This window comes from Lolium rigidum, chromosome 2 (genome assembly GCF_022539505.1).
Source record: "Lolium rigidum isolate FL_2022 chromosome 2, APGP_CSIRO_Lrig_0.1, whole genome shotgun sequence".
Lineage (NCBI taxonomy): Eukaryota > Viridiplantae > Streptophyta > Magnoliopsida > Poales > Poaceae > Lolium > Lolium rigidum.
In genome coordinates, this window is record NC_061509.1 from 36733754 (window position 1) to 36805842 (window position 72089).

General features: G+C 44.0%; 3 protein-coding genes and 5 non-coding genes across 8 annotated transcripts in view; all 8 read left to right on the plus strand.

Annotated features, from left to right (window-relative positions):
• Positions 1–1507, plus strand: part of LOC124689516 (cysteine-rich receptor-like protein kinase 6) — a 3018-nt gene extending 1511 nt beyond the window's left edge. Inside the window, exons 5-9 of the mRNA XM_047223035.1 lie at positions 72–282; positions 503–514; positions 591–819; positions 910–1057; positions 1143–1507. Of these exons, the coding sequence (XP_047078991.1) occupies positions 72–282; positions 503–514; positions 591–819; positions 910–1057; positions 1143–1472 (930 nt within the window). The 3' untranslated portion in view covers positions 1473–1507. The remainder of the gene's footprint in view (positions 1–71; positions 283–502; positions 515–590; positions 820–909; positions 1058–1142) is intronic.
• Positions 1508–37823: 36316 nt separating this feature from the next.
• Positions 37824–40619, plus strand: LOC124686244 (60S ribosomal protein L37-2-like). The gene is made up of 4 exons (XM_047220226.1): positions 37824–37871; positions 38002–38137; positions 40157–40258; positions 40353–40619. Exons 1-4 carry the CDS (start codon positions 37869–37871, stop codon positions 40391–40393), a joined length of 282 nt encoding a protein of 93 aa, XP_047076182.1. The 5' UTR covers positions 37824–37868; the 3' UTR covers positions 40394–40619.
• Positions 38512–38606, plus strand: LOC124693850. Its single transcript, XR_007000298.1, has one exon. It is a non-coding gene; the product is annotated as a small nucleolar RNA R64/Z200 family (small nucleolar RNA).
• Positions 38776–38870, plus strand: LOC124693849. The gene has a single exon (XR_007000297.1). It is a non-coding gene; the product is annotated as a small nucleolar RNA R64/Z200 family (small nucleolar RNA).
• On the plus strand, positions 39103–39184 carry LOC124693830. Its single transcript, XR_007000284.1, has one exon. It is a non-coding gene; the product is annotated as a small nucleolar RNA Z199 (small nucleolar RNA).
• On the plus strand, positions 39420–39499 carry LOC124693834. The gene has a single exon (XR_007000287.1). It is a non-coding gene; the product is annotated as a small nucleolar RNA Z199 (small nucleolar RNA).
• On the plus strand, positions 39711–39789 carry LOC124693838. The gene has a single exon (XR_007000288.1). It is a non-coding gene; the product is annotated as a small nucleolar RNA Z199 (small nucleolar RNA).
• Positions 40620–63998: 23379 nt separating the features above from the next.
• LOC124689517 (MDIS1-interacting receptor like kinase 1-like) lies at positions 63999–67061 on the plus strand. Its single transcript, XM_047223036.1, has one exon. The coding sequence runs from the start codon at positions 63999–64001 to the stop codon at positions 67059–67061; it is 3063 nt and encodes a 1020-aa protein (XP_047078992.1).
• Positions 67062–72089: the final 5028 nt, after the last annotated feature.

Below are 72089 nucleotides of genomic sequence, written 5' to 3' on the forward strand. Positions count from 1 at the left end.
ATCTGAGTGAGGCGATGAGGGAAGGAAATTGTAGCACCATCGCGCCTTCTCTGAAACATAATCTGTTTCAGGGAATACTGTCTGACGGGCAAGTGATAGCAGTCAAGACACTCCTAGGAACAACAGGGCATGGGTTGCAGCAGCTACACAATGAGGTTGTATTACTGGCAGAGCTTCAGCACAAGAACCTTGTTAGGTTACAGGGGTTTTGCCCACATCAGAATGACACACTGCTCGTTTATGAGTACGTCAAGAATGGGAGCCTCGACAACTTTCTATTCGGTATGTTTCCTCTTCACTTTACATATATCATGAACGGTCTGTTGTTGCTCCTTTTTAGGAGTCCCCATGGAAGTTCTTGTGCTCTTTGCGTCAATATGTTTTTGAATTCAGAGATAGCTAGCAGTACTAGACAAGCCTGATGATAATCACAGTGTCGATATGTAAAACCTTAAGTGTGTGTCTGTGGGGTGTGTGGTGGTCTGGTCTGTGGTCTTTGTAGAAACAAATCTTCGTTTCCTTAATGAAATCGGGGAGAAAATCCCTTTTATCTAAAAAAAAATATAGTAATTTGCTTATATATTCAACAGGTAGTAGGGGACTTAACTGGGAGCAACATTACAACATCATTCTTGGAATTGCCAAGGGAGTATTGTATCTCCATGAGGACTCAAGCATGAGGATCATCCATCGGGACCTGAAGGCAAACAACATTCTTCTGGACGACAACATGGAACCGAAAATCGCAGACTTTGGGCTCGCAAGGCTGCTAGAGGAAGGTCACACCCAAAGTCGGACAGCCAAAGTTGTTGGGACGCTGTAAGCTAAGCTCGTGTGTGTGTGTGTCAAACTCGCACATATATACAGTTTCTAGGCCTGACTAACTGAACTGTCACACATCCTCTGCAGCGGCTACATGGCGCCAGAGTATGCGATGCACGGGAACGTCTCGCCCAAGATCGACGTCTTCAGCTTGGGCGTGTTGGCCCTTGAGATCGTGACGGGGAGAAGCAACTGCAGCTCTAATGACCACGGCACCGTGAATCTCCTGAGTGATGTCAGTACCGGGTTCACTTGGGGTTTTCTCGCTGTGCAATTCGTTTTCCGAAGAAGTAAACTGATGTTGACCATGGATCTGACAGGTCTGGGATCACTGGACCAAAGGGACAATATCGCAGATGCTGCACCGAGTGGAGGACGGGTATGCTCGAAACCAGGCGCTACGATGCATCCACATCGGTCTGCTGTGCGTCCAGCAGGACCCTGGCCACAGGCCGGACATATCAGCCGTGGTGTTCATGCTAACCAGGGATAGCATGGAGCTCCAGCCTCCGTCGCAACCTGCATTCTTCTTCGGGGGAGCTTCAAGGTCAAATGGGCAAAGCAGCGACTTATATGACCAGTCAGATTTGGTATTGCAACAGAGTTTCTCTGTGAATGGGATTACACTTACTGAACCGTATCCAAGGTAGGTCCAAAGTAGTATGTGAACTAGTAGTTGTGAGTCGACCGCGAATATAAATGCATAATGCAGACTAGAGATTTATCACCGTGAATCTGCTGAGTGATGTCAGCGCCGGGTTCACTTCTTTTTCTTGTTCCTTGATCGATTTTTTCGTGCTCCTTATTCCGTTGACATTAACAGTAGTAACCAAACAGATTTTAAGTTTTGCCCATTCTGTTTATGTTGATAGTGTAAATGCATTATGTTTACGTTACCAGTACCATTTTTCAAACAAACACGTCCTACTAGTAAAGCATATTTAGGTTGTGAAGAGGAGCATGCAAAAAAGCTAGACGTTTGATTCGAATAAAAATATATTGGAGGAACAACTTCGAGACATATGAGGAACATCCCCACAGGTTGAGGGGAACAAAACGATTTGTAAATGGAATAGCTTGGAAGCATATGAGGAACAACATAAATAGGAAGAGGGGAACAAAACGATTTGTAAATGGAATAGCTTGGAAGCATATGAGGAACAACATAAATAGGAAGAGGGGAACAAACAATTGTGCAGTGAGGAACAACTTTGAAGCATAATAGGTTGAGGGTAACAAACTCATTTGCAGTGAGGAACTTGGAGGCATATGAGGAACAACATAATAGGTTGAGGGGAACAAACGCATTTACAGTGAGGAACAACTTGCAAGCATATGATGAACAACCACATAGGTTGAAGGGAACAAACCTATTTGTAGTTAGAAACAACTTTCAGGCATACGAGGAACAACCCCATATATTGAAGGGAACAAAACCATTTGTAATGAGTAACAACTTAGAGATATATAGGGAACAACCCAAAGGTTGTGGGGAACAAAACCATTTGTAATGAGAAATGTGGAGCATACGAGGAACAACCTCATAGGTTGAGCGGAACAAACCTATTTGACAGTGAGGAACAAGAACATTGAGACAGGTCCTTTGAGGAACAACCCCATATATTGTGGGGAACAAGAACCTCGTGGCAATGGTTTTCAGTCCCACAGCTTTAGCGGGCCACGTTTCCCCCCTCGTGGTGATCACTTCCCTCAAATGGGACATGGTATGATTGGTGTTTTTCCTAACACTTTTTCAGGGCAAATGAGCCAACACTGGCATCCTTCACAGTTTACTAACCCCAGTGTTGTGCCATTTGCTCATCCCATGCCTTTCTATTGATACAGGACGGAGGCCTGGAGAACACATGGCTCATTGATTACGGCTGTTCGCGCCACATGACCGGAAACTCAAAGTGGTTCTTGATACGTCTCCGACGTATCGATAATTTCTTATGTTCTATGCCATATTATTGATGATACCTACATGTTTTATGCACACTTTATGTCATATTCGTGCATTTTCTGGAACTAACCTATTAACAAGATGCCGAAGTGCCAGTTCCTCGTTTTCGCTGTTTTTGGTTTCAGAAATCCTAGTAACGAAATATTCTCGGAATTGGACGAAACGAAGACCCAGGGGCCTATTTTGCCACGAACCTTCCGGAAGACCGAAGAGCATACGAAGTGGGGCCACGAGGTGGCGACACCACATGGCGGCGCGGCCAAAGGGGGGCCCGCGCCGCCCTATGGTGTGGGCCCCTCGTCGGGCCCCCGACTCGCCCTTCCGCCTACTTAAAGCCTCCGTCGCGAAACCCCCGAGGCGAAGAACCACGATACGGAAAACCTTACCGAGACGCCGCCGCCGCCGATCCCATCTCGGGGGATTCCGGAGATCTCCTCCGGCACCCCGCCGGAGAGGGGATTCATCTCCCGGAGGACTCTACACCGCCATGGTCGCCTCCGGAGTGATGAGTGAGTAGTTCACCCCTGGACTATGGGTCCATAGCAGTAGCTAGATGGTTGTCTTCTCCTCATTGTGCTTCATTGTTGGATCTTGTGAGCTGCCTAACATGATCAAGATCATCTATCTGTAATACTCTATGTTGTGTTTGTCGGGATCCGATGGATAGAGAATACCATGTTATGTTAATTATCAAGTTATTTCATATGTGTTGTTTATGATCTTGCATGCTCTCCGTTATTAGTAGAGGTTCTGGCCAAGTTGATGCTAGTAACTCCAAGAGGGAGTATTTATGCTCGATAGTGGGTTCATGCCTGCATTGACACCTGGGGGGTGACGAAACCCCTAAGGTTGTGTTGTGCTCGTTGCCACTAGGGATAAAACATTGATGCTATGTCCGAGGATGTAGTTATTGATTACATTACGCACCATACTTAATGCAATTGTCTGTTGCTTTGCAACTTAATACTGGAAGGGGTTCGGACGATAACCCGAAGGTGGACTTTTTAGGCATAGATGCGGTTGGATGGCGGTCTATGTACTTTGTCGTAATGCCCAATTAAATCTCACTATACTTATCATGACATGTATGTGCATTGTTATGCCCTCTCTATTTGTCAATTGCCCGACTGTAATTTGTTCACCCAACATGCTTTTATCTTATGGGAGAGACACCTCTAGTGAACTGTGGACCCCGGTCCATTCTTTTAATACCGAAATACAAATCTGCTCGCAATACTTGTTTTACTGTTTTCTCTGCAAACAATCATCTTCCACACAATACGGTTAATCCTTTGTTACAGCAAGCCGGTGAGATTGACAACCTCACTTGTTTCGTTGGGGCAAAGTACTTTGGTTGTGTTGTGCGGGTTCCACGTTGGCGCCGGAATCTCCGGTGTTGCGCCGCACTACATCCCGCCGCCATCAACCTTCAACGTGCTTCTTGACTCCTACTCGGTTCGATTAAACCTTGGTTTCTTACGAGGGAAACTTGCCGCTGTGCGCATCACACCTTCCTCTTGGGGTTCCCAACGGACGTGTCAACTACACGCATCAAGCAAATTTCGGCGCCGTTGCCGGGAGATCAAGACACGCCGCAAGGGAGTCTCCACTTCTCAATCTCTTTACTTTGTTTTTGTCTTGCTTTATTTTATTTACTACTTTGTTTGCTGCATTATATCAAAACACAAAAAAATTAGTTGCTAGTTTTACTTTATTTACTGTCTTGCACTCTATATCAAAAATACAAAAAAATTAGTTTACTTGCATTTACTTTATCTAGTTTGCTTTATTTACTACTGTTAAAATGGGTAATCCTGAAGTTGAAGTTCGTTCATTTAAGCAACAAGGAGGAGAATGTTTAAAAGATGCTTGGTATAGAATTAGTGATGCCCATAATAGGTGCACTAAGAAACACTCCACCACTATCCTACTCAGGAATTTTTATGTTGGTATCTCTAGCTGGAATAGATATGTTCTTGATTGTCTCGCGGGGGTAACTTCCTAGGTGCTCCCGCTTTAGAGGCTAGTTGCATTATTGAGAGTTTATTTGGAACACCACCTGTTAATGAAATTAAAATTGAAACCTCCCTTGAGGATGTTATGAAAAAATTGGAAACCATAGAGAAAAATTTTAGTGTTGAAACTAAGTTGGAGATGTTACTTGTTAAAACTGATGAACTTGATAAATCCTTAGGAGGAATTAATGAAAGAATTAGTGTCCTAGGAACTTGTGTTGACCATGATAATCAAATTAATAGGATTGGCGAACTTGAAAAAGCTATGAGAACTTTGGGTTCAACCTTTTCATCTTTACAGTTTAGAGAGAAAGCTTATGTGGGAAAGGAGCAAAAGTTTATGTATGCCTCTAAAGTGCCTAAACCAAAATATTATTATAGGCCTAAAATTGACAAAGCCCCTAGTACCACTACAAATGTGGGAGCTTATGATATCAATGCTCCATCTCGCGATAACACTTGAGATACACTTTCTGCGCCTAGCTGAAAGGCGTTAAAGAAAAGCGCTTATGGGAGACAACCCATGTTTTTACTCCAGTATTTTTGTTTTATATTTGTGTCTTGGAAGTTGTTTACTACTGTAGCAACCTCTCCTTATCTTAGTTTTGAGTTTTGTTGTGCCAAGTAAAGTCTTTGATAGTAAAGTAAGTACTAGATTTGGATTACTGCGCAGTTCCAGATTTCTTTGCTGTCACGAATCTGGGTCTACCTCCCTGTAGGAAGCTCAGAAAATTAAGCCAATTTACGTGCATGATCCTCAGATATGTACGCAACTTTCATTCAATTTGAGCATTTTCATTTGAGCAAGTCTGGTGGCCTAATAAAATCCATCTTTACGGACTGTTCTGTTTTGACAGATTCTGTCTTTTATTTCGCATTGCCTCTTTTGCTATGTTGGATGAATTTCTTTGATCCACTAATGTCCAGTAGCTTTGTGCAATGTCCAGAAGTGTTAAGAATGATTGTGTCACCTCTGAACATGTGAATTTTTATTATGCACTAACCCTCTAATGAGTTGTTTCGAGTTTGGTGTGGAGGAAGTTTTCAAGGATCAAGAGAGGAGTATGATGCAATATGATCAAGGAGAGTGAAAGCTCTAAGCTTGGGGATGCCCGGTGGTTCACCCCTGCATATTCTAAGAAGACTCAAGCATCTAAGCTTGGGGATGCCCAAGGCATCCCCTTCTTCATCGACAACATTATCGGGTTCCTCCCCCGAAACTATATTTTTATTCCGTCACATCTTATGTACTTTGCTTGGAGCGTCGGTTTGTTTTTGTTTTTTGTTTTGTTTGAATAAAATGGATCCTAGCATTCACTTTATGGGAGAGAGACACGCTCCGCTGTATCATATGGACAAGTATGTCCTTAGGCTCTACTCATAGTATTCATGGCGAAGTTTCTTCTTCGTTAAATTGTTATATGGTTGGAATTGGAAAATACTACATGTAGTAACTCTAAAATATCTTGAATAATTTGATACTTGGCAATTGTTGTGCTCATGTTTAAGCTCTTGCATCATATACTTGCACCCATTAATGAAGAAACACTTAGAGCTTGCTAATTTGGATTGCATATTTGGTTTCTCTAGAGTCTAGATAACATCTAGTATTGAGTTTTGAACAACAAGGAAGACGGTATGGAGTCTTATAATGTTTACAATATGTCTTTTATATGAGTTTTGCTGTACCGTTCATCCTTGTGTTTGTTTCAAATAACCTTGCTAGCCTAAACCTTGTATCGAGAGGGAATACTTCTCATGCATCCAAAATCCTTGAGCCAACCACTATGCCATTTGTGTCCACCATACCTACCTACTACATGGTATTTATCCGCCATTCCAAAGTAAATTGCTTGAGTGCTACCTTTAAAATTCCATCATTCACCTTTGCAATATATAGCTCATGGGACAAATAGCTTAAAAACTATTGTGGTATTGAATATGTACTTATGCACTTTATCTCTTATTAAGTTGCTTGTTGTGCGATAACCATGCTTCGGGGACGCCATCAACTATTCTTTGTTGAATATCATGTGAGTTGCTATGCATGTCCGTCTTGTCCGAAGTAAGAGAGATCTACCACCTTCATGGTTGGAGCATGCATATTGTTAGAGAAGAACTTTGGGCCGCTAACTAAAGTCATGATTCATGGTGGAAGTTTCAGTTTGGACATATATCCTCAATCTCATATGAGAATAATAATTGTTGCCACATGCTTATGCATTAAAGAGGAGTCCATTATCTGTTGTCCATGTTGTCCCGGTATGGATGTCTAAGTTGAGAATAATCAAAAGAGAGAAATCCAAAATGCGAGCTTTCTCCTTAGACCTTTGTACAGGCGGCATGGAGGTACCCCATTGTGACACTTGGTTAAAACATGTGCATTGCAAAGATCCGGTAGTCCAAGCTAATTAGGACAAGGTGCGGGCACTATTAGTATACTATGCATGAGGCTTGCAACTTGTAAGATATAATTTTCATAACTCATATGCTTTATTACTACCGTTGACAAAATTGTTTCATGTTTTCAAAATAAAAGCTCTAGCACAAATATAGCAATCGATGCTTTCCTCTTTGAAGGACCATTCTCTTTACTTTTATGTTGAGTCGGTTCACCTATTTCTCTCCACCTCAAGAAGCAAACACTTGTGTGAAGCTGTGCATTGATTCCTACATTCTTGCATATTGCACTTGTTATATTACTCTATGTTGACAATTATCCATGAGATATACATGTTACAAGTTGAAAGCAACCGCTGAAACTAAATCTTCCTTTGTGTTGCTTCAATACCTTTACTTTGATTTATTGCTTTATGAGTTAACTCTTATGCAAGACTTATTAATACTTGTCTTGAAGTACTATTCATGAAAAGTCTTTGCTTTATGATTCACTTGTTTACTCATGTCATTACCATTGTTTTGATCGCTGCATTCACTACATATGTTTACAAATAGTATGATCAAGGTTATGATGGCATATCACTTCAGAAATTATCTTTGTTATCGTTTTACTCGCTCGGGACGAGCAGTAACTAAGCTTGGGGATGCTTGATACGTCTCCGACGTATCGATAATTTCTTATGTTCTATGCCATATTATTGATGATACCTACATGTTTTATGCACACTTTATGTCATATTCGTGCATTTTCTGGAACTAACCTATTAACAAGATGCCGAAGTGCCGGTTCTCGTTTTCTCGCTGTTTTTGGTTTCAGAAATCCTAGTAACGAAATATTCTCGGAATTGGACGAAACGAAGACCCAGGGGCCTATTTTGCCACGAACCTTCCAGAAGACCGAAGAGCATACGAAGTGGGGCCACGAGGTGGCGACACCACATGGCGGCGCGGCCAAGGGGGGCCGCGCCGCCCTATGGTGTGGGCCCCTCGTCAGGCCCCGACTCTGCCCTTCCGCCTACTTAAAGCCTCCGTCGCGAAACCCACGAGGCGAAGAACCACGATACGGAAAACCTTGCCGAGACGCCGCCGCCGCCGATCCCATCTCGGGGGATTCCGGAGATCTCCTCCGGCACCCCGCCGGAGAGGGGATTCATCTCCCGGAGGACTCTACACCGCCATGGTCGCCTCCGGAGTGATGAGTGAGTAGTTCACCCCTGGACTATGGGTCCATAGCGGTAGCTAGATGGTTGTCTTCTCCTCATTGTGCTTCATTGTTGGATCTTGTGAGCTGCCTAACATGATCAAGATCATCTATACTGTAATACTCTATGTTGTGTTTGTCGGGATCCGATGGATAGAGAATACCATGTTATGTTAATTATCAAGTTATTTCATATGTGTTGTTTATGATCTTGCATGCTCTCCGTTATTAGTAGAGGCTCTGGCCAAGTTGATGCTAGTAACTCCAAGAGGGAGTATTTATGCTCGATAGTGGGTTCATGCCCGCATTGACACAGGGGGAGTGACAGAAACCCCTAAGGTTGTGTTGTGTTGTTGCCACTAGGGATAAAACATTGATGCTATGTCCGAGGATGTAGTTATTGATTACATTACGCACCATACTTAATGCAATTGTCTGTTGCTTTGCAACTTAATACTTGGAAGGGGTTCGGACGATAACCTCGAAGGTGGACTTTTTAGGCATAGATGCGGTTGGATGGCGGTCTATGTACTTTGTCGTAATGCCCAATTAAATCTCACTATACTTATCATGACATGTATGTGCATTGTTATGCCCTCTCTATTTGTCAATTGCCCGATTGTAATTTGTTCACCCAACATGCTTTTATCTTATGGGAGAGACACCTCTAGTGAGCTGTGGACCCCGGTCCATTCTTTTAATACTGAAATACAAATCTGCTTGCAATACTTGTTTTACTTGTTTTCTCTGCAAACAATCATCTTCCACACAATACGGTTAATCCTTTGTTACAGCAAGCCGGTGAGATTGACAACCTCACTTGTTTCGTTGGGGCAAAGTACTTTGGTTGTGTTGTGCGGGTTCCACGTTGGCGCCGGAATCTCCGGTGTTGCGCCGCACTACATCCCGCCGCCATCAACCTTCAACGTGCTTCTTGACTCCTACTGGTTCGATTAAACCTTGGTTTCTTACTGAGGGAAACTTGCCGCTGTGCGCATCACACCTTCCTCTTGGGGTTCCCAACGGACGTGTCAACTACACGCATCAGTTCTCCAGCCTCGACCCCGTGAGTTGCAAGGAGTACATCACATTCAGGGACAATACCAAAGGTAAGGTGGTCTCTCATGGAACCATTCGGGTTAACGAGAGTTTTGTTCTCAAGGATGTTGCGTTGGTTTCGAATTTGCATTTTAACTTGCTCTCTGTTTTGCAACTCCTTGGGGATGGCTTTGAAGTGTGCTTTAAGACCGGCTTGTCTGGAGTTCTTGATTCTCAAGAAAATCTAGTTTGTCAGTGTTAGGGAACGTAGCTGAAAATAAAAAAAAACGTCCTACCGAACCCACCAGGAAATATCTATGAAAGATGCAAGATATGAATGATCTTGGAACTCACCAACACCGTAGCGGAAGTAGATTGTTGGTGAAGAACGTTTGCTGCAATTTCACGAGGTTAGGTGTATACTACCCAACCGCGAGAATAAACACTCCCGCTTGAGGATCGAAAGCACGATCCCTCCACCGGTATCCACGCGTACGGATTCACCACTTCAGCAGGGCTTCGCCGTCCAGGACAAAGAACTAATGGAGACTAGTATTGGAACATTTCCAGGGAGAGAGAGGGAGATAGTTTCTGCCCAAAAGTGGAGAGAAAAAACCAACCATGAGGGCTGTACAAAAGGGCCTTATATAGGCATGAGAGGGAGGCCAAAGGGGAGAGGGGAGGAGAAGAGCCAAGGGGCACCCTCCCTCCATATGCAGCCGCACCAAGGGAGGGTAAGTGCCCATGATGGCCACTGAACCTTCCACTCACATGCCCTTTAAAAGCCACCCACTCGTATGCCATGTGGACTATCCACTCACTTGCCATGTAGGCAAAGTGGGGCACCTTTGCATGCAACCATGTCACGCTTATGTGGCTGCCACCTAGTTGGATAAATCATACTTGGATAAATCCAAGTGTGCAACCCATAAAAATGATGGAACATTTCCATTCTCATCCTTTGAAACAATTTCAAATATTCCGAAAGATTTCCGGTAAATATCTCTGATGCTTCCATTCAAACTAGTACTCAACAAAGTGATGATCTTTGAGCGTGTGACCCCGCAAGTTCGGTAATATGTAGACATGACCCATAACATCTTCTGGCCAATAACCAATAGCGGGATCTGGACATCCATACTAGTTCCTACACATATACGACTTATCGAGAGAACCTGCTGCTCACATATACACTATTCTTTTTGCTTCACGATACATAACAAAATTCGAGGTGAGATAATGGTATCCCTTTGATTCAACTCCTTGATCATTATACCACGTTATCCTCGTTACCGATTCTGCTCTCTTTCCTCGTTCCTGTATTCCGGTATCCCCGTGATCGTATCACGTGTGTCTGGCCAGACGATGATTGATACCGTAATACCGAGTGGGCCCTGAGAGTATCTCTCCATCGTCGGAGGAGCAAATCCCAATCTTGAACTATCAAGTCCCCTGACATACTTTTCTGAAGTACTTGGAAGATGCCGTTATGATCAACGTTTGACAACCCCAAAGTAAAACGTCCGGTATGAGGGTGCTTAATATTCTCATGGTCTAAGGACATGAGTATACGCTAACAAGATTATGATTACACTTAACATTGTAACGATGTGATCTCAAAGTGAATCATATAAATGGGTCTATCCAACACCATTGTTCTACCAACAACGTGCTCCCATTGTTGTCGGCATCCTTGTTACTTTAACAATGCCTTATGACCAGGAAAACATGATCATCATGCAACACATGAGCTAGTCCTAGAGGCTAGACTAGGGACTTAACTTGGTGTTTAGGTTTCCACACATGCACATGGGTTTTCCTTTGAATCTTATATTCAAGAACCATTGCAATTATAGCACAGAAACATAAACCTTAAACATGAACATGGAAATAAATAATACTTTATTATTGCCTCTAGGGCATATTTCCAACACTCTCACACTTGCACTAGAGTCAATAATCTAGTTTACATAAGCTCTTTTACACCAATGGAATTCCGGTGTAACTCATGTTTTGCTCGTGGTAGAGGCTTCGTCATAGGGCCAGACACATTCTAATCCGTGTGAATCTTGCACACTTTCACATATCCCTTGTCGACAAAGTCACGTATTCTGGTGAGACCTTGGCTCCTTTGCCTGGACCACGGCGCCGCTGTTATCACAATAAAGCTCCATGGGGTCCAGCGCACTTGGAACCACACCAAGTTCGGTGATGAACTTCTTAATCCAAAAGCCCTCCTTTGAAGCTTCCGAAGCCCCGATATATTCCGCCTTAGTTGTAGAGTCCGCCACAGTGCTCTGCTTGGAACTCTTCCATCTCACTACGCCACCGTTGAGTGTGATAACAAAACCCGATTGAGATTTAAAGTCATCTGGGGCCAGTCATGAAGCTAGCATCAGTGTAACCCTTTACCCTGAGCTCTTCATCACCTCCATACACTAGGAACATTTCCTTAGTCCTATTGAGGTACTTAAGAATATTTTTGACAGCTGTCCAGTGACCCATGCCTGGATCACTTTGGTACCTGCTGCTAACACTTAGAGCAAATGCAACATCTGGTCTTGTACAAATCATAGCATACATGATAGATCCGATCACTGAGGCAAAAGGAATCGTAGTCATTTGTACTCGCTCATCAGTGGACTGCGGGCACTGATTCTTGCTAAGTACTGTGCCATGTGACATTGGGAGTAATCCTTTCTTGGCATTCTCCATTCTAAACCTCTTTAGAACCTTGTCAATGTATGTGCTCTGGCTCAGCCCTATTAGACGCCTTGATCTATCTCTATAGATCTTAATGCCTAATATGTATGCTGCCTCGCCTAAGTCTTTCATTGCAAAACTTATTTTCAATGATTCTTTTATAGTGTTAAGAAATTCTATATCATTCCCAATCAGCAATATGTCATCCACATATAAGATTAGAAAAGCCCTTGAGCTCCCACTTTCTTTCTTGTATACACAAGCCTCTTCGCCATTCTGAATGAAGCCAAACCCTTTGACTACCTCATCAAAGCGAAGATTCCAGCTTCTTGATGCTTGCTTCAGTCCATAGATTGACTTTTGAAGCTTGCATATCTTGCCAACACTATTTGGATCGACAAAACCCTCGGGCTGTATCATATACATGTCCTCGGTCAGGTTCCCATTCAGAAACGCTGTTTTAACATCCATCTGCCAGCTAGATTTCGCAATCGAAATAGGCAGCTATTGCTAGCAATATCCGAACAGACTTAAGCATCGCTACTGGCGATAAGGTCTCGTCGTAGTCAACTCCTTGAACCTGTCGGAACCCTTTCGCGACAAGTCGAGCTTTGTGGATAGTAACATTACGATCCGCATCTGTTTTTCTCTTGAAAATCCATTTGCATTCAATTGGTTTCACACCCTCTGGAGGATCTACCAAGTTCCAAACTTGATTTTCATGCATGGACTTCATCTCGGATTTCATGGCTTCTAGCCATTTGCTGGAATCAGAACTTACCATCGAATCTTTGTAGTTTGCAGGTTCATCTTCTTCCAAGATGAATACTTCATTTGAAAACCACTGGGGTGGCTCTCGAATTCTAGTAGACCTGCGAGGTTCAGATACAGACTTGACTAAAGCATCTGCATCCAATGCAGGGGCTTTCGGTTCGGCTATAGGGATGATCGTCGGAACAACTTCCGGCACATCAACCCTATTGGTTGCCACCGAAGATTCTCCAATCTCATCAAGTTGTACTGTCCTCCCACTCACCTCTTTGGCGAGAAACTCTTTCTCGAGAAATATACCGTTCTTTGCGACAAACACTTTGCCTTCGGTGCGGTGGTAGAAGGAATACCCAACTGAGTATTTGGGATAACCTACAAAGTAACACTTATCTGATTTGGGGTCTAGTTTGTTTGGCTGTAAACGTTTTACATATGCGTCACATCCCCAAATTTGAAGAAACGATACATTGGGTTTCTTCCCATGCCATATCTCGTATGGAGTCGTCTCAACATAATCTGATGGTGGTCTATTTAATATGAAAGCTGCGGTTTCTAGTGCGTAACCCCAAAAGGACAATGGCAGTTCAGTTAATGACATCATAGATCTCACCATGTCTAACAAGGTTCGATTACGTCTCTCGGACACCCCATTCCTTTGTGGAATTCCAGGTGGCGTAAGTTGTGAAACTATTCCACATTCACTAAGATGTTGGCCAAACTTGTGACTTAGATACTCTCCTCCACTACGATCTGATCGCAGAAACTTGATCTTTTTCTCACGATGATTCTCCACTTCGTTCTGAAATTCCTTGAACTTTTCAAAGGTTTCAGACTTGTGCTTCATTAAGTAAATATAACCATACCTACTCAAGTCGTCAGTAAAAGTCACAAAGTAGAGGTATCCACCGCGCGCCGGTATACTCATTGGACCACTGTTGCGGTCAGAAACCCACCGGCGAGCAACGACGGGCAACACAGTAGAGCCGGGAGGCTCCCAGAACTGCGGCTGGCCCTGGTCCCTCGAGCGACGGCCCGCAAAGCCTCGGCACGCACGTCCGATGCTGGGTGCAAGGCGTGCCACCTGACCTATACCGGTCGGGAAGGTGATGGATTTGCTTCGCTTAGTTTCTCGCATGGCATACACGTAAACATTAAATACGAGCCTCGATCGGCTCTCGGGTTGTCTCGTGAATCGGCTCAAGGAGCCGATCCACCCATGATTCGTATGAGGTCTACGATCACATGGTGGTCCCGCTTGATCAATATAAAGCTAAAACGACCTACGACGATTTAGGGTTTTCACCACATAATCGGAACATCCTACGCGTGATTGAGCCTGGCAGCCACGCACGGTGATAATAAACCAACCCTAGACAAGGCCTAAAAACCAACATGAAGTTGATCCCCAGAACATCTTATCTAGGGCTAGCAAACTACACCCTACGTGCTACTGGATCCTTCAACCCGTTTGCAAGACCTAACTATGTAGATATTAAACTAATCCTTGAAGAACAAGGAGCAATCATAACAGATCGGATCTACTAAACAATGATCAAGCGAGGTGTCGCCCTTACACCTAAGATAGGTGTAAGGGCGGCTAGACGTCTAAGGGTTGCATGTACAAAAGCATGTGACACGATGAAACAATGCTAACCCTAACACATCTATGATAACTACGTTGCTCGCCATCAACAAGGCTTCAGCACGAGCAACGCATGAACAACGAATAAACGCGTACTGCCTAGATCGCAAGATGCGATCTAGGCAGCATGATGCTTACCCGGAAGAAACCCTCGAAACAAGGGATTGGCGATGCGCCTAGATTGGTTTGTGATAAACGTGATTGTTGTTTTTCTCAATAACCCTAGATACATATTTATAGTCCGTAGACTTTCTAACGTGGGAATAATCCCAACCGTGCACGAGCCAAATTCTATCTAACCGACACGTATCCTACTATATTTACGTATACACGGGCAAACTAGCCCAAACTTTGTATACAAGGCCGATTCATGTATATCTTCCATGTATATTCTTCAAGCCCATCTTAATCGCGGCCCACCTCTGATCCGGTCAAATTCTGGTGATAACACATGCCCCCCTGGTTTTGGAAATGATAATTCCAAAATCACTCTGCTTTTTCTTCATCGGGACATGTCGTGGCAGAGCATAACCGTTGCAGTATCCTTCATCATGATGCCTTGCCTTCTCAATTTTTCTGCACGATTTGACAGTTCTTTGGTACCTCTTCCTCGGAAACTGCTGCAACATTAACTCCCCCATACCCCATTATTTAACCGCATCGAACAGTTCGCCTCTTCATCCTCCTGCTCCGTACTAGCCATCGGCAAAAAAACCCCTTCCTCTGTAGCCATGTCTTCTTCCTCCTCCTCCTCCTCGGCCACATCAGGTCTCTCCTACGTATCGTCTCCCTCTCGTGAGCCGACGCCAGAGTGGGGCTCGTTGGCGGCGCACGACATCCTCGCCCCAACGACGTGGGACAAGGAGGACCACGATTCCTCCGTCTGGTCCGAGGATGACAAGTCCTTGACCGACGGAGAGGACGACCTCCAATTCCTCGTCGACGGGGAGGAGGAGGCGGAGAGCGAGGACTACCGCTTCTCCTGGGACGACTTCACCTCCTCCGATGAGGAGGAGGAAGAGGAGGACGACACCTCCTCCGACGAATATCCGCCGGCAAAGCGCTTCCGCGCCTGGTGGGACGACGACGACGAGGAAGACGAGGCTTCCGTAGAGGGCTACGGGAGCAGCGACGAGGAGCCCGCCAGCAGCTGCGCCGGCGGCAGCGATGACGACGACGAGGGCAGCAACGGCCCGTAGATTTAGGAAGTAGTGCAGGACCAGTAGTAGTAGTGCATTAGACATCGGATGATCCTTTTGAGAGCCATCGGCTCTTCCTTGTAAGATCTTTCTGTTAATCAATGAAAAATATTCCTCCGATTTGGTTCTCCAATTTTAATCATTCCGATTGCCAAAGTAGGTCAACGCACCAAGGTCCAATAGCAGAGTATCGGTCTTCCCCCAATAGATGCTCATACGGCCCAAATCAAAGATCTAATTAGACAGATTCAAGTAAACATTCCCCAATTCAGACTGCAACTTGATGCCGAATATGACGTTCCTGCACACCAGGCACCATTACATATAAATTTCTTGCAATGGCTCATGATGATTGTCTGTAACCTGGCTCTATCTCTTGGCAGCAACAAGATGGCCAGAGCCCACGCAAGCCGATGGCTCCCCCTCTAACTCCTTCCACCAGCCCCGGTGGTTCTCTTCTGCCAGAGCTCGCCACCCCTGAAGAAGGTCATAATGCAGAGCCAGCCGATTTCACCGGAATCGGCTCCCAAGAGTAAAGCATCCTCGGGGCCAGTTGCCCCCCGGGCCTCAATCCAGGCGAGGAAGGCAGCGAGGAAAGTAGCTGCCAGAAAGACCCTGAAGCGCAAAGCTCCTGTCCAAGAAAGCTTGCATGTAAGCTGACTCGTACCTTGACTAAATTTATCTGTCCTCCCAGTCTTTTGCAACATGCTTGTACTTCTTTTTACAGACTTCCGCCGAAGAGAACTCCAGCGGGGAGGCACAGTCCAGCCAAAGGGACTCGAACCCGGGCAACTCCGGGAGATCCGCCACACAGAGTCAGACGGACTCGCCAGCGTCGGCTTCTAGGAAAAGGTCGACTCCCGAGCCCGTTGCTCCTCAAGCTCCGATCAAAACAGGGTCACGCGTGAAGCGTCGGCTCGTCAAAAAGGGCTCGCAAAGACCCACAAGTTTCCCCACCAAGCCAAGAGGTTTCAAATGTAATTACTTCACCAGTTCATACTTCATGCCGTCCCATTGCTACTTGGATCGGCTCACCATTTCTTTTGTAGACTAATGAGACCTCTAGCGGGGAAACCCCGAGGCAGTCAAGGGCATCCTCGAAGACATCCAACCCTTATCTCCCGGTGACACTGCAGGTGAAGCTTTGGCCAGCTGTGACTCTGTCGGTCTTCAGGTTAAGGGTGCAGTCGGCTCGTCAAAGAATTATCCTTCGTTGCGCCCAGCTTCCGTTGAGAGCCGATATTGCAGACAAGTGTCAACGGCTCAACGAGAAAAGGGCTGCTTTAGACGCCAAAACTGACACTTCTGCCAATAGTGCCGCACTCGAGACCCTGCGTAAGGAACTGGGGCGCCTTGAAGAGAGGGTCAGGGTGACCAAGCAGCTTATCCAAGATAAAGAAACCCTCATTGCCCGCTCTCAACAGGAAGCAAAAGGCTTCACAGCCGATCTGAAGACCGATCTGGCTGAAATTCGTGCCCTGAGCAGTCAGCTGGTGACGAGCAAAGACGAGGACGACGAGGCTGAGATCGCCGAGGTGGATCGTATCCGTGCTGACGCCCTTCACGCCCCCAACGCGTTTCTTCAGTAGAGTCTCCCCGTGTAAACTGAGAAACTTCATTATTGAGTCTGTACTAGAGTCGATGGCTGTGCATCGGCTTTTTACATTCTGAAGTCGATGTCTTTGCATCGGCTGTACTTGTATACTGTTGTCTTCGCATATTTTCTCAAGTCGATGTCTGTGCATCGGCTGTGACTTGCATGTACATTTTTTTTTACTGGCCGATTTTTCTATCGGCCCCCAATATTTCACTGCCCATGTATCGCACATGTTCATCTGATTAGGTGCCCCCCGAGCCGAATCTGTCAGGTAACTGCAGATATCGGCTCTGTACTTGAACATCGGCTCCGTCAGGACCAATGTTGACTTCTTCCAGCTCATCAGCCGACGTAAACCCATATCCCAGCTTTCCATCACTCGTTAGATCAACGTTGAACATAGGCAGAACGTATGGCGAGGATAATTTTGGCCGATTGCTGGAATCGGCCTCCATGTTGATTGAATTACTCAATGCGGGTTTACAACTTGTTGATGGCGTGTAACTCACACGTTCGTTGGGAACCCCAATAGGAAGGTATGATGCGCACAGCAGCAAGTTTTCCCTCAGAAAGAAACCAAGGTTTATCGAACCAGGAGGAGCCAAGAAGCACGTTGAAGGTTGATGGCGGCGGGATGTAGTGCGGCGCAACACCGGAGATTCCGGTGCCAACGTGGAACCCGCACAACACAACCAAAGTACTTTGCCCCAACGAAACAGATGAGGTTGTCAATCTCACCGGCTTGCTGTAACAAAGGATTAACCGTATTGTGTGGAAGATGATTGTTTGCGAGAGAAAACAAGAAAGAACAAGTATTGCAGCAGATTTGTATTTCAGTATTAAAGAATGGACCGGGGTCCACAGTTCACTAGAGGTGTCTCTCCCATAAGATAAAAGCATGTTGGGTGAACAAATTACAGTCGGGCAATTGACAAATAGAGAGGGCATAACAATGCACATACATGTCATGATAAGTACAGTGAGATTTAATTGGGCATTACGACAAAGTACATAGACCGCCATCCAACCGCATCTATGCCTAAAAAGTCCACCTTCGAAGTTATCATCCGAACCCCTTCCAGTATTAAGTTGCAAAGCAACGAGACAATTGCATTAAGTATGGTGCGTAATGTAATCAACAACTACATCCTTAGACATAGCGCCAATGTTTTATCCCTAGGGGCAACAAGCACAACACAACCTTAGAACTTTCTCATCATCGTCCTGGTGTCAATGCGAGCATGAACCCACTATCGAGCATAAATACTCCCTCTTGGAGTTAAGAGCAAAAACTTGGCCGCAGCCTCTACTAATAACGGAGAGCATGCAAGATCATAAACAACACATATGTAATAACTTGATAATTAACATAACATGGTATTCTCTATCCATCGGATCCCGACAAACACAACATAGAGTATTACAGTATAGATGATCTTGATCATGTTAGGCAGCTCACAAGATCCAACAATGAAGCACAATGAGGAGAAGACAACCATCTAGCTACTGCTATGGACCCATAGTCCAGGGGTGAACTACTCACTCATCACTCCGGAGGCGACCATGGCGGTGTAGAGTCCTCCGGGAGATGAATCCCCTCTCCGGCAGGGTGCCGGAGGAGATCTCCGTAATCCCCCGAGATGGGATTGGCGGCGGCGGCGTCTCGGCAAGGTTTTCCGTATCGTGGTTTTTCGCATCGTGGGTTTCGCGACGGAGGCTTTAAGTAGGCGGAAGGGCAACGTGGGGGCCACACGAGGGCCCCACACCACAGGTCGGCGCGGCCAAGGCCCGGGCCGCGCCGCCCTATGGTGGCGGCTCCTCGTGGCCCCACTTCGACTCCTCTTCGGTCTTCCGGAAGCTTCGTGGCAAAATAGGACCCCGGGTCTTGATTTCGTCCAATTCCGAGAATATTTCGTTACTAGGATTTCGAAACCAAAAACAGCAGAAAACAAGCAATCGGCTCTTCAGCATCTTGTTAATAGGTTAGTTCCAGTAAAATGCACGAATATGACATAAAGTGTGCATAAAACATGTAGGTATCATCAATAATATGGCATGGAACATAAGAAATTATCGATACGTCTGAGACGTATCAGCATCCCCAAGCTTAGTTCCGCTCGTCCCGAGCGAGTAAAACGATAACAAAGATAATTTCTGAAGTGACATGCCATCATAACCTTGATCATACTATTTGTAAACATATGTAATGAATGCAGCGATCAAAACAATGGTAATGACATGAGTAAACAAGTGAATCATAAAGCAAAGACTTTTCATGAATAGTACTTCAAGACAAGCATCAATAAGTCTTGCATAAGAGTTAACTCATAAAGCAATAAATCAAAGTAAAGGTATTGAAGCAACACAAAGGAAGATTAAGTTTCAGCGGTTGCTTTCAACTTGTAACATGTGTATCTCATAGATAATTGTCAACATAGAGTAATATAACAAGTGCAATATGCAAGTATGTAAGAATCAATGCACAGTTCACACAAGTGTTTGCTTCTTGAGGTGGAGAGAGATAGGTGAACTGACTCAACATAAAGTAAAAGAAGGGTCCTTCAAAGAGGAAAGCATCGATTGCTATATTTGTGCTAGAGCTTTTATTTTGAAAACATGAAACAATTTTGTCAACGGTAGTAATAAAGCATATGAGTTATGAAAATTATATCTTACAAGTTGCAAGCCTCATGCATAGTATACTAATAGTGCCCGCACCTTGTCCTAATTAGCTTGGACTACCGGATCTTTGCAATGCACATGTTTTAACCAAGTGTCACAATGGGGTACCTCCATGCCGCCCGTACAAAGGTCTAAGGAGAAAGCTCGCATTTTGGATTTCTCGCTTTTGATTATTCTCAACTTAGACATCCATACCGGGACAACATGGACAATGGATAATGGACTCCTCTTTAATGCATAAGCATGTGGCAACAATTATTATTCTCATATGAGATTGAGGATATATGTCCAAAACTGAAACTTCCACCATGAATCATGGCTTTAGTTAGCGGCCCAATGTTCTTCTCTAACAATATGCATGCTCCAACCATTAAGGTGGTAGATCTCTCTTACTTCGGACAAGACGGACATGCATATCAACTCACATGATATTCAACAAAGAATAGTTGATGGCGTCCCCGTAAGCATGGTTATCGCACAACAAGCAACTTAATAAGAGATAAAGTGCATAAGTACATATTCAATACCACAATAGTTTTTAAGCTATTTGTCCCATGAGCTATATATTGCAAAGGTGAATGATGGAATTTTAAAGGTAGCACTCAAGCAATTTACTTTGGAATGGCGGATAAATACCATGTAGTAGGTAGGTATGGTGGACACAAATGGCATAGTGGTTGGCTCAAGGATTTTGGATGCATGAGAAGTATTCCCTCTCGATACAAGGTTTAGGCTAGCAAGGTTATTTGAAACAAACACAAGGATGAACGTTGCAGAAAAACTCACATAAAAGTCATATTGTAAACATTATAAGACTCTACACCGTCTTCCTTGTTGTTCAAAACTCAATACTAGATATTATCTAGACTCTAGAGAAACCAATATGCAAACCAAATTAGCAAGCTCTAAGTGTTTCTTCATTAATGGGTGCAAAGTATATGATGCAAGAGCTTAAACATGAGCACAACAATTGCCAAGTATCAAATTATCCAAGACATTTTAGAGTTACTACATGTAGTATTTTCCAATTCCAACCATATAACAATTTAACGAAGAAGAAACTTCGCCATGAATACTATGAGTAGAGCCTAAGGACATACTTGTCCATATGCTACAGCGGAGCGTGTCTCTCTCCCACAAAGTGAATGCTAGGATCCATTTTATTCAAACAAAACAAAAACAAAAACAAACCGACGCTCCAAGCAAAGTGCATAAGATGTGACGGAATAAAAATATAGTTTCGTGGGAGGAACCCGATAATGTTGTCGATGAAGAAGGGATGCCTTGGGCATCCCCAAGCTTAAACGCTTGAGTCTTCTTAGAATATGCAGGGGTGAACCACCGGGCATCCCCAAGCTTAGAGCTTTCACTCTCCTTGATCATATTGTATCATACTCCTCTCTTGATCCTTGAAAACTTCCTCCACACCAAACTCGAAACAACTCATTAGAGGGTTAGTGCACAATAAAAATTCACATGTTCAGAGGTGACACAATCATTCTTAACACTTCTGGACATTGCATAAAGCTACTGGACATTAATGGATCAAAGAAATTCATCCAACATAGCAAAAGAGGCAATGCGAAATAAAAGGCAGAATCTGTCAAAACAGAACAGTCCGTAAAGATGGATTTTATTAGGGCACCAGACTTGCTCAAATGAAAATGCCCAAATTTAATGAAAGTTGCGTACATATCTGAGGATCATGAACGTAAATTGGCTTAATTTTCCGAGCTACCTACAGGGGAGGTAGACCCAGATTCGTGACAGACAAAGAAATCTGGAACTGCGCAAGTAATCCAAATCTAGTACTTACTTTACTATCAAAGACTTTACTTGGCACAACAAAACATAAAACTAAGATAAGGAGAGGTTGCTACAGTAGTAAACAACTTCCAAGACTCAAATATAAAACAAAAATACTGTAATAAAAACATGGGTTGTCTCCCATAAGCGCTTTTCTTTAACGCCTTTCAGCTAGGCGCAGAAAGTGTATATCAAGTAACATCAAGAGATGAAGCATAAACATCATAATTTGTTCTAATAATAGAATCATAAGGTAACTTCATTCTCTTTCTAGGGAAGTGTTCCATACCTTTCTTGAGAGGAAATTGATATTTAATATTACCTTCCTTCATATCAATAGTAGCACCAACGGTTCGAAGAAAAGGTCTTCCCAATATAATGGGGCAAGATGCATTGCATTCAATATCCAAGACAACAAAATCAACGGGGACAAGGTTATTGTTAACCATAATATGAACATTATCAACTCTCCCCAAAGGTTTCTTTTTAGCATTATCAGCGAGATTAACATCCGGATAACAGTTTTTCAATGGTGGCAAGTCAAGCATATCATAGACTTTCTTAGGCATAACGGAAATACTTGCACCAAGATCACATAAAGCATTACAATCAAAATCTTTGACTCTTATTTTAATGATGGGCTCCCAACCATCCTCTAGCTTTCTAGGAATAGAAGTTTCAAGTTTTAGTTTCTCTTCTCTAGCTTTTATGAGAGCATTTGTAATATGTTTTGTGAAAGCCAAATTTATAGCACTAGCATTAGGACTTTTAGCAAGTTTTTGTAAGAACTTTATAACTTCAGAGATGTGGCAATCATCAAAATCTAAATCATTACAATCTAAAGCAATGGGATTATCATCCCCAAGGTTGGAAAAAATTTCAGCAGTTTTATCACGAAGTGTTCAATGAGCTTTAGCAGTTTCGAGTAATTTTGCGCGCTTTGCACTAGGAGTGGAAACATTGCCAACACCAATTATTTTACCATTAATAGTAGGAGGTGCAGCAACATGTGAATCATTAGCATTGCTAGTGGTGGTAATAGTCCAAACTTTAGCTACATTTTTCTCTTTAGCTAGTTTTTCATTTTCTTCTCTATCCCACCTAGCACGCAGTTCAGCCATTAATCTTATATTCTCATTAATTCTAACTTGGATGGCATTTACTGTAGTAACAATTTTATTTTCAATATCCCTTTTAGGCATAACTTTCGATTTCAAAAGATCAACATCAGGGGCAAGACTATCAACCTTAGAAGCGAGAATATCAATTTTATTGAGCTTTTCCTCAACAGATTTGTTAAAGGCAGTTTGTGTACTAATAAATTCTTTAAGCATAGCTTCAAGTCCAGGGGTGTATTCCTATTATTGTTGTAAGAATTCCCATAAGAATTAGCATAACCGTTACCATTATTATAAGGATATGGCCTATAGTTATTACTAGAATTGTTCCGATAAGCATTATTATTTTTAATGAAGTTTACATCAACATGTTCTTCTTGGGCAACCAATGAAGCTAGCGGAACATTATTAGGATCAACATTAGTCCTATCATTCACAAGCATAGACATAATAGCATCAACCTTATCATTCAAGGAAGAGGATTCTTCAACAGAATTTACCTTCTTACCTTGTGGAGCTCTTTCACGTGTGCCATTCGGAGTAATTAACCATCATATTATCAAGAAGCTTTGTTGCTTCACCAAGAGTGATGGACATAAAGGTACCTCCAGCAGCTGAATCCAATAAATTCCGCGAAGAAAAATTTAGTCCTGCATAGAAGGTTTGGATGATCATCCAAGTAGTCGATCCATGGGTTGGGCAATTTTTAACCAAAGATTTCATTCTTTCCCAAGCTTGAGCAACATGTTCATTATCCAATTGTTTAAAATTCATTATGCTACTCCTCAAAGATATAATTTTAGCAGGGGGATAATATCTACCAATAAAAGCATCCTTGCATTTAGTCCAGGAATCAATACTATTCTTAGGCGGAGATAGCAACCAATCTTTAGCTCTTCCTCTTAATGAGAAAGGAAACAATTTTAATTTTATAATGTCACCATCTACATCTTTATACTTTTGCATTTCACACAATTCAACAAAATTATTGAGATGGGCAGCGAGCATCATCGGAACTAACACTGAGAAAATTGCTCTCGCATAACAAGATTTAGTAAAGCGAGGTTTAATTTCAAAGAATTCTGCTGTAGTAGCAGAGTGGAGCAATAGGTGTGCATAGGAAATCATTATTATTTGTGCTAGTGAAGTCACACAACTTAGTATTTTCAGGGGTGGCCATTTTAGCAGTAGTAAATAAAGCAAACTAGATAAAGTAAATGCAAGTAAACTAAATTTTTTGTATTTTTGATATAGAGTGCAAGACAGTAAATAAAGTAAAGCTAGTGTAATATCCCAGGTAATGGGGTTACAAAAATTAGAGGAAACAGATGTGTGCATTGCATTCATGCATAGAAAATCTGGGGAATTTTCGCGCTTTAAAGTAAAACAGTCACGATGAACTCGAAGTTTCACTTGACCTTGGTGGAATTGAAGTAGCTCATCAAGTCAAGCGCTATAAACCTCAATGTGACTTTGTTAAAACTTTGCTTTGGGTAGAGATAATTTGATCTAAGGGGGTTAGATCCAATGGAACTAATAATCAACACAACAACACTTTACTCAATGATCAACTACCTGATCTTATTAAATATCACAACATGATATTCCTAGCCATAACATGTGAGCATCCATGTAATTGGAAATCAAGTAACAATAATTAAAGAAACTATTCTCCATTTATCTTCTCCATGTCTTAAACTAATCCATGATCCTACCATGAATCTCATGGTATTTATTTTACTTCATTCTTGGAAGCAAGACAAGGAGATAAACTATAGAAATATATAATCCTCTCTACTACATATTAATATACATCAAACCTAGAGAAGTGAGAGTTCTATGTTACTTATTAGAGGATCAATGATAAACCTTGAACTAAACCTTGAATATACATCCATGTATTCAAATCATCATCTCGGAGAAACCCTAGGATATTATTGAAGACATTTCCTAGAGAGAGAACACATTTATGTTAACCATAGATATTGGTGACCACATCATTATCTTTGGAGAATAACCTTAGGTTAGCATTGAAGTCCTTTCCAGATGAGAGAGTCCATTCATATCAATCCTAGCTTTACCTAATTAAGAATAAAGGACAACCTGTGAACTAAAAGTATTAGGAGATTAACCATTACATCTTGGAGTGGTGAGACAACCTAGTATCACATGGAATAATAACATATCTATGAATTGATAAAGTAAGGAGGAGCTTAATTCAACCAAGATAGCCAAGTGGAGTTTTAGACTTGATAACTATTAAGATATGGTGAATACACCATAAACCCTAGAATAAACCCTTCCAATAGAAATACTTTAGGAATCCAAACCTTGATCATTATAAATTGAGTGATGATTATAAACCCTAAGAACTTGAGGAAAGGATATCAAGAATAAGTGGTTCATGCCTAATCCATGACCATAGTTTGGAGAAATAGGAGAGCAATCCAAATGCTAACACTTATATGATCAGTAGATATTATTCATCACATGAAATCATGGGAGATCACTAATAAGCAACCCTAGGCTTATATCCCAATCTTACTTATGAACCACTTGGTGATCACAAATAGAATCCTACCCTATCTATATTCCATAAATTAATGAACCTAAGAAAACCTTAGAGTTAAACACTATGCTTCATATGGTAAGAAACCATATATCCATATGACCAAAGTTAACTATAAAAAGAACTATAACCAATGAAGTTACCTAAATGATAAATTGAGGTTAACAATAGAAGCCAATTGGTAGAAGATAAAACTAATTCTCAATATCATAGTAACTAGAGGAGAACATAAAATGTTAAGTAAACAACCACCTTATCATGGTTAGGGGAGATTAAACCCTAGCACATGCAATATGGTGTCATCTGAACTCTACAACCCAGAATTATATCTCAAACCTAGTTGCAAATAACTTGGGTGATTACAATTATAAAACCAGACCATAATTGAGATTCAAACCAATTGCTCATTAGCTAAATTCTATGCTTCACTAATTAACCCTAAGAAACATCTAGTGCTTAAACTCATAAATAAATCCATGGGTGGTGAACCACTTATCTCTGTAAATAAAGCCCAACCTTGAGGAGAGTAATGCATACTCTAGGATTTTAGGTTTTATTCAAAATATAGTACTAATACTAACCTTGATTTTGGGTTATTAACAACCCTACAAAATCCTAAGAAAATGTTGCTCACATCAAATGCCAGTGATTAATTCCTCAAATGGAAACCAAGAAACAGTAACAATCTCTGAAATACTTTGAGATGAAAATTTCAAATCTCATAATTCTAAACAGAAATAATTGAGTAATAAAAAGAGAATTAAAGTAAAAATATAAGATTATGTCCAATTGTTATTTTAATTGAATTCACAAAAATGCAAGTAATTCAATATAAAATAAGAATTTAAAATAGAATAGGGAAACAATAGTTAGTATATTAACTCTTAAATGAATTAGCATCATTACAAATATCTGCAAATAGAATTGAATTCAATTATGAGTTGAAATAGAAAATATACAATAGGAGAAATCAAAACAGAGAAAAAAAAAATACTCACCTGGCCGTGTAGCCCGTGGAGCAGCCCACCATCACAGCCTAGCAGCAGCCCGTGGAGCAACCACCAAAGGCCAAGCCCACCAGAACCAACCCAGCCCAATACCCCTTCGGATAAACACGAAGTGGACGAAGACGCCTTCGTCTCCTTCGTCTCTGCGAGCACGGGAGGGCGCCACGGCGTCGACCAGAGAGCCACGTCCCGGCCGCCGTTGCTGACTGCGCGACCACCGACGACCCAAAGATCGTCGTATAAAGCCTTGGCCGAAACCCTAGCTTCCAATTTCTCCTCCTCTCTGCTTCATTTTCCCCCAAATTGAAACCCTAACATCTCCGGCCATCCCTCACCGTCGTCAATTGGGGCATCCCCGAGCCACGCCGAGGACGCCATCAGCTCCGCCATGCTCGACTTGCTTCGCCTGCGCGAGGAATCGAGGCGGAGCGACCTAAATCAACCCCGCCAGGCTCCTCTTCTTCGCGCCCGGCCACCGTCTCCGTCGACGGTGGAGTCGCCGTCCGGCCACCCCGACCTCGCCAGAGCTTCCCTACGCATTCATGGTGAGCTCCTGCACCTCATGGACTGCTTCACAACCTCCCCAGCTCTCTGTACCGCGCCGTCGTCGTGGACCTGCGAGCTCCGCCGCTCGGCCTTGCCGTCGGGCAAGCGCCGGCGACCAAAAGTGGGCGGCGCCACCACCATTAGAACCCCCGTGTCACGTAGACTAGCACAAGCATCAGCGCACACCCGTTGGTCGCCGGAGTCTCGCCGTCGTTGCCAAATTCGCCGGCCACTGTGAGCCCCTGGACTTGGTCTCGATTTTGACCAGTCCACGCTCACGTGGCAGGGGACGTGGACACTGGCCCACGAGTCAGTGACTCTGTGGGTAAGATGTCCGGGTGCATCTAGTTGTTTAGTTTTAATTTAAATCTCATTTAAGTACTGCAACTTCAAATAATTGTAGAAAATTAATAAAAACTCAGAAAAATAAATATATGATATCAAAATTCTTATAAAGATAAACTCTATTCAATAAAAATATAAAATGAAATTTTTATTTTTAATAAAAATTCAATTATGTAATACTTGTTATTTAAGTATTTAATTTTAATTCTAAATATAATTAAAATTCAATAATTAGTAAACATTTCATAAAATAAATAAAAACCAGTAAGTAAATAAGGAAAGCATTAAAAATTAATTTTCCTTTGCTATTAACTTATTAAATCCTTATTAGGAGGATTTAAAACCTAATTAATAATTATCTTAATTATTAATTATTTAAAAATAATAAAATGCCAAATCCAATATTAAATTTTATTTCAAAGTTATTACTAACTTCAACCTTAAAGTGAAGTTATTAATTCAAGAACTTTAGGGTATTTAGAAATCCCTAACTTCATAAGTACTAGAATCAGGAATCCATAATTTCATGTGGGACCCTAAAACCTAATACCTTAGGCAACCTAAATCCATTTATTCATATGAACCCTAAACTGTTTCCAAACCTAAACCCTAAGTAACATGTGATCATGTTACTTCATTAGTAATCAAAAATTCATATCTAGCAACCAAATACTAGTTCAAATCCACATAAAATATTGGAACCCTATCACCACTAATTAGTATCCCATATATTTATCTTAATCAAACTTAGATAATCAAATAGAATCAACCAGAGTTCCTATCCTTAGAGGCAACAACCTTAATTATCCATATTTAGCATCACACCCCGTGATGAACCATAATAGCAACCCTATCCATTAATTGTGCATCACACACCATAAACACTAAACCCTACTAGTGCTAGATACTTATCAACCATCCTATTTAGGAACCAACCAATCTTTACTTAGGAAATTCAATAGCAAACCTAAACAATCCCAACCTAATTATTATACTTCTTATTATTTAAGAAGTATGTTCTTCAAAAGTTATTCTTTTGAAGAAAATAGAGAGTAACCTCAACCTTAATTGATATACTTCTTATTACTTAAGAAGTATGTTCTTCAAAAGTTATTCTTTTGAAGAAAATAAGGAATTCTCATCAACCCTGCTTATAAGGACCTATAAACCCTAGCTAGCAATCACCAGCAAGATGAATCAACCTTGATAGCAACCATGGATAATTAATTGCTTAAGTTGCTCATGCTTAAGTAAAACCAATCAAGCCTAGTTGCTGATGAATCCAACTATAATGTGATCCATCTTATACTTACCCAAAAACTACCTGGAACCAGAATAGATTATAGCAGACCACCAACCCAATTGTCATACTTGTTCTTTATTAAAGAACATGTTCTTCAAAAGTTATTCTTTTGAAGAATATAACAAGTAATCATTAACCATGCCATATAGTATTAAAACTGACAACTGCTCTTTACTTACTATACCAATACTAATCTTTGGTATGTATGATCGTTACTTTACAAGTATACCACTTGCTTATGATTCTAAAGCAACACAAACCTGAATAAGAACCTTGTTTGTGAATCACTCTAAAAGTGCAACACACCCTGAAACCATCATTACAACTCACTGATCCTAAATCATCGGGGTTAGGTCACGCTTAGAGCGATTGCATCTCATTCTTATGCATTATTGCATCCTTGCCAATCTTTTAAACATCGTCCTTACCGGACGATGATGCTATTTCAGAATTTGGAGTTATTGCGCATCGAAGACCTTGCCTCGCATAATCTTGCAGTCAAGAAAGGCAAGTTCATCACTTGCTCATGTCATTTGAGTATCTTTATCAAATTACTTGCAAAGTACTATGATTATCACTATTGCATAAAAACCAAAACCACTACTTTCATAACTATGAATATGACTATGTGGTGGGCAATGGAACCATGGATTGTGTTGATATGGTGGAGGTTCCATTGCACGGGCTTATATCCATCTAGGATTAAACAACAAATGTCGCCGATGATTCTTGTGCCGTAATATCCGTGTTAACCATAAGATCCGGAGTGGGACGGAGTAGTCAAAAGTGTTTCCACCTCTCGTTCATCAACGGATGCGCTTTACCGTAGACACTTGTATCTGTCGGGGCAAGCGGTGGGCTGGGGAAGCCTTAAGTCCCCACGAGCATAGTCCGTAGACACTTGTCGCTCGAAGTGCAAGCGGTGGGCTGGGGAAGCCTAAAGTCCCCACGGTATTGCGGTCTATGATGGGTTGCAGCTACCGGCGAAGGAGTTTGGTTCGATCCCAAACCGTTGTCGTGGTCGGGGTCCATCCTTAAGTGGTATAAGAGGACCGACGAGGACCCAGGGTCGGGGTATGCAACAAAGGGTGGGTGTTCGAGGTAGCGGAGGAACATGATTGGCTAGACCTTATACCGGGCCTCACACCTAAGGAAGTGTGGACGGGAACATATGCCCGGTTGGCACCAAGGTTAAGATCTCTTATGGGTAAAGCAACACACCTCTGCGAGTGTAAAGAACCGTGACTCGTCACTCCTCGTTCGGGATATGGAACTGCGAACGCTGCTGGAAAGGAGCTCCATGAAGTTCTAGTAAACCGGTGAAGGCTGACGGACATAGTTCTTCTGAATAAAAGCAACCTTTTGAAGAAATGGTTATGAAAACCTGCATTGGTATTAGACTTTCTGGTCTATTGCCGTAGCTAGTGCATTAAACACCTCTTTCCTATAATGAACTTGTTGAGTACGCTCGTACTCATCCCACTCTTAAATCCCCTGCTTAGATATGGAGGCATCGAAGGAGGATCTACTGTGCAACTCGAAGGCTGAGGAGTCAACAACTACTTCACGAGACAGAACCCTGTCAGAGGAGTCAGATACCACATCCAACAAGGAGAAAACTTAGTTTAGCCATAGAAGGGAACTAGCTTCCTAAACCTAGCTCCTATTTAGCTAGAGTCTGTTCTTAGCCTCTGTAGTTAGTGAAATACTCTACACATAGAGTTCGTGTTAGGTTTAGACTACGAGTCGTTCTTCTGGAGTTTATTTGCAGTTTTACCTCATTGTAAAGTAGGAGGCTGTGTGGATCTTATGTAACAGAGTCGATGTTGTAATTCTATAGACATGCCTTGGACCCGCATATGTTTCTTTGTACCACTCGAGCGATATAATACTAGTGGAACCGTGTTTCATTGGTGTTATATCAGACTTGCATACTACACCATGCAGTGGTATGCCGGGTCACCACAGTTGGTATCAGAGCAAATGCTTTGACCCTAGGATTAAAACCCTTTATATGAGACCTATAGGATTGGTAGTGTCTATAGGAAGTTGTCCTAGGTAGACTAAATACTTCTTATGACTTAAGATGGATATTCACTTGAGAATAATCCTGACACACTTGAGTCAACATTTCCTACCTATCCTTCCTAAGTGAAGTTAGGTAGCTAATCCAAAACATGTAGCATATCAATAAGTCCTTAAAACAATAGATGAGTAGACCCCAGTTGGTATACAATACATGGTAGTCCAAAGAGAGGATACAACTATAAGGAAGCTATCCTATTGGAAGATGTGTACCAACACGAGTCATGATTAAGTAAGAATTATCCAGACCTGTAATAGGAGTAAATCAAGTGATGAAGATAGTTAAGAAATCCTAATAGTGCGGCGCAGGAGGAGCCAAGAAGCACGTTGAAGGTTGATGGCGGCGGGATGTAGTGCGGCGCAACACCAGAGATTCCGGCGCCAACGTGGAACCTGCACAACACAACCAAAGTACTTTGCCCCAACGAAACGGTGAGGTTGTCAATCTCACCAGCTTGCTCGTAACAAAGGATTAACCGTATTGTGTGGAAGATGATTGTTTGCGAGAAAACGGTAAAGAACAAGTATTGCAAGCAGATTTGTATTTCAAGTATTAAAGAATGGACCGGGGTCCACAGTTCACTAGAGGTGTCTCTCCCATAAGATAAAAGCATGTTGGGTGAACAAATTACAGTCGGGCAATTGACAAATAGAGAGGGCATAACAATGCACATACATGTCATGATAAGTACGAGTGAGATTTAATTGGGCATTACGACAAAGTACATAGACCGCCATCCAACTGCATCTATGCCTAAAAAGTCCACCTTCAGAGTTATCATCCGAACCCCTTCCAGTATTAAGTTGCAAAGCAACGGACAATTGCATTAAGTATGGTGCGTAATGTAATCAACAACTACATCCTTAGACATAGCGTCAATGTTTTATCCCTAGTGGCAACAACGACAACACAACCTTAGAACTTTCATCACTGTCCCGGTGTCAATGCGGGCATGAACCCACTATCGAGCATAAATACTCCCTCTTGGAGTTAAGAGCAAAAACTTGGCCGAGCCTCTACTAATAACGGAGAGCATGCAAGATCATAAACAACACATATGTAATAACTTGATAATTAACATAACATGGTATTCTCTATCCATCGGATCCCGACAAACACAACATAGAGTATTACGGATAGATGATCTTGATCATGTTAGGCAGCTCACAAGATCCAACAATGAAGCACAATGAGGAGAAGACAACCATCTAGCTACTGCTATGGATCCATAGTCCAGGGGTGAACTACTCACTCATCACTCCGGAGGCGACCATGGCGGTGTAGAGTCCTCCGGGAGATGAATCCCCTCTCCGGCAGGGTGCCGGAGGAGATCTCCAGAATCCCCCGAGATGGGATTGGCGGCGGCGGCGTCTCAGTAAGGTTTTCCGTATCGTGGTTTTTCGCATCAGGGGTTTCGCGACGGAGGCTTTAAGTAGGCGGAAGGGCAACGTGGGGGGCCACACGAGGGCCCCACACCACAGGTCGGTGCGACCAAGGCCTGGGCCGCACCGCCCTATGGTGGCGGCTCCTCGTGGCCCCACTTCGACTCCTCTTCGGTCTTCCGGAAGCTTCGTGGCAAAATAGGACCCTGGGTCTTGATTTCGTCCAATTCCGAGAATATTTCGTTACTAGGATTTACGAAACCAAAAACAGCAGAAAACGACAGAATCGGCTCTTCGGCATCTTGTTAATAGGTTAGTTCCAGAAAATGCACGAATATGACATAAAGTGTGCATAAAACATGTAGGTATCATCAATAATATGGCATGGAACATAAGAAATTATCGATACGTCGGAGACGTATCACTTGTATGTGCTCCCTTGCAGGAGGAAGCTTCCTTACCACGATTACGTGACATGTTTGACGTCAGATCCTTGCTTTTTATTTTTTGGGGCCGATCACAGGGATCGGCCTTGCCACGCATGTCGATGGATGCTGCTCTTGTTACTCTATAAGGCCGGTGGATAAGACCAGCCTCACCCCGTTTTTTGATACGTCGATGCGCTCGCAGTCGTCCAAAGTGATGCCTGAGAGTGGCTCTTGGCCTGCCGTCTCCCAAACGTTCATGCCAGCCGTTGAAATCTCGGCTGAGTCGTCTGCGTGGACGACCTCTACTTCATCTCCATCCCACTGTATTAAACATTGGTGCATCGTGGATGGAATGCGGCGGTTGGCGTGGATCCGATCTCTCCCTAGCGGGACAACATAGGTGCTCTTGCTATCGACAATGAAGAACGTCGTAGGGATGGTTTTTCTTCCTATGGTCGGATCCACGTTCGAGAACACCTTGTGCTTCGGATGCTTGGCCGTTGAAATCGCTCGGTGTAACGTTGGTCTTGATCGGATCCGAGCTAGAGCGTCCCAACCGACGTAGCATGGAGTATGGCATAATGTTGATCTGCCGCTCCGGTGTCCACCGAGCATCTTGTTGACGAGGCTGCCCATTGATATAACCTCGTAAGTACGGGGCCTTCGAGTGTGCGTAGCTTCTTTCTCGTGGCTTCTCAAAGATAACCGGCCGTGGGCCGCGATCAAGTTGTGCCACGGGTGCTTCGTCTATTCCCGGAGCACAAAACTCCGCTGGAAGGATGAACACCATGTTTGTGCCGGCCGATGTCTCATCATCGGCTTTCCTTTGTTTGGGGCGCCACTCTTTCTTTTGTGGCCGACCCTCTTCGTCCGGAGTTCGCTGAATTTTCGCGGCCGGATCGAGGCCGCGCCTTCCTTAACGTGTGCGGGTACAACCTTTCGGCCTCCTCCAAACCACGTAGTCGCCGAACCCTACGCTTTTGGGAACGGCTGAGTCCATCGGGGCACCACCTTGGCCGGTGGTACTTATCTTCTTCTTCTTCATCGTCGTCTTCTAACTCCTCGAGATCTTCCACCCGAGAGGACTCAGCGTGCTTGTTCCGAGATGGGAGAGGCCCTAGACGTTTGAATACTGACACGTTTCCTGCACCCTCCTTCTTCTGTCTACATTCTGGGCAGTTGCCGATTGTAGGCAATCGGCTCATTCCTGAATCCCAGCAGTGTCTGAAGAAGGGACAGTCCCAGTGCCTATCCACGTCGTCTTGCTCTCTTGACTTTTCCTTTGCATGGCGCTCATATCTCTCTTCGTCACGATCATGCCAACGATGTCTCCTGGCGTCCCTGCTAGCCAGACGATCTCTTTCGTCATCGTCGTCGTATCGTCGGCGTTGGTCGTATTGACTCACGTATTTGTTGAGGAGGTGATCAGAGAGAGGTCGGCGATATCACACATTCTTCACTTCTCCCTCTGTGATGTAGCGCTTGCCATCGTGCCGGAGCCGATCGCGTGGAACGGCTTCCTCTTTGTCCTTGTTATGAGAGCGGCTGCCCTCGTCTATGTCCTTACCAGAGTGGTGCCCAGGTCCTACCATGTTGATGCTGAACGAGAAACCTGGCTGGCACCTCCCAGGGTAAGTGCACTCCACCATGTTAACGGCGGGGAAAGGGTGTGTGTCGACTTTCATGGCGTACTGGTTGAAAATTAAACGCCCTTGCTCTATCGCCATTTGGATCTGCTGACGCCACACCCTGCAGTCGTTGGTGGTATGGGTGAACGTGTTATGCCATTTGCAGTATGGCTTTCCGTTCAGCTCCTATGCCGTGGGGACTTTGAGGCCTTCGGGTAACTTTAGCTGCTTCTCCTTAAGTAAGAGGTCGAAAATTTGCTAAGCTTTGGTCACGTCGAAGTCAAACCCTCTTGGAGGACCTTGTGGCTTAACCCATTTGCAGGACACGGGGCTTGCCCCCGAGTCCATTCAGCCACTGCTACCTCTTGATCTCCCGCAGAGCCTTCATCTTCATCTGCCTCAACCAGGACTACCACACGCTTGAACTTATCCTGGTATAACTCTGGGTGGCGCTGTTCGTATACTGACAGCTTCTGCACCATATGCGCCAGTGAAGGGTAGTCTGCTTGGGAAGCCATATCCTTGATCGGTGATGCGAGACCCACCACCGCCAACTCGACTGCTTCTTTTTCAGTCAAAAGAGCCGAATAACATCGGTTCCTAACGGTCCTGAAGCGCTGGATGTATTCGACACTTGTTTCTCCGCGCTTCGTCGTACTTGTGCTAGATCGGCAATGCCGGCTTCGGAAGCCTCGAGTGATACTGCATGTGGAGCTTGTTCTTCCAAGCTGCTTCCAAGTCCGGATTGAGTACGGTGGCGGCGATGTGTACCACCCGAGCCGATCTGTGAGGAGCTGTGCGAAGAACCTCACACGTAGTTCATCCGATGCTGAGATCGTGCCCGACTGCGCCAAATATCGGCTCACGTGCTCGATTGAGCTGGAGCCATCCGACCCACTAAACTTGGAGAATTCGGGGAGCCGATATTTGGGTGGTAGTGGGATCAAATCGTACTCGTTGGGGTACGGCTTGGAATAGCCGATTGCCCTCCTTTTCGGCACCATGCCGAGCCGGTCTCTCAAGATTGTACTCGATCTGATCCGCGGTGCTTGGCTGTGGGAGTCGAGCTCTGACGATTCGCTGGAGTGGCGTACTTAGCCAGCCACGCTTGCTTCTCAAGCTCTGAGTTAGTTGCAGGAGTTGAGCTTTGGAGGTTTGTTGGAGTGGCATACTTAGCTAGCCACGTCTGCTTCTCAAGATCTGATCTAGAAGCTCCTCCTGCTGTTCCAGAAGTCCCTGCTGTCGCAGTCTGGTTCGTGAGTGCCCAGTTACTGCAGTCTGGTACGTATGTGCACGTGTACCCGTGAGGGATCTCCTTAGGCGCCTCATACAGGAACTGGTAATCACTAGGGTCACCACCGATCTTGTAGACGACGAATGCCGGCGAACTCGACACTTCTGGTGTTGCCAACGCGAACGGCAGCGGTGGTCGGGACTGGAGTGGTATCTCTCCTTGGTGAGTCCCTAGAGCAGGTCCTAACGGGGAGTACTGATGCCTCATGACTTCCTGGATCACCCGAAGGGCGACACGCTCCAAAGTGTTCACCAGGCTCTCAGAATGGCGGTGCAGCGAATGAGCTACCATGAAATTAATCTCCTGACGCGAGAGCCTGGTGCGTTCTTCGAAGGGGTAGACAGGTCCACTCCATCGAGCGCGCCTTCAGGTGAGAACCCTTTCCACCTAATGCCGTGTGAGCGGGTCCTCTGGAAAGAGCCGATGAGGTCGGCTTCGAGGATAGCTTTGACCTCGTCATACTTCTTCTTGAGCTCCTCAGTCAGATCTTCGTACGTGACTGGAGTACCTTCCGCCATCTCAGATGTAGATGGCGATGCAGTTGATGTCGAAGACTGTCCCACCGGGCGTGCCAGAATGTGTTGCGGTCGAGAAACCCACCGGCGAGCAACGACGGGCAGCACGATAGAGCCGGGAGGCTCCCGAAGCTGCGGCTGGCCCTGGTCCCTCGAGCGACGGCCCGCAAAGCCTCGGCACGCACGTCCGATGCTCGGTGCAGGGCGTGCCACCGACCTATACCGGTCGGGAAGGTGATGGATTTGCTTCGCTTAGTTTCCTGCATGGCATACACGTAAACATTAAATACGAGCCTCGATCGGCTCTCGGGTTGTCTGTGAATCGGCTCAAGGAGCCGATCCACCCATGATTCGTATGAGGTCTACGATCACATGGTGGTCCTGCTTGATCAATATAAAGCTAAAACGACCTACGACGATTTAGGGTTTTCACCACATAATCGGAACATCCTACGCGTGATTGAGCTGGCAGCCACGCACGGTGATAATAAACCAACCCTAGACAAGGCCTAAAAACCAACATGAAGTTGATCCCGGAACATCTTATCTAGGGCTAGCAAACTACACCCTACGTGCCTCTTGGATCCTTCAACCCGTTTGCAAGGCCTAACTATGTAGATATTAAACTAATCCTTGAAGAACAAGGAGCAATCATAACAGATTGGATCTACTAAACAATGATCAAGCGAGGTGCCGCCCTTACACCTAAGATAGGTGTAAGGGCGGCTAGACGTCTAAGGGTTGCATGTACAAAAGCATGTGACACGATGAAACAATGCTAACCCTAACACATCTATGATAACTACGTTGCTCGCCATCAACAAGGCTTCGGACACGAGCAACGCATGAACAACGAATAAACGCGTCTTGCCTAGATCGCAAGGCAGCATGATGCTTACCGGAAGAAACCCTCGAAACAAGGGGTTGGCGATGCGCCTAGATTGGTTTGTGATGAACGTGATTGTTGTTTTTCTCAATAACCCTAGATACATATTTATAGTCCGTAGACTTTCTAACGTGGGAATAATCCCAACCGTGCACGAGCCAAATTCTATCTAACCGACACGTATCCTACTATATTTACAGATACACGGGCAAACTAGCCCAAACTTTGTGTACAAGGCCGATTCATGTATATCTTCCGTGTATATTCTTCAAGCCCATCTTAATCGCGGCCCACCTCTGATCCGGTCAAATTCTGGTGATAACAACCACATACATCAGAATGTATAATTTCCAATAAGTTACTCGCCCGTTCAACTATACCGTTGAACGGTGTCCTAGTCATTTTACCCATCAGACAGGCTTCGCATGTGTCAAATGATTCAAAATCAAAGGACGGGAGAAGTCCATCATCATGAAGCTTCCGCGTGCGCTTCTTTCCAATATGACCAAGACGGCAGTGCCACATGTAAGTGGTATTCGTTTCAGTCTTCTTAAGACGTTTGGCTGTAATGTTATAGACATCGTTGCTACAATCAAGATCCATAATGAAAAGTCCATTCACCAATGGAGCAAATCCAAAACACAAATTCTTGAAGTAAATCGAACAACCATTGTTCTCAGAGTTCCAAGAATAACCGTCGCGTAACAAGCATGATCCAGAGATAATGTTTTTACACAATGCCGGAACGAAATAACAATTATTAAGTTCTATAAGGTGAATCCTAGGGAGCCCAGCAGTAGAATCCACTTCTGCTCGGCCCATTTGCCCACCACCGCTTCCTATAAAAAATGGTACTACTTAGGGTTTTCAGCAGCGCCGCCACTCCACCCATTCTTCGTCGTCGCCTCTCCAGCCTTAAGCGATGGTACGTCTCCGCCCGCAAACCCTAGCCGTCTCCGCCCGCAAACCCTAGCCGTCTCCGCCGCCGCCGGCCCCGGCGGCGGCTCCGACGTCGCACTTCGCTGACCCGCCGTGGTGTTTTTTTGCTTTTGCAGACGAAGGGCACGGGCAGCTTCGGCAAGCGCCGGAACAAGACGCACACGCTCTGCATCCGCTGCGGCCGCCGCAGCTTCCACCTCCAGAAGAGCACCTGCTCCTCCTGCGGCTACCCCGCCGCCCGCATCCGCAAGTGTAAGCTCCTCCCCCTCCATAGCCCTTCCCCGCTCTAGATCTCTAGCTTTTGCCCTGCTCTTCCCGTGCGAGCCGTGTAGGATTTCGTGCGGTGTCTTTGTGGTGGTTGCTTGAAGTGATGCCAGCGGCTGATCCGTTCTCGCTCAGATCCTTGATGTTTTATTACACACGTCCCACTTAGTGTAGTTTGCTGTGCGTGTAGTTTCGTCCCCCAGCGCGAACGAGGAAGACGCATTGATTCTGGTTTCTGATTACCTGTACCTGATCTATGATTTATTTTTTTATCCTACTGCGCCATGCTGCCCCTTTTGTAGCTTGATGATTGACCCAGTGATACTTCACCAGATTTCTTGATGTTACTTTCTAAAACTGCGAAAGTGCCGTGATGAATCATGAATTGTACAACGCATGTCAGACTTCGGAGATGCCACGGCATTGATGAGAAGATATTTCATGTTCTGAGCAATTTATTTTGATGTCAGTCTTAGTTGAGGAAGCATTGATCCTGGTTTCTAATTACCCATGCCTGATCTATGATTTTAATTTTTTATCCTACTTCGCCGTGCTGCCCCATTTGTAGCTTGATGATTGGCCTAGTGACACCACTAGATTTCTTGATGTTATTTTCTAAAGTTGCAAAATTGTTATGATGAATCATGAATTCTACAACGCATGTCAGACTTCGGAGATGCCACGGCATTGATGAGAAGATATTTCATGTTCTGAGCAATTTATTTTGATGTCAGTCCTAGATGCTACTTTTTTTTTGTTTTGTTTCTGTTCATAAATAAACAGTTTGATTCTTCAGTGCTAGTTGGAGAACTGCCTCCTTTTCACTTAGTCAGAAAAGTTTGTGAGCGTAAAATGGTATACCCTTATTTTTCTTATTTTGAATTAGTATATCCACATCCCCCCTATGAAGTTGGAATAAATCTTATGTTTTTCATTCATACTTATATACCTGAGGGTCAAGTGAGGAGGAATAAACTGCAACAATATGATGGAGCTGTGCTCCTCTGATTCTTAGTATTTAAGTCTCTGATGACACCTCAACTTATGTTCCACTTTTCCAGTGTAAACTATTTTGCCTGGTTTAGTATTTATTTTTGGTTTTCTTTTTATATTTTCGTTTGTTGAAAGGTCAATTGGGAGGAGAGGAAGAATTGGGATTTTTAGATTGAAAAGTGCTTTGTAATTTACTCTGATGACTTGGAAGTATTCAAGTTCTGATATCATTTGTTGTTCCAAGACGTCTTTTGGATTGCTTGATTCCGTTGTTTGTGGTTCAAGTGATGATTGATAAACTGCAACAATATGACAGGAGTTGAACTCCCGTGATTCGTAGTTTTAAGTCTGATGATTTCTCCATGCTTTATGCTTTATGTTTTCTTTACCTTATCTGTTCAAGTACAATTCTGTTTCACCAATTAATTTTCCATGTAGCTCTAGAGACTACTCCTATCTGCCTGCTAAAATACAGTTCTGTTTGCACCTTTTCTCATAAACTCTCCATGTAGCCACATTCTTTTTCCATTGTCTTGATACATCCTTTTTGCATTTCCTGATTCCATTTGTTTCAAGTGATGATGGATAAACTGCAACAATATGACAGAAGTTACACTTCCGTGATTCGTAGTTTATGTCTGATGATTTCTCCATGCTTTTATCTTTATATATATTGTGTGGTCTGAGCTTTCTATGGCAACTTTTGATCATGGTCATGACTGTTACATACTACCGTAGATTAATGAAACTTAAGTACTCCTAGAATGGGGGAAACTTAGATTTGTATTGTTTGCTTTTTGTTTGGTTCATTATATATGGTAAAACCTATTTGTTTTGCTCTGATCCACTTATTATGGATCCACAACACTTATTATGCATTATATATAGCTTGTTTTCTGTGTTGCCTGGGATAACTTGTCTGTTTGCCCTTGTTTGATGATTGATTTGTGATTTTGCCATCTTCTAGTTTTATTTTATATGGTCTCAATGTTAACATAGTGGTTCATTTTACAGACAACTGGAGTGTGAAGGCCATCAGGCGCAAGACAACCGGAACTGGAAGGATGAGGTACATGCGCCATGTGCCTCGCAGGTTCAAGAGCAACTTCAGAGAAGGTACAGCCCATACTTATCAGAAGTTACTGGGTCTAACATCTGTCAGACCTAAGACCAATTCTGATCAAGTTATTTGTTTTTCATCTCAATTCAGGTACTGAGGCTGCCCCCAGGAAGAGTGCTGCAGCCAACTAGGTCTGGATTTTGTCACAAGGCATCCCCTGAAGCTAGAATTTAAAATATTTTACTCATATTGTACTGTCCGAAGTCTAAACTATTGTTGCTACAGCCCTGTATAGATCTGATGTGTTTTGTTCCATGGGTTTGGAAATTTGACCTCTAAATTCCATGCAATTCCTTCCTCTGAATTTTGGTGCAGTTGTATTGCTGTTATGATTTTATTTTAGACGAAGTTACACCAGTCGCTTATGTTCCAAAATGCCAGTCATTGAGTTAAAACGTTCATCCTTAGGACCTCGCTATTTTTTTGCTTATTTGAAATTTATCATTTGTCTAAATTTGAACCGTGGCCATTTCTCATGGAACAAGTGTAAGGTGTCTAAAATCATCATATGTACTGCAGCCATTATTGAAGGTGAGTTGAAAGAATTCTGATCTTATATCACTAGGTAACTGCAAGTTGTAGAAGTGACATAACGATTGTTTGAGTATGGAAAAGTGGACACATTACCCTTTTTTGAGCTGGAAAATGCCATCAAAATGTTGCTCTGTTATTGCCTTCGCCACCACCGTGAAATGGACGTAAATTCCACCAATCGATCGGACTTGACTCGAACAGCTCCTTAAACTAAAGCAAACTCACGGACTCTGGCAGCCAGCCGCCAGCCCCCGTGAAGAACAGCCGGCGGCACGCCTCTCGTGCAGCTCACAATACCGTCTTTATCCTATTTCTCTCTCGGCCCTTCTTCTTCTCATGCTCCCGAGTAGTGTCTCACCCTAGCTTTTGGGGATTCTGACAAGGGGTCGTGGATTTGAGTAGGGATGGATGATGCTGAAGTCCTACATGGATAATTCTTGTGATTCTCTTTATATTCTTCCAATATGTACAAATTTGTTTATCGGAAAAATATGTATATATTTTCCTTTTATTTGTGTGTCGCATGCTGTGTGAAGAGAATAAAAGGTTCTCCTGTTTGTTCCTCTCTCCGTGTGTTTCTGTATTGCATATTGCAGGATTGATCCAAAATTTGCTTGTAGAATAGAGATCGTTGTTGCGACGGGCACGAATGGAACCTGAGTGTGCGCACAGCCAGTTTCCTACAAAATGAAAAAAAATACTATTTAAAAGTTTCAAAAAAGTGTGAAGTAAATTTTTGCATGTACATATTATATTGATACTTACTCGTGTGAGTTATCACAAAAAAATACCATTGTATGTGGCCTGCGCAAACATGACAAAATGTCCAAATGAGTGAGAATAGTGAATAGGAATTTGTACTATTCACAGCAATATGAATTTGCATTTTGTCATTTTTGTGTAGGTCACACACAATGGTATTTTTTCGTGAAAACGAACACACGTATGTATCAACATAATATATACATGCAAAAAATTACTTCAATTTTTTTTGAAACTTTTAAATAGCATTTTTTTGAATTTTTCATAAATGGGTGCGCGTGTACCCAGGTTCCATTCAACATTTTGGTTGTTGTCAACTCCTACTTCAGTATTATACATGGGAGAAAGGTGTACAATAAGGACATGACTATAAGCTGGGTTGTTGATTCAGAAGAGTATATGCAATCATTAATCTAGAAAAAGATATTGCTCCGTACTTCGCATGGGCCATGAACCAAAAGGATTTTCTTTTGGGTTGTTGATTCAAGGCTAAATATGACACGCAGATTAGCTACTGATAGTCAGCTTCTTGACTTGGTGTGTGGGCCCCACGACATCGAATGTGGTTGGAGAGGGCACAAGTGTCACACCAAAGGTGGTTGATGAGGAAACAAGTGTTGCACCAGACATAGTTGATGAGGGAACATGTGCTGCAACAAACATAGTTGACGAGGGAACAATTGCTGCAACGGACGTGGTTGAGGAGATCGAAATTGAGGGATTTGCATGGGCAGAAGAATATGGAGAAACAACTACAAGGCCACCAATGGCTGAAGAGGAAGAGAAGGAACACTTCATGACTTTTAGGTACGATCCACATGGAGATGAGCCGGGTGGAGCAACTGAAGAGTGGAGGTACTTCAAAAAGGTTGATGATGCGGTCCATGATGGCATCGTAAAGTAGTGAAATAGAAGTGCGAGGAAAGAAAGAGGACAAGGAATATTATAGAGTTTGATCCTCAGTGTGCTTCTGATGATGAGGCTAGTACAACAGAAGATTATTTTGTGCCTCACACAACACATGATCCAGAGAATCCAGTCATAAAGGAAAATGACACATTTGGAGACAAGGAAGAGTCTATCGAGATTATGAGAACACATGCCATAAAAACGAGTTTTAGATTAAGGTCGAGCACAGTGACATAGAGAGGTACATAACAAGGTGTGCAGCTGAAAATTGCGTGTGGAAAGGATATGCAAAGAAACTTCATGGTGGCAACACATTTATGCTAACTATTTTTTCCTTATGTGTTATTTGCAGCAAATTTGCGGCAGATTTGTTGATTATGTTGATTGCGAGTGGAATACATATCTAACCTTGTCAATTAAATTTATTTGAAGGTGTTCATAATATCTTCATTGGATGATCACACTTGTGCTAGTTCAGCCACATTGAAGGGACATCATGCTTCCGCTTCTTGGATATCTCGAAGAGGCAAATTTATCATTACATAGGATCCCACTCTTAGTGTAAAAAAGGTACATAATAGATAGGAGAAACAATACAACATTGAGTTGTCTTATTTCAAAGTGTGGACACAAGGAAGAAGTCTGCAATGAATGAGCTTCGTGGAGGTGGGAGGAGAGCTTCTCAATGTTACGGAGATTCAAAGTATCCCTAGAAGAAACTTGCCTAGGAAGCATTGTTGAGATCGACTTCAAAAAGATCAATGGACAAATGCATTTTTCAAGAATGGTGTCAAGAAAACTTTCAGAGATGATGTAGAGCACCTTGAGTGTTTTAGACACCTAATGGCTAATTTTCAAAAGAAGTTCACGGGTGATACATTGATGGCAAATATTGCAACAGATTGTCCTAAAGCGATACCCTTTTTAGGTAAGCATCACAACCTCATATGGAGCAGATCTAAATTCACCAAATGCTGCAAAGTTGATTATAACAACAACATATTGGAATGCTTCAACAACCAGGTTGACCAGTCAACCAGAGGAAGTTGGGTCGGCCCACTTAGTAAGTGGGTCGGCCTAGTTACCTAGTTGACCGGTCAAACCAAATAAGTTGGGCTACTCCGCGAGCTAAGTGGGCCAGCCTAGTTACCTTGTTGACCGGTCAAACCAAGACCTTTGGCTCGACCCGCGTACTAATTGGATCGGCCCATTTGGAGAGCCAGGAAAAAGAGGACCATATCAATGCAAAAGGTGCTATCAGTTTCGACATATAGAGAAGGGTTGTAATGCTACTCAAGCTGAATTAGAACAAGATCTTCCACCTCCTCGTCCAAAGAAAGGGAACAAGTCAAGTCATTGTAGCATTTTTTATTTCTTATGTGCTGCAATTGTTTTTCCCTAACCCACTGTCTAATAGGAAAACTAAATCGGAAGATGTTGAAGCCTCCACAATAGTTGTTGAACCCTCTCCAATCCCTCATTCAATCCCAGGTGTAACAACCACAAGAATGGCTTCTCTTTCTCCAACTAGCCTAGGTGTGACAACTAGAAGAATGGCTACTATCTCACCAGGAGGAATCAGTCGTAGTACATCAACGAAACACTCTCCGTTACAGCATTACTCTTAGATAGTTCTAGACAATCAGAGTATGCTAGTTAGAATTTTTTCTGCTACGAACCCCATCAATACCTTCACATCATGATCCATGAACGGGTCAGAGTTTGGGGTCACTGCTCCTTGGCCACCATTTGGTTGTGTCGATGGGGGAGGTATGAAATTAGGAGAGGTGCTCCTTTTGGTCGTATTACGCTTGACTCACTGTAAAACATTTTGGCTTTTGCGTCACAGTGGTTTACACACCTTACCTTTCATCTGGCTTATTCATTGCACAATTATTTTCAAGTGGATTAATTGGATTCCGAACCAAGAAAGATAGGCAACTTTCACTTGAAAAAAATGGAGTGGAAGGGTGACGCTGACTTTGTTTTCTTTGGTGTTGCTCCTGCTATGTATGTGTGTTTTGCTTATGATTGCTAGAATGCTAGATTTGCTGATAATTCCTAGAATGCTAGCTTTGATGATTGCTATTCCATGTTGCCATTCCTTAGTTGTTGTTCCTAATTTTTTGGGGGAAATTAATCTTGTTGATGTCTAGCTGTTTGAAAGGACACAGATGTCGCCTAGAGGGGGGGGGGGGGGGGTGAATAGGCGATTTAAAACTTTTACGAGATGGGCTTAACAAATGCGGAATTAAACTAGCGTTTACTTTGTCAAGCCCAAAGCCTATATACTGGTTCACCTATGTGCACCAACCACTTATTTTAAGCAATGGTTCACCTATGTGCACCAACAACTTATGCTAAGGAATGCAAGCAACTTATGTGATAGCAAGATATATATATAACTTGAAGCACGATGGCTATCACAAGGTAAAGTGCATAAGTAAAAAGCTCGGGTATAGAGATAACCGAGGCACGCGGGAGACGAAGATTTATCCTGAAGTTCACACTCTTGCGAGTGCTAATCTCCGTTGGAGAGGTGCGGTGGCTTAGTGCTCCCGAACGCCACAAGAGGCTCACCTTGAGGTGTGGTTGCTCGATTCACACCAACGCCACAAAGGCCTCACCCCAAGATGCGGTACTCACACCACACACCGAACGCCACGAAGGCGCCTCACCTAAATCTCCGGTGACCCTCGCCACAAAGGCCTAGGTCACGGTTCCACTAAGGGATTTCCTTCGAGGCGGAAACCGGGCCTTACACAAAGGTTGGGGCACACATCCACAACTTAATCGGAGGCTCCCAACAAATCACCACAAAGGTCTAGAATCCGTCTAGGGTTCCAAGAATCCAAGAGTAACAACCTTCTTGCTTTCACCACCACGAATCACCGTGAAGAACTCAAACCTATGCACCAAATGCAATGGCAAGAACACCACAAAGATGCTCAAGTCCTTCTCTCTCAAATTCCAACAAAGCTACAAAAGCTATTGGGGGAATAAGAGAGGAAGAACAAAGAGGAGAACACAAAATTCTCCAAGATTTAGATCCCAAAGATTCACTCACAAAGAGATGATTTGGTCTCGGTCAAAGTGTGGATCTAGATCCCCTCAATCTTTCTCTCAAAAAGATGCAAGAATCATTGGAAGGGGAGAAAGATCTCAAGCTTCAAAAGGTCAACAACAATGGAGGAGAGAGGCTTGAGAGAGAGGAGGAAGAAGGAGTGCCAAGAGAGAGAGAAAGAGAAGCTTAAAAGGGGGGCACATTTTCTGCCCGTTGGGGCTGCCTCCATTTGGGGACGGTAGTACCGGCCAGCTAGGGGCGGTACTACCGCCCGTGAGAGCTGCGCGCGAGAGGGAGAGCGAGGCAAAGGAGCTGCGGGCCGGGAGGGGGAGGCCGGAGCCTCCGGCCGAGGTACCGGCCGGGGTACCGCCGAGCGCCCCAACCTCACTGGAAACCATCTGTGAGGCTCGGCCTGTTTTCCGGTACCGCGGGCGGTACCTCGGGCGGTACTACCGACCGTGCACGGGCGGTACTACTGGCCGTGCTCGAGCGGTACTACCGGCCAGCCCAAACTCCACTCTTTGGGCAAACTTAGAAAAAGCATAACTTGAGTATCCGGACTCCGATTTTGATGATCTTGGACTCGTTTCGAAGCTAGTAACAAGATCTACAAGATCATGCAGGGAACCATCATAGTCCAGCAAACAAGTATAGAAACAAATGATGAAAGGTTTGACCTATCTAAGAAAGACATACCGGTAAAACCTCCAACCTCGAAAATGCAACAAGTTGCCCAAGCAAAAACCATTCTTGATGAACTAGAGCTTGTCATGAGAATACGCACAAGCTCTAAAACACCACATGGATAAGATCCAAATAACAACCAAGAAAGATGATGCAAGGATGCAAAGGTTTGAGCTCTCTCCGAACGATACGATCGAGTTACTCACTCGAGAGCCCTCTTGATAGTACGGCAACTAAAGTATAAACCGGTCTCCAACTACACTATGAGACCGGTGAGAAAGAAACCCTATCAAGAGCAAACCTTATACTTGCGCATTCCACTTGAGCTCGATGATGACGATCTTGACCTCAACAAGATGGAACGCCTTTCTTGATTGTGCTTGCTTGACGAAGTCTTGTGGATTGCTCCCCCATAATCCACCATGGGAGAGCTTCTTCTTTGGCGCATCTTCACATATCCATGATCACCATATGGATGGCAAGACTCAAGCAAAGGATCTCTTCGAGATGGCTCATCTTGAACTTGCACTTCATTATGTTGATGTCTTGAAGTAACTTGAGGGCTCACTTCATTTTCATCTTCAAGACATACTTGACACTTGATATCCTTCATCAATTTCTTCTTATTGCAACCTTGAAGCCAACAAATGGTTCAAGCATTGACTATGGACAACACCTACAAATATAACTCAATGCAAACATTAGTCCATAGGGATTGTCATTAATTACCAAAACCACACATGGGGGCTCCATGCACTTTCAATCTCCCCCATTTTGGTAATTGATGACAATCTCTTTGAGAGGGTTTATATAAGGAATTTAAGTAACAAATAAGTTGAATATATAGAGCAAACTCCCCCATAATATATGCATGTGTGAATGATCTTGACTTTCATTGCATATATTGGCATTCAAAGCCTAGTGGAGTTTCCTCTAAATATTCAACTATGCAAAGCAACAAGATGCAATGCAATAAAGGCACATGCTTAAGCACAAAGCAAAGACATAACCAAATTCCCTTAAATCCTCCAAACTTCTCCCCCATTGGCACCAATTGCCGAAATGGGTGAAAAATTTAGAAGGCCAATATAGTGAGAGTTCCTCCATAGCGTGTGCATTTCTCATAATTTGAGTGGAATCAAATGCACGTATCCAATGGCGAATATTCGGAAGGAATCACACTATAGATAGGATCAAAGATCGCAAAAAGATAACGAAGTCAAGAAGCTTCAACAAATGAAGCAAGCAACCAAATGAACCACAAAGAAGATACCAAAAGAAAGATAGATATTATGATAAGATCAAGAAGATTGCTCTAAATAATATGAGGAAGCTCCCCAAGGTTTGTGCACAAAACTAGACAATTTGCATTGGAGTATAAAGTGCACAAACATGGAATCATCACTCCCATAATATCATTCAAAAACAAAAAAATACCAAGTGAATCAAACTCTAATGATCACCACAAAATAGTGCCTTAAATAAAATGAGAAAGCTCCCCAAGGTACATGCATAAATTAAAATGTTGCATTTGAATACAATATGCATAACATGGAATCCTCACTCCCTCATTACCATTTAAAACACAAACATTTGCAATAGATCATAGATAGAAAATTAAGCTTAACACTTGCAATAAACAAATGGTTGAGCAACAAGTAACATGCACCATAATAATAGGCTCAACCAAGAGAAAATGTGAAAGGCATGACAAAGCATATTATAAGACTATTATATGGATGAGCAAAAAGCATCATCATAGTCTTCAATGAATTATATTGCTTAGCATGACCAATCAACATGCAACAAATAAATAAGATATCAAATGGAGATGTATCATCTCTTATGTGTATAAGTTTCTCTATGTGGACAAAATCACTATGGTATTTATCCACAAAGAAACATGCACACACAAAATAGACACACAAGACATATAGCATGATATCCAAGACAAAGTCATGCAATATACCAATAAGAATTTTTGCTTAATAGCATGGCCAAAGGCTCAATTTTATCTTATTGTACATTCATGAACTTCAACCACAAACATCTAAAATACATCACAAATATCAACAAGGGATAGAAGATAGTTGGGATGCATTTGAGAAAGGCAACAAGTATCACAAACGAGGATACCAAAAGAAATAACTGAATTTGCACTTTCATATATATTGCACACGTGAGAGCCTTGAGGAATTGATATGCAATAAAATTGCTAGATAGGCATAGTTGGGATGGATGAATCATGAGCATGATTTAAAATACTTCCCAACAAATGCACTCATCTCAAATTACTCACATTAACAATAAAGAGGTTTCATAAAAACTTTTTCAAGAAGCACAATATTTGCAAATCAAGAGATTCATGCCAAGATGCAATCATAAGGTTGGATACAAGAAAAGTATGCATGAGAAGATACTTGTTACCAAGATAGCATTGGTGTGGATGTAGTAGATATGTGTTCGTTGACCATCCTAGCTTGCCTCAAGTTACCATGAGTCACCACTTCTTTCCAAGAGTGAGACAAGCATCCAATGCATATCCATTGTACCTAACACAAAGGTAAGTACAAAATGGTCCCCAAACTAATTGGGTCCAAAGTAGTTAGACACACTACAACATATAGGACAAACTCCACAATTCTATGTGCATATAGATATGAAATTAAATTTCATGCACATCTTAGCCAAATTAGGATTTGATGGAGTTTACCCTATATATTGGATCAAAGAAAGTAACACATGACATAAGATATACATATATTAAATATGCATGCACAATACTTTCAAGAACCAAAGGAAGATACAATTTGGACAAAACACCAAATAAATCAAGAGACAATGGTTGCCCAAATTATATCAAAGAATCAAATCAACACAAGATTGACTCCAAAGACTTATCTCATTATAAGAAGCTAATTAAGCCTAAGCACAAAGGAATGAGATAACCAACTCCCAAGAGAGCAAGGTTTCAACAAATAAACCAAAACCTCGAAACTTTTTATGATGGCACAAAGTACCAAAAAGAAAATTTTATGTCTCCCAAAACCAAAATTTTGATAATGATCAAGAGATGTTAAGCATTCTAATAAATATAGAAGAGCTCCCCCAAGATTGGTGCATTATCTAGGATTTTTTATATGAATACAAAATGCACAAAACTAGGATCATCACGCTACCTATATCTTCTAAAAATGCTAAGAAAGTTTGAATAGACAACTTAGATCCATAAGATGCAAGGAAGACACATGGGAGTCAAAGCACAACAAATTCATGGCAATAAATAAGGCAATTTAAACACAAGAGCCAATGTAAATATGATCAATAATTTTTTACCTCATAAAAGATTGCCAATTGTCCTAGGACAAGAGGTATTAGGAAATATTTCCCGGTGGTAGTTTGTAAGTATACATAAGATCATATTTACAACAAATAAAGCATATGGCAAAAGATAAGAGTTAACCATCATGGAAAGATAGTTTCTTGATAGCTTCATTTAGTCATACCACCATGCAAAGCAATTAATAGTATTCATACCAACAAGCAAAGCAATTAATAGTATGACTTGAAGCACATGGTTTTCCAAAAATGTATTGAGGGACACGTTGTGAAAAACCATGCCAAGAAAAACTTTCACAAATAAGATCCACAAAGATATTAGCAATGAAGCCATTTAAGCAAATTGGAGATTGTTTGAGCAAACATGCCACATAGGAGAGAGATAATTTACGGTATCAATTCTATGTGACACAACCTCAAATGTTCACATTTTTTAGGCTTGTAATATGCACAAAGCTTATTACTCCCCCATAATGTGATAAGGAATTTATTTTCACAAGAGGCAAATAAGATCCAACTAGAGATATTAATGGACATTAGAATTTGAATTTCTCATGAAGATGACATACCACATAGCAACTAGATAATCTCGCAATATCAATTCTAAGTGATATTTCTCATGTACACACATTGTTTAGGATCATGAAATTCCCGAAGGAATATCACTCCCCCAAAATGGGATAGTCCATTAATCGCTCATAAGAGCCATATAAGATACAACAAGATGCAAAGAGGCTCCAACACAAACACAAATACATGGTGTGCAACCCAACATGCATAGACTTGATTTCTTAAGCAAAACAATTAGGGAAGCACAAAATATACAAACACATGTTAGGAACAAAACTAACACATGCAAAGCGGCGAGTAACTTTCAATATAAATGAGTTGAAAACATGTTACCGCAAGGAGGAACATTGAATATATGATAGAAGCAAGATAACCAAAAGACTTGGCTTGAGATAATATAAATGATGAAGATCCCTTAATTCTTCATGATGTAGCCAAGTCTCCAATGCCCTCCAACAAACACCTATTGATCAAGTTTTGGATTGTTGGTCCCCAACTAAGTTGGGTCCTAAGAGGTTAGTCACAATAGGCTTGGCAACCCAAATGGTTCTTTTCTTGACACCACTTTGAGCACCAACATATTTAGCAAACACATTGCCACCCTCATCCTTACGAAGAGAATAAACATCATCAATGGTGATAGAGTTGGATGAGGTACCAATAGTGCAAAAGGAGGAGATGTGGCCCTTCTCACGGCATATGTAGCAAGTTCTTTTCTTCTCCTTCTTCTCACTAGATTTCTCCACAATGGGAGCATTGGCTTGATTCTTCTTGGGAAGTGGCATTTCTTCAACTTGAGGTTGAATATGAGTTTGAGCTTGAGGCCGCTTCCCTTTTTGCTTCTTCTTCAAAGGGCAAGATCTAACATGATGCCTTCAATTTTGCACTTAAAGCAAACAATCTTGGCCGGGTCTTTGACTTGTAATTGGCCCTTCTTAATCTTGTTGTTCTTGGACTTGTTCTTGTTGTTGGAGTTGAATCCAAGTCCACTCTTGTCATTGGGGGATTGTTGCACACTCAACATCTTGTCAAGTTTGCATTTCCCTTCATGACTCTTTACTAAGTCGTTCTTCAAAGAAGAGACTTGGGCCTTGAGCTCTTTGATTTCCTCTACATGGTTAGTAACAACACAAGTACTAGAGGAAGTAGAACCTTCATTGTTAGAGCAACAAGGCAAGAAAGATAATTCATCACAAGATTTAGCAATACTATGAGTGGATGAATTACTAGGACTAGCACATGGCAATATAGCATTTTGAGTAGTAGTGCTAGTATCCACATGAGGCTCACAAGGTGTTGCCTTTGATATGATAGCCTCATGAGCTAACTTTAGCCTATCATGAGAAGCTAGAAGATCCTCATGGGATCTAGAAAGCTTTCCATGATTTTCTTCCAATTTCCCATAATTGCTAGTTAGCAATTCAAGTTGAGCCCTTAGCTTAACATTCTCCTTCAAGATAGATGCTTCACAAGAAGTAGAGTTAGTAGCACAAGCATCATTATTAATAGCAATGGGAGAAGACAAGTTGTCATGCTCTTTTAGATAAGAAGCTTTAAGTTGCTCATGCGACTCGGTGAGTTTGGTGAGCGCACTCTCAATGACCCTTGAGCCCTTTTTGAGTTGCTCAAAATCCTCAAGGAGTTTAGCATTAACAAACACAAGCTTATCATTTTTTAGCTTTAGTTCATTTGCCACCTCAAGAGCTCTATCATGGTTTTCCTTTTCTCTAGACAATTCTAGAGCAAAGGTTTCCTCAAGAGCTTCCTTGGTGGTTTGTTCTTCTTCAAGTTCATCCTTTAGAGATGCCACATCATTGGCGTACTCACGTTCAAGAGCACCCTTTTTATCAATGGTGTTCTCATGCATCCAAATAAGTTTTTGGCTCTCAATAGCGGTAGTCAAGATTTCAAAGAAGTGAGTGCTAGCAATTTTATCTTTGCAAAGAACCTTGAATACACTCTTACCCTTATCGCGTAGAGAGACAACCCAATCCTCTTCTTCATATTCATCCTCATCCTTATCACCACGAGACATATTAGGTTCCATGGTAGGAGGTATCGTGGAACCCTTGGCCATAAGGCATATATGAGGACTCGTGAGATAAAGATGAGGAGTTACTTGAGGCTCCTTTCAAGATCTTGTCTTGACCAATAGAATCTTTGGTTTCCTCTACATTGTTAGACACACAACAACTAGAGGAAATAGAAGAATTTTTATCATGGCCACAAGACAATGCAAGCATACCATCATTAGATTTATTCAAGCAACTTACACATGATATGCAAGGACTATCAACACAAGCATGTAAATCATTTCTAGTGCTAGATGTGTTTGAGTCCGTAGATGAAGCATTGCAATGAGATAGAGATGAAGAATCATCAATAGTAAGCTCAATATCAACATTGCAATTTTCATCACCACTCACCATATCATTACTTTGTGTCTTGACACACTTTGGTGAAGTGGATGAAGATGAGAACTCATCACGGCCGGAAGTGGAAGCAATACAATCATCCTCAATAATATTGGACACATCATATTTATCTTGAAGCTTTGTCCATAATTCATGAGAGCTCCCGAAAGGCATGATTGAAGAAGTAACTACATTGCTCACAACAATGGAAAACACATGAGAAGCAAGAGCATCGAGGCAAGAGTTTTTCTCCTCCTCAAGAGATAAATTTTGAGGATCCTTAGGAGAGGAAAAACCCATGTCAAGAAATCGCTCCATGTCCGGGGAACTACCCCGCAAAATATTAAGCACATAAATTTTCCATAGATCATAATTTGTGCCATCAAATATAAACAAGTTATTGTGCACTAATCCCCTAACCGACATCTTTACTCTCAAGGCGGTGAAGCCTAAGAATGAGAGACCTTGCTCTGATACCAATTGAAAGGACACAGATGTCGCCTAGAGGGGGGGGTGGGGGTGAATAGGCGATTTAAAACTTTTACGAGATGGGCTTACCAAATGCGGAATTAAACTAGCGTTTACTTTGTCAAGCCCAAAGCCTATATACTATGGTTCACCTATGTGCACCAACAACTTATTCTAAGCAATGGTTCACCTATGTGCACCAACAACTTATGCTAAGGAATGCAAGCAACTTATGTGATAGCAAGATATATATATATATAACTTCAAGCACGATGGCTATCACAAGGTAAAGTGCATAAGTAAAAAGCTCGGGTATAGAGATAACCGAGGCACGCGGGAGACGAAGATTTATCCCGAAGTTCACACTCTTGCGAGTGCTAATCTCCGTTGGAGAGGTGCGGTGGCTTAGTGCTCCCGAACGCCACAAGAGGCTCACCTTGAGATGTGGTTGCTCGATTCACACCAACGCCACAAAGGCCTCACCCCAAGATGTGGTACTCACACCACACACCGAACGCCACGAAGGCGCCTCACCTAAATCTCCGGTGACCCTCGCCACAAAGGCCTAGGTCACGGTTCCACTAAGGGATTTCCTTCGAGGCGGAAACCGGGCCTTACACAAAGGTTGGGGCACACATCCACAACTTAATCGGAGGCTCCCAACAAATCACCACAAAGGTCTAGAATCCGTCTAGGGTTCCAAGAATCCAAGAGTAACAACCTTCTTGCTTTCACCACCACGAATCACCGTGGAGAACTCAAACCTATGCACCAAATGCAATGGCAAGAACACCACAAAGATGCTCAAGTCCTTCTCTCTCAAATTCCAACAAAGCTACAAAAGCTATTGGGGGAATAAGAGAGGAAGAACAAAGAGGAGAACACAAAATTCTCCAAGATCTAGATCCCAAAGATTCACTCACAAAGAGATGATTTGGTCTGGTCAAAGTGTGGATCTAGATCCCCTCAATCTTTCTCTCAAAAAGATGCAAGAATCATTGGAAGGGGAGAAAGATCTCAAGCTTCAAAAGGTCAACAACAATGGAGGAGAGAGGCTTGAGAGAGAGGAGGAAGAAGAAGTGCCAAGAGAGAGAGAAAGAGAAGCTTAAAAGGGGGGCACAATTTCTGCCCGTTGGGGCTGCCTCCATTTGGGGCCGGTAGTACCGGCCAGCTAGGGGCGGTACTACTACCCGTGAGAGCTGCACGCGAGAGGGAGAGCGAGGCAAAGGAGCTGCGGGCTGGGAGGGGGAGGCCGGAGCCTCCGGCCATGGTACCGGCCGGGGTACCGCCGAGCGCCCCAACCTCACTGGAAACCATCTGTGAGGCTCGGCCTGTTTTCCGGTACCGCGGGCGGTACCTCGGGCGGTACTACCGGCCGTGCACGGGCGGTACTACCGGCCGTGCTCGAGCGGTACTACCGGCCAGCCCAAACTCCACTCTTTGGGCAAACTTAGAAAAAGCATAACTTGAGTATCCGGACTCCGATTTTGATGATCTTGGACTCGTTTCGAAGCTAGTAACAAGATCTACAAGATCATGCAGGGAACCATCATAGTCCAGCAAAGAAGTATAGAAACAAATGATGAAAGGTTTGACCTATCTAAGAAAGACATACCGGTAAAACCTCCAACCTCGAAAATGCAACAAGTTGCCCAAGCAAAAACCATTCTTGATGAACTAGAGCTTGTCATGAGAATACGCACAAGATCTAAAATATCACATGGATAAGATCCAAATAACAACCAAGAAAGATGATGCAAGGATGCAAATGTTTGAGCTCTCTCCGAACGATACGATCGAGTTACTCACTCGAGAGCCCTCTTGATAGTACGACAACTAAAGTATAAACCGGTCTCCAACTACACTATGAGACCGGTGAGAAAGAAACCCTATCAAGAGCAAACCTTATACTTGCGCATTCCACTTGAGCTCGATGATGACGATCTTGACCTCAACAAGATGGAACGCCTTTCTTGATTGTGCTTGCTTGACGAAGTCTTGTGGATTGCTCCCCCATAATCCACCATGGGAGAGCTTCTTCTTTGGCGCATCTTCACGTATCCATGATCACCATATGGATGGCAAGACTCAAGCAAAGGATCTCTTCGAGATGGCTCATCTTGAACTTGCACTTCATTATGTTGATGTCTTGAAGTAACTTGAGGGCTCACTTCATTTTCATCTTCAAGACATACTTGACACTTGATATCCTTCATCAATTTCTTCTTATTGCAACCTTGAAGCCAACAAATGGTTCAAGCATTGACTATGGACAACACCTACAAATATAACTCAATGCAAACATTAGTCCATAGGGATTGTCATTAATTACCAAAACCACACATGGGGGCTCCATGCACTTTCACTGTTGCCAATAATGTGATTACTAGGAGGAACTATTGTACCTTCATGGATCTGATGAACAATCGAAACACCAATATGAATCGTTATGTTGTATTAATATTATGTTGTATTGTGTTTGACAGATATAGTGAGATAGTCAGTGGCAAGGTATGCGAGTGCGCAGCCAGCCCACCCGGGTTCGAATCCCCATCTCGCGGTAATTTCGCAGGGAGGGGCGAACTTTAAACCGGGTTATCATCCTAGCGTCCATCCGCTGGAAGAGTCTCATCCTACCTAACAACGTATAGCCAAGGGAGGGATCATTCCCCCGTTGGTCAACGTTTTTAGATATAGGGAGATAGAGATTTTGCAGTTATAAAAAATCAATATAGAATATCTGAGTACGATATAATGAGTGAGATTTTCCACTTGCATTGGAATGGCGGTGCAAAATAAAGCATTATTTTTTGAGGGTCAAAATAAAGCATCATTTCATTTGAAGAGCTCTCCAAATGGGCATATAGGAAGTCGAATTTTCTATTTCGGTTGGAGCATGTCTAAGGGGAGTTAGAGCATCTCTAGCAGATACGCCAACCCGCAAACCGCAAACACGCAGATGCAGGCCGAGAAAACGCGATTTGCAGGCCGAAAAAAGCGTGAGCGGAGCAGATCCCGCATGCGCAAACTGCATAACAGCATATTCCAGAATGACACAAAACCTCTGAACACAAAACCAAGCTCTGAACACAAAACCTGCAACATAGACTGCAAAATCCGTGTTCGACGAAATGACACAGGTGTTCACGATGACAATGCGACACAAAAAAGGTACCGGCGATGCAAATCAATGAAGATCAAGCCGACGGCAAGTTGTCGACGCCGCCATCACCACCATTCGGCGCTGCAGCTACCGCCATCATCGCCGCCTCCTCCGCAGTAGCTCGAGCCGCCGCTGCTCTCCTTCTTGCCAAGATCGGTAGGTGCGCGATGCCATAAATGAATTGGGCGGCATGTTCTGGAAGAACGCATCCTCAATCCTGTGCCAGTACCGCTTGCCGGTCTGATCGGTGCCGGTCACGGCATCGATTGACACCGACTCCCACGCCCTGATCAGAGCTGTGTCTTCCACCTCACTGTAGTTGGTCGTGCGGATCGAGACATTCTTCGCCGGGGCAGGGGCAGGGTTGATCAACACATCGGCAGCTTCCTCTTGAGTGATCTCCTCCGCAACTTCCTCCTCGCACCCTTCCGCGGCTTCCTCCTCGTCGGACTCGGGCCTCATCTCATAGTCCATCGCGGCCTCGTCGTACTCATCACCGCCGAGTGGCGCCGTGTCGATGTCGATCGTCGCCGAGTTGAGCATGTCGACGGACGACTCGTTCGCCGCGCGACTGCGAGGGAGAGTGTCAGCTGCCGCGTGTTCACCGCCGCCGGCAAGTTGAAAGAGGGGAAAATTGTACCTTGGTGTGTCGTTGCCGTCGGCTGGTGGAGGAGTTGGTGCCGCTGGCGTAGTCATCAAGGCCGCCATCGAAGCCTTCTTCTTCAGCGGCGGCTTCTTGGCGGCGGCCTTCTTCGGCGTCTTCGGTGCGGCCTTCTTGGCGGGGACCTTCCTCACCGCGGTCCTTGGTGGGGGAGCGAGCTTGGCGGCGGATAACGACGCGAGGACATGCGTGGCCAGCCGCTTGCGCTTGGCCGCTTCCTCCACGGCGCGGGAAGCGAGCTGGGCGGCGGCGGCGGATCTGGCGGTAGGGTTCACGGCGGCGGTTGATTCGACCTGCGCAACGGAGAGGGGCTCGCTCCCAAAGGTAGGGGCCGCCATGGCTGCGCTAGCAAGCCACGGCGAGGTGGAATCCGGCGGCAGAGCGAGCTGGGCGGCAGCGGCGGCGGCGCGCGGGAAGAAAGGAGAGGGGGATTTTCCTTCGCGCCAACGCCTTGCACGCGATGCAGATCGATCTGCATCCGGCCGCGAAACCTACATATATGTAGGTTTGGCGAGCGCGGATGCCGGCTCCTGGAAAAATATTTGCAGGATCTGCTCGGGGTGTTTTTTCCGCCCTAAACTGCATACGGGCGGTTATTATGCAGTTTTGGCAAATATGTCGTATCTGCTAGGGATGCTCTTAGACATGCTATCAAGGATGAGGTTCCATGGAGGGAAATTCTTCACAAGGGGAAGCTTCGGTACACATGGTTGGGGATCCTAAACATCATCTTGGATTGGGACACACTCACCTGACATGAATGAGGTCTTGATGGTTGTGGACGGAGCGCATGACGTCGGCATGACCATGGATGATGTGCATGAGTTCGCCTTCGAGCGGGTCATTGAAGTGTCCTTCCCTAGTACACGTGAGTTTATAGTTGATGATATTAGATATACCTATATCAGAGTAGTACATTGTCTTCTACTTATTTTTAGAAAGGAAGATAACCCTCATGATGTGAATTCATTGATGCATGCAGTTATACATTATTAAAAGTGAGGCAAAGATAGACATTAAAATCGAACAAAGTCAACAAAAATATCTGAGGTTGTATGCCTCACGACAATAACTCCACCATACTACCACTAACCCTAAGGTAAAAGGCTAAAAAAAACTCCTAGGCCAAGCCTTCAAGAACGTGATCATCGCATATGCATTGATTATGTTGACTCCAACTGTAGGTGAACCTTGGAATTTCCATCCCCAAAGCTTTGAGCTATCACCTTCAACAATGGCATGACACATGTGCGCGTGAAATTTCCGCACCAGAGCCTCTAACATGAACACTTGACCAACTAATGACACCTCGCTAGCCGTATACCTCTGGAGGAGATACTATAAACTTGGACGTTCCATATCGCCCTGCTTATATCCATCATCACATCAACTTTGATCTATCAGGAATAGACATGATTTGATGCATACATAGGAGACATTGCGTGTAGCACCTACCGGCAACAAGCATGACTTGGAACATACACATGAGAACTGTGCAGAAACTTCGTGCAACAAGCATGACTTGGAGTCTCTGCATGAGTCGTCGTGCATTTCCCCTGTGGGCGACAAGCACGACTTAGTAATTCCAGAAGAATCGTTGTGCGTAGCACCTGGTGAGCTGGATCAAACGCAACATAGGAGTGGAGTGGGTGTCTCATATCATCGCTGGCCATAGAAAGTCCATCAACATCTAGAAATCCAACCGGCACATTGTCCACAGTACCACGGAGGCCACCATCATCGAAGAAACAGGGCTTCCGCCCCTTTTGCCGAACTCCTACGCTGACATCGGTTGTCGTCCCAACGAGCATATCATGGCCAAATCCACTGCCGCTTGACCAGCGGTCGACTACTATCCTGCCACGTAGAAGCAGCTGCTGACAACCCCGCTCGGTAGGCCCGGTAGCCCCGAAGAAACTAGACGTAGCAGCCTCATCACCCTCTCCGAGCGAGCTCCCATAGGTCGCCCACTGTAGGCATCGACATGCCACTAGCACAGCCGTTGGGTGTCCCCAACCCGCCAATAGTCAGGAGATCCGTCGCCACTACGGGAGTGAAGGGCCCACCATCGCCATCACCATCACCCACATGCTTTTCCCAGCAGTGATCCCCTATGGCAACGAGGGGGAGGAGCCGACAAGGTGGGAGTGAGAGGTTGTATGGATTGGATCGCCATAACATAAATCATGCCAAGGTGATTGAAGATGCTAGATAGCTGCATCTATGTTCTAAGATTAAAGATTTTGGGTGGCTGAGATAGTATGCCAACATAAAGAATGTTTTTCATATTGGTGTAGGTTTACCTAGTAACTCTTTTTTCTACATAATTTTGGGCCTTTTCTTGTTATATATATGTGTGTCTTTCTGCGTGAGCTATAGTATGAACCAAAACCATTTAACATAAACAGAGAAACGGTCATGTTTACGCACAAATTTAACTCATTTTTAGATGAAACAAATGTAGCCCATTCGAATTCGATGAATGCAGACAGTTGTTGGCCACCACACTAGGACAGATCATACTACGGTACGGTATATATGCTTGTCCGATCCATCCGTTCTGGTTCTGGATGCAATTGGGTGCTCGCATGTTATGTTAACCGCCACCGCATTCAAAAAAAACTCAATGGATGGACGGATGATTGATTGGGTTCCAACTCGACCCCAACTTCCAAAAGGTACCAAATCGATCGATCCTAAACGGCACTCACATGCCTCTCACCAAATGCACCGCTAGAAAAGTTGACAAGATAATCAAGATTATATCAAATCAAGTTATATCAGCAACGGGTCATTTCGGATGATTATTTGTTCAGCTCACCATCATGCATATGCATGGCCCAATAATGGTGCATTAGAGAGACGTTGTAACCTCACCGCGTGTATGCATGCAGCCCTCACTGGAGCCTGGGCCCGACGTCCTGTTGGCCCCACATGGAAGAGGGTGGTATGTGTGTCCGGTACTACTGGGACGGTAGGTAACAGGAAATTTTTAAAAGAGGTGATTAACAATATACCTAGTGGTACTTTGGAAGCTGCTCAGTGAGAGGGTTTCACATGGCCAGCCTCAGCCTCATGTGTCCATGTGGCTACCTATAGCTACTTAGCTAGGCTGGTTAGCCTACTAAACATGTTCCCTGGGTTCTCCATGATTAATCTGCATGTTTCTCCATGATTAGTTTTTTGCATGTTAAGCGATTCCTCTGTTACAGATCACTTATCATCGAATAAGTTGCCATTGTACCTTTTGAGGTTAAGTTGCCTTAAGAGAATAACTAAAACACTATCTCAAATATTTGTATAGCAAACAAAAAACTCAAGAGTTCTGAAAAATATTACACTACTACTAAAATTTTAGATGCAACTCCATGTAACAGAACAATGGTTGTGTGCATTCGGAGGAACCAGAGACCGGAAGATGTTCTTCCTTATAAAAAAAAATCTTTGCGTTTGCTATGTAAATATTTCATCACCTAAAATGCAATTTTACGTTGCTTCGCCTAAAATCTGCAGTATAACCTCAACCTATACTCTCGAATGACACATAGTGTTAAACGAAAAAACTACACTATTTTTTTGTTTAATCACCATCATATTCCCCAACTTCAACTCTGAAATTGATACAGGGGAACACTGAACCTAATAAAGTAGGCAGACACCAAAGATGAGATGTTACATGGAGCAACAAACGTAACATGGCAAAGATTCTCAGAGAAGATTAGTGGCCCATTTGCGTCATGAGAAGCCAGCGTAACGCGTCAATAATTCATCACCGATTGTTTACTAATTTTTGTGATACTTTACGATCGAGTCATATATGATTAGAGAGATGAAAGAGATATAAATTCTTCTTCTACTACATGTCTCTTGTGTTTTTAACTTTCTATATGCAGGGACAGGGGTCATGCTTGCATATGGTAGCTTGATTGTACTGATGCAGAACTGTAGAAGACTCAAGTTGGGATAAATTAAGGCAGTGACTTTCCCATGTTAAATTAGGCTTTGTTTACTCCATGTTGTCGGGTAATTAAGGTAATTGAACACATGGTTTGAAAGTGCACATGAAGTAATACTGTATACTTACTTTTGGGACATACTAGCATTCTACGACAGAGTGCTAAAGAAACTTTAATACAGTAGTAGTTGCACTTGCACTTGTGGTGCACTTACCTGCAACTCTACAGAAATCCAGACCATTTTACGTGCTTGTTGTGATTACCAAACCTCTAACGATTTGATTCGAGAGCAAGATGATTGCATTTGCATATTTAGAAGCAGAGAAAGGCTAATGACAGGCTAGAGAATGTCGCAGCACAGGCTAGCATAGCTACCTTTGAGCTCCTTTACTACTTATTTTGTTTTTCTTCTCCTACACCGAACTCTTGCCATGGATGCATGATTAAGTTTGGTTGGTTGGTGCCAACAGTTGCTTAAGTAGCACCGCACAACAACGTCTCTTGAGTTCCTGCAAAGCTTCCGAAATGCCAAGATTCATCGCTTAGTTTCGACGGAGATATGTTTGTATGTCCAATTTGGTGTGTGTTGGCACATTTGGAGCTCTGAAGTTCTGATTTTGTGCCAGATGCATCAAACTGGACTAGAAGCATATGTATATGTGACTGACTGAAACATCTGAAGATCGATCCGTCGGTGCAAATTTCAGTTATGTTCAGATGGTTGTCTCAATCCTGCATTATCCATGCATGCATGCATTGTGCAAAAACCAGGTGCTTGCATGGTTCGGATGATCCATGGTGCAAACTTGAAAGACAATATTTAAATTCAGAAGTTATTTGGCGGCAGGTAATGGAGAGTTCAGTGCAATGCAGTTATGCAAGAACTAGTATTTATCATGGCTCTTGCACTTTGCATTGCAACAACTAGTACTCCCTCCGGTCTCTTTTAATTGACTCGGATTTAGTACAATTTTGTACTAAATTTGAGTCAATTAAAAAAAACGGAGGAAGTATGTGTCATTTGTTTGTTCTCTTGATTGGTCTTCAATTTTCATTTTATGAACAGTTTTCTACGCAAACTTGGTTGCATTTTATAGCTTATTTGTTTTGATTATCTTGATGTTGATTGGTCTAACTAGTTTAGATTTGAAAGGGAAAAATCAGCTCTAGTTTCACTCTTTTCCTTAGGTTTTATATCTCTCAATTTGGAAATGAGTAATAGTATCACTAAATCTGCGAGGAGCCACCCGTTTCGCATAGGCCGGCTTGAGCTTCACGGTGCCACTACGGCAAGGTCTTCTTTGTTGGTCATTTTTTTGGAAAGTTTGAGGCGCTGCATAGTGATGACGATAACGCTGGTGGGCAACCTCGACAACGATCCTCACTTCAATGGTGTGTGTGCACTCTCTGGGTAGCTAGGAATCTAGGATGGCTGTGTGTGCCCTCACGAAGGTCGTGTTCCACAATGGTGACGAGGATGTTTGTGCCGGTTTTCCAGTAATGAAAATGGCAAGTCTTTGTCTAGTTCAAAAATACCATTTTCCTTAGTAAGATAGGATTTATTTAACTTCTTTTGTTAGTTCTAACTAAGAAACCTAGATACCTATCCTATCGTTGTAGCTACCTGATCAGGCAAAACCCTGGAGTCCAAATTTACTAATCAGTAGTAATCACTTACAAAGATCAGACTATGTTTGTCATCCTTATGACTGTGTCAACCCAACCCTGCCTGCCAAATGCTAACCCCCATTTAATTACACGAGGAGTAGTACTTATATCCCCTCTAATCTAATGGCGCAGTGGTGACATTCTATCAGGACATGTGCCAACAATCTCCCTGCTGTCAGCAGTAACAGGAGGCACTGTGACAGGAATGATTAGCAGAGGTTATATTTTAACAATGTCAACTTAGGCAGCCTAACACATGCATCTACTGTGCATCTTCCCGCTGAGTGCTGAGAGACGGTAATTGAACTTTTTGTTGCAGGGCATGTGTAGGGTGCCTGCATCAGGACAACAGAAAGAACATACTCTCTTGTCTCTCCTTGGGGTAAACTTAATCTTTTATTCGCCTGCAAAGGAATTAAGTGCCCTGTTTTACCGACAGTTAAAGTGCTAATTTAGGATTAGTACTAGTAGTACTTTCGCCCAATGGTTGAGTAGATCTTCTCAGCCAAGATCCTACTTCTGGAAGTAACTACACGCAGGAAAAAGAAAGTACATGCACAAAATTCCCATGGTGAAAAGTCACTAGCTCCTACACATGTACTAGCTCTTAGTTCATTTCGATCTCCCGCGAAGAAAGTGGCTGTTAAAAGCCATAATGTATGATCATTATTAGTACTAGTACTTTTGCTCAATGCTAGAAGATCTTCTCAGCCAGGATCCCAATTAGCTCCTCTAAGTACCTGGACAAAATTCCCCATGGAGAAAAGAAGCTAGCGACTACACATGTAGATCAGTTAAGTTCAGGTGCTGTTTGAGTACCTACACAAGAATGTGCTAGTACTAGTAGTAAATCTTTACCAGAGCTTCATAGGCAGAAGGTTCCAAAGAATAAACCAGTACCACCAATGTAAGAATAAGAAGGGGGTATGTGATTAGCAATGTAGTTAATTAGTTAGGGCCTCGAACCCAGAGCTGATCTACTCTGATGCAGTCAGTCAGTCAGTCTGCACAGATAGGGAATGTAAGATGAAACATGTACTTTCACCAACTAATCTAATGGGCTGGCATAAAGTTACAACAATACTCCATGTTCCATGTTAATTAAACAATGTTAGATTACATAGCCAAAAGCAGGCCTGGAAAGCCATGACTTAAGAACAAACACATTCCCTCCATGTTCCATGTTCTCATGTTTCATCCTCTTCTTCCTCCAGCTCCCTAGAGACACCTCACATTTGCTCACTAATCTGCCATGTTAAATAATGCCAAGATGATATGATTAAGATATAGTAGCATCAACCAATCTTCTCCTCAACCTCACCAATGGTATAAAGTTTCTTGTGCTATCTTGTAGTGTGCCTGGCTTAGCTGCATCCTCTGCTCTTCTTCTTCCTTCTCCCTGCAGATGCAAATCAATGGAGTAAACTAAACAGAGCAGAGGAGACAGTGCACTGACAATGGCAGAGCACTAGAAGCAGCAGAGAGCTCAGCTAAGCTAGCAAACGGGATCTCTTAAAGGAAAAGTTCTTTTGTGGTAGATTCCAATGGCGGCAAGAGTGGCAGTACTTCTGTTACTAGTGGCATTGTCTGTCATCTTCTTCACCGGCAATGTCGGCGCAGCCGGCAGCGACGAGGGGGCGGCGTTGCTGGCGCTCAAGGCGGGCTTCGTGGACCCGCTGGGCGTGCTCGACGACTGGAAGACAGCCTCGCTGCATTGCCGCTGGACCGGCGTCCGGTGCAACGCCGCCGGCCTCGTCGACGGGCTCGACCTCGCCGGGAGGAACCTGAGCGGCTCCATCTCGGGCGACCTGCTCCGGCTGCCGGCGCTGGCGATTCTCAACATCTCCTCCAACTCCTTCGCCGCCGCGCTGCCCAAGTCCCTCTCGCCCCTGTCGAGTCTCCAGGTGTTCGACGTGAGCCAGAACTCCTTCGAGGGCAGCTTCCCCGCTGGCCTCGGGTCGTGCGCGGACCTCGTCGCCGTCAACGGCTCCGGCAACAACTTCGTCGGGCCCCTTCCCGTGGACCTCGCGAACGCCACGTCGCTCGAGAGCATCGACATGAGGGGCGCGTTCTTCAGCGGCCACATCCCGGCGGCGTACGGTAGGCTCGCCAAGCTCAAGTTCTTGGGCCTCTCCGGCAACAACATCGGCGGCAAGATCCCTTCGGAGCTCGGGGAGATGGAGGCGCTCGAGAGCCTCCTCATTGGGTACAATGAGCTCGAGGGGCCCATCCCGCCGGAGCTCGGCAACCTCGCCAGCCTCCAGTACCTCGACCTCGCCATCGGGAACCTCAACGGCGCGATCCCGCCGGAGATCGGGAGGCTTCCGGCACTCACCGAGCTTTACCTTTACAAGAACAAGCTCGTGGGAAAGATCCCGCCGGAGCTCGGCAACGCCTCGTCGCTGGTCTTCCTCGACCTGTCGGACAACCTGCTCACCGGCCCGATCCCCGCCGAGATGGCGCACCTGAGCAACCTGCAGCTGCTCAACCTCATGTGCAACCACCTCAACGGCGCGGTGCCTGCGGCTATCGCCGACATGCCGGAGCTCCAAGTGCTCGAGCTCTGGAACAACTCGTTATCGGGCCCGCTCCCGTCGGCGCTCGGCCAGAACTCGCCGCTGCAGTGGGTGGACGTGTCGTCGAACGCCTTCACCGGCGGCATACCCGCCGGGATCTGTGACGGCAAGGCGCTGGCCAAGCTGATCATGTTCAGGAATGGGTTCACCGGCGAGATCCCCGCCGGCGTAGCGTCGTGCGCGTCGCTGGAGCGCGTGCGCGCGCAAGGCAACCGGCTCAACGGCACGATCCCCGCCGGGTTCGGGAAGCTGCCGCTTCTGGAGCGGCTAGAGCTCGCCGGCAACGACCTGTCAGGCGAGATCCCCGGCGACCTCGCGTCGTCGACGTCGCTGTCGTTCATCGACGTATCGCGCAACCGGCTGCAGGGCTCGCTGCCATCAAGCCTCTTCAGCATCGCGGGGTTGCAGAGCTTCTTGGCTTCTGGCAACTTGATCACCGGCGAGCTCCCTGACGAGTTCCAGGACTGCCCGGCTCTGGGAGCGCTGGACCTGTTGGGCAACCGGCTCGTTGGCAAGATCCCGTCGAGCCTCGCCTCGTGCCAGAGGCTTGTCAACCTGAACCTCCAGCACAACGGGCTCACCGGCGAGATACCGCCGGCGCTGGCCAAGATGCCGGCGCTCGCCATTCTCGATCTGTCGAGCAACTTCTTGACTGGCGGCATACCGGACAACTTCGGGAACTCGCCAGCGCTGGAAACGCTCAACCTGGCTAACAACAACCTCACGGGTCCTGTTCCGGGGAACGGCGTCCTGCGCACGATCAACCCCAGCGAGCTGGCCGGCAACGCCGGGCTGTGCGGTGGCGTACTCCCGCCGTGCTCCGGGAGCCGCGCCGCTGGTCTGTCACGCGCACGTGGCAGCGGCAGCGCACGTATCAGGCACGCCGCGTTGGGGTGGCTCGTGGGGACGGTCGCCGTGGTCGCCGCGTTCACGGCTCTGTTCGGTGGGTGGCACGCCTACCGGCGGTGGTACGTGGTCGGCGGCGCGGGGGAGTACAGCTCCGGGGCGTGGCCGTGGCGACTGACGGCGTTCCAGCGGCTGGGTTTCACGTGCGCCGACGTGCTCGCGTGCATCAAGGAGTCGAACGTGGTCGGCATGGGCGCCACCGGCGTCGTGTACAAGGCCGAGCTCCCGCGTGCCCGCGCCGTGATCGCCGTCAAGAAGCTCTGGCGCCCTGCCGCATCCGACGCCAACGTCGACCTCACCGCCGACGTCCTAAAGGAGGTGGGCCTCCTGGGCCGGCTCCGGCACCGGAACATCGTGCGGCTCCTCGGGTACATTCACAACGACGCGGACGCCATGATGCTGTACGAGTTCATGCCCAACGGGAGCCTGTGGGAGGCGCTGCACGGCGGGACACCGGAGACGAGGACGATGCTGGTAGACTGGGTGTCCCGGTACGACGTGGCCGCCGGTGTTGCCCAGGGGCTCGCGTACCTCCACCACGACTGCCACCCGCCGGTGCTCCACCGGGACATCAAGTCCAACAACATCCTCCTCGACGCCGACATGCAGGCCCGCGTGGCCGACTTCGGCCTGGCCCGCGCGCTGGCCCGCTCCGGCGAGTCGGTGTCCGTCGTAGCCGGCTCCTACGGCTACATCGCGCCGGAGTACGGGTACACGCTGAAGGTGGACCAGAAGAGCGACATCTACAGCTACGGGGTGGTGCTGATGGAGCTCATCACGGGGAGGAGGGCGGTGGAGGCGGCGTTCGGGGAAGGGCAGGACATCGTGGGGTGGGTCAGGGACAAGATCCGGAGCAACACGGTGGAGGAGCACCTCGACCCGCTCGTCGGCGGCGGATGCGCGCACGTCAGGGAGGAGATGCTCCTCGTGCTCCGCATCGCCGTGCTCTGCACCGCCAAGCTGCCCAGGGACCGCCCGTCCATGCGCGACGTGCTCACCATGCTCGGCGAGGCCAAGCCGCGCCGCAAGAGCGGGAGCTCTGCCACCGCCAGCAATGCCGCCGTCGTCGCAACCGTCGTGGACAAGGACAAGCCGGTGTTCAGCACCACGCCCGACTCCGTCTGATTAACCCACCAGTTGTTGATTGATTTGTTCTTGTACGTAGAATTTTCCTTGTATAATGTTTAAATGATTTTGATTTTTATTTTGAGGTTGTACAATGACTAATTAGGCACGTAGATAGATGTTGTAGATCATTGTAACAAGGCAAAAATAAGTTCAGGATTTACGCAAGTACAAAAAGGATGAAGATATATATGAAGCAAACAATTCAAATGTCCATAGATTTTAAATTTTGCAAGAAGACTAATTAGGCATGCTAAGTGCATCTTCAATAGATTGATGTAAAATAGCGCATCCAAATCAAAAAGTGGGTTTTACATTACCAATTTAGTTTTGATTTTACAAAGATGGTGTAAAATAGGACAGTCATTTTGCAGTAGATGATGTAAAATAGGGCACCGTTGGCGCACATCCCACCTCATTTTGCATCTCATTTACCCACATATATGAAACACTTGATATGAAAATTAATCTCAAATAAATCTAAACAAATAAAATAATTACATCACATCACATCACAAGTAGTTCACCAAATAATTCATCAAAGTACCGTAAAGTTCAACACACAAACAACATGACATAGAGATAGAACTAGTTGTGTGGTTCGTCATTCGAGTTCCACCACTCTTTCATGAGATCGGTTTGAAGCTCCTCATGTACGTCTGAATCACGAAAGTGATGGTATGCTTAAAGGAAGCGCTCAATGTGGTCTCCACCACACCACAACCGAACCTGTTGGCCTATCAAGTCGTAGACGTCGTAGACCTTATATTTCCCTTGCTCATTCTCAATGAGCGTGTGATGCATGATCACACATGCCATCATGATGTACCAAAGGTCCTCTTAAAACCATAACCGTGTCGGACCTCTGACAATAGAAAACCGGATTTGCAAAACCCCAAAGGCTCGCTCCGCATCTTTCCGCGCCACCACTTGAGCACTATGCAATTGAACATCTTTATTACTGTAGGGGCCATGCACTGGCTTTAGAAATGTTGCCCACTTCGGATAGATTCCATCTGCAAGGTAGTATAGCTCGTGGTGTACTTGAGTTTGTTAGCTTCAAACTCCACCGGTGGCAACTCGCCATTTGTTGGCTTGGCAAACAGAGGAGAACGTTGAAGAACATTGATGTCGTTGCAACAGCCATGCATCCAAAAGAACGCTTGCCAATTCCAAATCTCCTTATCGGCTACCGCCTCAAGAATGATGGTGGAATCCTTCTTGTGTCATGTAATCTGTCCATGCAATCTAGCGGGACAATTCTTCCACCTCCAATGCTTACAATCAATGGATTCGAGCATTCCTGGAAACACATAGGCTACGTTCTACTCCAGTAGTCGTGTCGTGTCTTGAGCATTCTTTGCTCTCAAGTACTCAGACCCAAACGCCTAGCTCAACCATGGCCACTACAAACCACTTGACACACTTGATGCACTAGCTCTCACCCATTGCCAAATGGTCACCAACAATATATGCATGCATTCCTTATGGCACCATGCGCAATGTCGTCGTTACCTTTTGGTAGGTGCTATGTCCAAGCACTCTCGCACAAGTCCTTATGCTCAAAGAAATGATCATGGAGCTTCAGACAGTCCGCAATGTGCCTGAACAAATCAATAGATACCCGAAACCTGCGGCGAAAGTATCTGTCTGGATATACAACCAAGTGCTCAACAAAATAGTTGAGCATGAGCTTGTTGTCCTAATCGATTCTTTGCCTTCAAATGTACTCACGAACCTAATTGGAACCACCATGCTTCGGCCTTCTCTTCTTGTGCATCAACAAGATCATACAAATGTCCTCCTCCTACTCCTCCATATCAAACTCTTCATCGGACTTTGAATACTTGAAAAAAATCCATCTACAAAAGAATGATTGACAATGGCGTGCACAAAGTATGTGTACATGATTTACATCTCCTCAATCCTTTTGTCAAAGAAATGCGGGAGGGGGTGGGGTCGTTGCCGTCGCGGACACTGTTGGTGGAGTCGTCGACGATGGAGACGGACGGCCCCGTGGCTCGGGAGGTCGGCGGAGGTGTGCCGAAGGGCGCTTGGAGCTTCTCGCGACCCGAAATAGACTAGGGTCGCCATCCAATTCAGATCGGAGCCGTGGCGGCCACGACCATTGTAGGCGGCGGAGAAGGCCGGTGGAAGTACGAAGACGCGGCATAGAGGACCGTCAGGAAGCTGAGGAGGTGGGGTGGAGCTTGCCAGTGTTGATTGTTGTCGCGCCGGTCGATTTGGTGTCGGTGGATGGTCGACGGGAGGTGGAAGGCGAGCAACATGAGAGGGGAAAAAAGTTTTAGCTTGTTCATTGGCCACTCTGGCGCAGCTGGGATTTGTTTTGCATCACTAGTTGGTGATGTATATTTGCATCACGTGGGGGCAAAATTTAGGGATGCCCTAAAATTTGCATCACCGTTATATTTTACATCAACTGTTGGAGAGGTGTTTTTAGACAGTCATGTAACATCACAACTTCTATTATGCATCATATATTGAAGATGATCTAACCTTCCAAAATCTCTAGATTGCAACGCGATGTAATGCTTAATAGAGTAGAAGTCAAAAACATGTGAGTAAATTGCTCTAAAGAGATTTCTTTTCCCTGAAAAAAGGAAACCCCCCAGAACCCATACATATAGTCATTCATCCGAAAGTTTAATGCATGTTGCATATAGAAAATAAAGATAAAATAAGTCTAACTTAGTTGAAACTTGGAAACACGGAACAAACAAAAAATAGAAGATGCATTGTGACTCACAAAACAATTCTTTTTCTCATTCTTCGTTTCCTCTGAAACATGGGTGAAATATTCATGTACACCAAACATGTATAGGATATTTTCCCCTTCAAACTACAAGATGTTTTCAATATTGACCAACCGAACACACCCGATAAATACCAAAAATAATATCTGAGTGAATTTCATGATAGTATTTTCCAAGAGATTTAAAATAATCAAATAATTAAAAAATAAAATTTCACAACTTCATACAATGTGAAACAAGTTACTGGATTTTTTTTTGAAATGTATGTCGAATGTTTATGAAATTCATTAAAGTAAGGATGAATATTGTTGAGATATGACTCGAATGTTGAAATGTCACTTAAGTTATTGAAATGCCGAAAAAACATTGAATTTATCTAAACTTGTTTAAAATGGTGATGAATATTTTTCTAATCATCAAAATAATTTAAATGCATGCGACATGTTAGTTCATTCTTAATTGATTTCAATATGATTAACATTTTCATTCCAGTCATATTTCTACGAAAAATTGAGTTTCAATAAGATATTGTTTCTGCATTTGCCTGGTTGGTTCTAGTATCCTAAGCGCTTCTGCAGTGGCAGTCTCCACGGTTCTACCATTGACGTGTGCATTGGCATGACACAAGCGCATATGTTCTAACTTCTACGGGTAATTTTTAAGCAGGAAAACGCTTCCTTTCAAACCATCAATCGCGTGCTCGCACATGCTGCCCAGTAACCTGCTCTGCTTGCACGACACATTAGCTAGCTTAATTTAGCCTATGCACGCATGGCTGTCGTGACGTTCACCCATGCACGCAAAGCAGGCCATCGGCATACTACCAGCTCGCGTGCACGTTCCTTCCATCATTTCGTGCTTGCTTAGCTAGCTAGCTTAATTTAGTTTTCCCTTTTTTGAACATTGGAAAGATATTACATTTGAGGTACAAGTTACACTAACTTGTCATGGTACGTCTAGCTCGATTGCTAGCTTCATCACGCGGCCCCAGCGATGTCATATATGTTCAATAATTTTATAACAATCGCATATAAATTTTGTAGCGAAAGTACGTAAGAGATGTTATAATCTTTACCTAGGCGTTTGTCACAAGTTTCTGATTTTTGTTGTAGTCATCTAATTTTTTTATTGGAATAGATGGTGATTTTTATTGTAGCCGTATATGTAGCAAAAAATTTATTGCCTAACCAATTTTTTGTAGCCACAAAAACAAGTTTTTTCTGGAATAGTTGTTGATTTTTGTTGTAGTTGATGTCTATTTTTGTTGTAGACTAACTTGTAAAAACATATATGTTATTTAATATTTATTATAACATTATCTTTTAAAATTTTGTTGTGAAGATTTTGTTGTAATAGTGTCGGGGGATGACCCCGGATACACCAAACTTGGTGATTAGATGAATCTAAGATGTAATATGCAAGTCAATATTTTATTACTCACCTTGTGGGCTTTTGTTTGAATATGAAATTCTTGGTGCGGTTTTTCCTCAAATACATATCTCTATATCTTATTTGGGACACCGTTTGCTTCAAGTTATTCTAATCATTGCCGTGCGTGATTGTGTGACTAGTTGAAGCTATCAAGAATCTTCATCCGTACATAGTGCTCAATTCTATATACTTATCCTATGCCTTTTATTGTGAAGTTGATCCTTTCTAACATTGTCAATACTCCACCGGAAATTATTTCCAATATACTCATTGTCTTTGACAATTGATAACCTTGTATGTGGTTGAATTTTTGGATCATCTTCACCTTGGATTGTTTCTTATTGCCTTATTTTTACTTCCAACAAATCTTTGTTGCTCCCATGTGTCTTCCCTGTCCCTTTGAAAAATGTTTTGATAAATTCTCTTGATTCATATCAAGTGTTTGTTTTGGAAGACAAACCTTTTCCTTACGGTACATTGTGCCATTGTGAAAAGTGTATAGGGTTTGGTTTATTTTGTTTGAACCTTGCTCTTTTGGGGAGTTTGCTATCTCATTCTTTCTTACATGATTTATTTGCTTGAATGAGATAAATCCTTGAGCATGTTTGCTTTATTTCATCCTTTATGCTCAATGGTTTCTTCTTAGTTCATTTGTTGAACTTTGTTGAACAAATCTTTTGTGATTTGCTTCTTAGATATAACTTGGACAACAAATTTGTTTTGTGGCACCTCTATGCCTTATCTAATTCTTTTGGTATTTTGTCCAAAGTATATCTTTCTTGGATCTTTAAAGGTTTTGGTGCATGCTTATATGTAATTTGTT

Coding starts and splice junctions, on each gene's coding strand:
- LOC124686244 (XM_047220226.1), top strand. Junction 38,138..40,156: donor CGCCGCCCGCATCCGCAAGT/GTAAGCTCCTCC, acceptor TTCATTTTACAG/ACAACTGGAGTGTGAAGGCC. Junction 40,259..40,352: donor CAAGAGCAACTTCAGAGAAG/GTACAGCCCATA, acceptor ATCTCAATTCAG/GTACTGAGGCTGCCCCCAGG.
- LOC124689517 (XM_047223036.1), top strand. CDS start 63,999: ATGGCGGCAAGAGTGGCAGTACTTCTGTTACTAGTGGCATTGTCTGTC.